The 72,089-nt window shown below is 36.0% G+C and overlaps 4 protein-coding genes, 1 non-coding gene and 1 pseudogene across 6 annotated transcripts in view; 5 read left to right on the top strand and 1 right to left on the bottom strand.

Moving 5' to 3' along the window:
• LOC121254817 (mitotic spindle checkpoint protein MAD1) overlaps window positions 1-11,942 on the top strand; it is a 24,302-nt gene extending 12,360 nt beyond the window's left edge. For both annotated transcript variants that reach the window (XM_041154989.1, XM_041154990.1), the window contains exons 8-16: window positions 4,006-4,177; window positions 5,043-5,153; window positions 5,243-5,446; window positions 6,665-6,827; window positions 7,788-7,878; window positions 7,963-8,032; window positions 9,137-9,265; window positions 9,831-9,869; window positions 11,523-11,942. In XM_041154989.1, the coding sequence (XP_041010923.1) occupies window positions 4,006-4,177; window positions 5,043-5,153; window positions 5,243-5,446; window positions 6,665-6,827; window positions 7,788-7,878; window positions 7,963-8,032; window positions 9,137-9,265; window positions 9,831-9,869; window positions 11,523-11,612 (1,069 nt within the window). In that variant the 3' untranslated portion in view covers window positions 11,613-11,942. The remainder of the gene's footprint in view (window positions 1-4,005; window positions 4,178-5,042; window positions 5,154-5,242; window positions 5,447-6,664; window positions 6,828-7,787; window positions 7,879-7,962; window positions 8,033-9,136; window positions 9,266-9,830; window positions 9,870-11,522) is intronic.
• On the top strand, window positions 1,941-2,057 carry LOC121256784. Its single transcript, XR_005939075.1, has one exon. It is a non-coding gene; the product is annotated as a small nucleolar RNA snoR2/U65 (small nucleolar RNA).
• Window positions 11,943-18,206: 6,264 nt separating the features above from the next.
• On the top strand, window positions 18,207-22,327 carry LOC121254366 (protein NRT1/ PTR FAMILY 4.3-like). Its single transcript, XM_041154372.1, has 5 exons — window positions 18,207-18,445; window positions 18,962-19,179; window positions 19,603-20,043; window positions 20,680-20,837; window positions 21,217-22,327. The coding sequence occupies exons 1-5, from the start codon at window positions 18,343-18,345 to the stop codon at window positions 22,154-22,156; spliced, it is 1,860 nt and encodes a 619-aa protein (XP_041010306.1). The 5' UTR covers window positions 18,207-18,342; the 3' UTR covers window positions 22,157-22,327.
• A 2,705-nt stretch (window positions 22,328-25,032) lies between these two features.
• LOC121254367 lies at window positions 25,033-27,508 on the top strand (annotated as a pseudogene).
• A 982-nt stretch (window positions 27,509-28,490) lies between these two features.
• LOC121254365 (cullin-associated NEDD8-dissociated protein 1-like) lies at window positions 28,491-53,882 on the bottom strand. Its single transcript, XM_041154371.1, has 29 exons — window positions 53,705-53,882; window positions 51,846-51,937; window positions 51,435-51,604; window positions 50,350-50,560; window positions 49,323-49,488; window positions 47,380-47,509; window positions 46,519-46,633; window positions 46,220-46,377; window positions 46,005-46,128; window positions 45,834-45,884; window positions 45,673-45,755; window positions 38,883-38,967; window positions 38,708-38,809; window positions 38,523-38,621; window positions 36,846-36,956; window positions 36,684-36,767; window positions 36,473-36,613; window positions 35,776-35,868; window positions 35,531-35,652; window positions 35,237-35,399; window positions 34,918-35,157; window positions 33,218-33,466; window positions 32,961-33,137; window positions 32,707-32,853; window positions 32,460-32,576; window positions 30,836-31,004; window positions 30,128-30,205; window positions 29,906-30,044; window positions 28,491-29,080 (listed from the first exon to the last, which is right to left on the bottom strand). Exons 2-29 carry the CDS (start codon window positions 51,882-51,884, stop codon window positions 28,984-28,986), a joined length of 3,660 nt encoding a protein of 1,219 aa, XP_041010305.1. The 5' UTR covers window positions 51,885-51,937; window positions 53,705-53,882; the 3' UTR covers window positions 28,491-28,983.
• Window positions 53,883-62,529: 8,647 nt separating this feature from the next.
• Window positions 62,530-71,354, top strand: LOC121255704 (protein root UVB sensitive 6). Its single transcript, XM_041156189.1, has 13 exons — window positions 62,530-63,152; window positions 63,758-63,856; window positions 64,008-64,118; window positions 65,606-65,677; window positions 65,782-65,892; window positions 65,974-66,093; window positions 67,076-67,177; window positions 67,282-67,354; window positions 67,536-67,619; window positions 67,717-67,781; window positions 67,912-68,013; window positions 68,130-68,312; window positions 71,100-71,354. The coding sequence occupies exons 1-13, from the start codon at window positions 62,769-62,771 to the stop codon at window positions 71,169-71,171; spliced, it is 1,578 nt and encodes a 525-aa protein (XP_041012123.1). The 5' UTR covers window positions 62,530-62,768; the 3' UTR covers window positions 71,172-71,354.
• Window positions 71,355-72,089: the final 735 nt, after the last annotated feature.

Raw genomic sequence — 72,089 nt, 5'->3', positions numbered from 1 at the left:
TCTCGCAACTTCTAAATTATTTTTTAGTGCATTAAGTTGCGTGTTACCCCTCAACCCATACCCCTTTGCAGGGTGGATTGAGAACATATGATATGTACATGGCGTAGAAGTATCACTGGTATATGGCTTGGAGGAATTTATGAATTGAAAAATATAATACGAAATTGAGTTTGGAGTCTTTCTAGACTTTGTCTCCATAAATGGTTTATTATATTTTTTGGAATGAAACTTGAATGGTTTATAATATCACAAGATAAGTGAGAAATTATATATTGTCTTTGCATTCATTATCATTTTAAATGAGGGGGATTGCTGTTGATATGACATACATTGAAAGAGAGAGGAGTGTAGGGCTTTGGACACCTAGAATATCTTAGAATATTTGTGAATAGTATTGAAATGATTTGAGTTAAGATATTTTATTGGTTTTGAGAAAGGAGAGAAAAATTTGAATAAAAATATTATAAAGTTAAAAAATGAATATAATTTTTAATATAATTTTTGTTTTGAAATTTGAAAAAATTCTATTTTTTGTGTGTTTTGTTTAGAAATTTGAGAAAGTTGTATTGATTAGATAATGATTAGATGAAAAAGTCAAAGATTTGAAATTGAAAAGTGTTTTGTGTTTGAGTGATGTTTATGAAGGAAATATCTTAGAATATTTGAGAAATATCTCAGTGTCCGAACTAGCCCTTAAATTATTTTCATTCACTATGCTAATGTTGGCAAGTGGTACTATGCTTTCTGGGTGAGCTGGTTAGTCTTTAGAGGGCTGCAATAAGGTCCAAATATGGAAGCAATGGTAGATGGAGAATTGTGTTTTACATTACTTCTATAAAACTAAAGTATTTGGAGCAAAAATAAATTTTATGTAATCACTGACTTTTACTGGAGATCTAAAGCTTTTTTAATGGTAATGGTTTTTATGGAGAGCATAAATGGTAGGTTTACACTAGTGCCTAGTGGTTACTTCATGTGTACACCTTTTACTACCAATAAAGTTTTACTCTCACTTATAAAAAATGGTATTTCATTTTTTTTATAAGTAAAAATCGAAGCGATACAGGGCACAAAAAATGGTATTTCATTTGTGATTTATGGATTAAAACCTTTCTTCTTTATGTTAAAACTTATGAAAAACAAAATGCCAATTGTTGAAAAGCTTAACTGTAAAAGGGAAAAGGATTCTTGAGAGCAATTGAATGGAAGAAAAAAAGTTTGTGTTGCATCTTGATTGTGCAGAATGGTGGAACAGGTGCAATACATCCAACCATTAAAGATTTTAGATTAGGTTGATGGTGTTGATAACTGATGGGTATTTTGTATATTTCTTTTTTGTAAGTAAACGATTGTATTAATAAGAATAGGCATAGCCCAAGTACACAAGATGATATACCTGAGGTAACACATGTCTAGGAAGAAGAAATGGAAATAAGAAAATCATGAAAATCAAGGCCATTGAAATCTATAGCTTTGGCCCATAGAAATAAAGTTCTTACGAAAAGTAATTTAAGCTCCGCTAATGAACGTTCCTTGTCTTCAAACGTCCGGTTATTACACTCTTGCCATAAGCACCACATAATACACGTAGGATCCATCTTCCACACAATTGTGATTTGTGGAATACCGCTTAGATTTGCCCAACTGGCCAAAAGCTCAAGCATTGTAGTAGGCATAACCAAGGCAAGCTCTAACCCTCTGAATACATCTTCCCATAAGGCTCTAGCAACCTCACAATTCAGTAGAAGATGATCTATTGTGTCACCACTTTTTTTGCACATACATCACCATTCCACCATAATCACCCTGCGTTTCTGTAAGTTATCCATTGGCAAAATCTTACCTAGAGAAGCTGTCCATGCAAAAAATCCTGCTTTGGGAGGCACCTTATTTTTACAAATCCTTCTCTATGGAAAGTGATTGTTTTGCGATTGTGTGAGAGACTTATAGAAAGAGTGAATCGTTGGTCTTTGGAGCCGATTTATGTTTCGTATGCCAATAGGAATCTATGGATCTGATACCGTTGGTCTATGGAGCCGATTTATGCGATTACATTTTTCTCAATATGTTACTTCTAAAAAAAAAAAAAAAAAGGAGCGAATCGAGAATGTACATTTTCCCGCGGGTACCCACCACAATGTGTTAGATCCTTGAGGGATCAGTCTCATGGAGTGCAAGAGTCTAAAAAAATCCCCCAAAGCTGTCAACTTCCCAATCTTCCATTGGACTAGGTCACCAAATATCTCCATGAAGTCAGCCATTGAAGCTTTTTTTTCACATGCAATCCTGAAAACTAAAGGGAATGAGTCCCTAAGGGTGTTATCTCCACACCATAAGTCATACCAGAGTTTTATTCTAGAGCCATCTCCCAACACAAGTCTAGTGCGACGAGCAAAAACCCCCCACCCTCATTTAATGTGCTTCTATACTCCCACTCCATACGCCCCACGTACCTTCCTAGTGCTCCAACCCCCCCACAAGCCTCCATACTTGAAGTCAATTACTGACTTCCGTAAAGTTTCTGGTTCCATATTATATCGTCACAACCATTTTCCAAGTAGGGCCCGATTGAAAACCCTTCGATTTCTAATTCCAAGTCCACCAAAAGAGATTAAGGAGCATACCTTATCACACTTAATCAGATGGAATTTGAATATATCCCCTAGACCACTCCAAAAGAAATCGCGATTAAGTTTCTCAATGCGGGTTGCCACACTCGTTGGAATTGGGAATAAAGATAGGAAATAAGTTGGTAAATTTGATAGAGTGCTCTTGATTAACCTTTCAACAAATACAATATTTTTCAACCTGCTAATCTACGTTCAATTTTCTCAATTATTGTATCCCAGACAAATTTAGGGGTTGTTTGGAAGATGGGATGGTTTCATCTCATCTCATCTCATTTCATTTTCTTCTCAAACATCGTTCAAACACAAACATTTTTCAATTTCAAATTTTTCATCTAATCATTACAAATTTTTCAAATTTCCAAACAAAATACAAAAAACACTTTAACTTTTTCAAATCCCAGAACAAAAATAATTTTAAAGAATTATATTCTAACAATATTTTAACTTTATAATTTCAAATCTCAGAACCCCATAAAGCATTATAACTAAAACCATTTTACTATTATTCACAGATTTCTCACCTCATCCCATTCCCCAAGCATCCCCTTAGCCCTTAAGGCAACACCCAAAGGAAGACCAAGGTAATTCATGGGAAGAGAGGAAACCTGACATCCAAGAGTGTTAGCCAACAACCGGATGTTGTGAACGTTACCAACTGGGTATTCTGTATATTAATTTCTTTGTTTAAGTGTTTGAAGATATTGGCTTAGGTCTTGGCAGGCTGAGTGCAGAAAATGATTCATAGAGCTAACCCCTTTTAATTGGGAACCAAGCTCACTTTAAGTTAGTTTTTAGTAGTGGCTTAGGTAGATCTTTAGTTGAGTTTAACGGATGCTGTTTGTTACCATTGTACTTTTTTCTCTGGTGGTGTATTTAATTATAGAAGAAATGCCATGTAATGCTATTCCTTTTCCCGTGGCTCAGGGCTCATGCAAAGAGGGTAATTTGTTGACATTTTAAGGGTGGGGCAACAGATTTCTACTGGTATATAATATAGCTCCTACACTTATGGATGTATAATCCAGCCCTTGCAATCTATTAAAGTTTGGGTTTGAATAAATTGGTCCTGCTTGCAAGCTTCTCCCTCTACATCACGGTTAATTTTCTGAGTTTCCAAACTTCCTTATGGCAGTAATGCCCTCTTCTCTGTCACTCTTGCAGCCATACACACGCCGAAGCCGTTTTTTTAAAACTCTCAGATCCGGTACACACTTGCATAAAGACCGAATATGTGGATGTTCCTTCGAAGTATACAATTTTGCTTATGTGTGTGTGTGTGTATACCGAGGGTTGAATGGGATATTTCCTTAATGAAGCTAGTACATATTCTTGATTAAGCACTGTAATTTTTGGTATGCGTGACCATTTGATGCAGAGAGGTGATCGATTGCATGATGAAGGAGGGAGATGCAAATGCCCGCTTAAAACAAATGGAGGTGGCTCTTGATGCTGCGCAAAGTGGAAAGCACATTGCTGAAACTGAGGCTGCATTTGCCAAAGAGAAAGCAGAAGAATCAAAATCAGAGGTTAAGCAGGTTGAAGTGATGGTAAGTGCTTGCTTAAATAGTTTTGTGGAAAGTAATAAGATCATAGTTAACAAGTGACTGGTGCTACACTCAACTGTAGCAGAGGACCCAGGGTTAAAGCTAGTGGAAATGATGTTATGCTCCTATTTACCTGCCATAGTTAGTTGCATTCACTTACCTGAAGGAACCTCTAGGAATTGGCTTGGTCTTGGTGGTATGCTCCCTTCAGGTCTAAGGTTTCAATCCTCTTGGGTGCAAACAATTTCTAGGGTTCATCGGACTGGAGGAACTTCTCCTTGAATTACCTGAGGTGCACTTGCGGGAAACTTTTTGCCGTGGGCCTGGCACCCCTGGGATTAGTTAGGACTTTGTTCTCGGACACCTAGTGCCAATAAAAAAAAAATTGCCAGAAGGCATATGAGAACCTGTTTTGGTAATTGATGTTTCTTCTTTGTCTATAATGGCTCCTGTTAACCTCGTGTACTTGGGTTGCACACCAAAGGCAATGGAAAAGCTTTTGGCATGTAAAGGTATCAAACTTGTTGATATTTTTACCTTCTTTTTCGTTTTTCTTTTCTAGGCAACTAAGGTTAGGGGGATTTGACTTCGAACCCCACACTGTCTCATACATGGGACAGGTGGAGATGCCATTAGCCAAATTGCTACATTTATATTCTTTTTATTGATGTGAAGGTGACATGCTTATTTCTTTGAGATGATAATTGACCCACACTGATGTTAACTGTGAATTCTGTTATATGAGTATTGTTCTGAATAGATGTGTCTATATAATATAAAATCTTGGGTTCAGGCATTTGCAAACTTTCGTTTATTTATTTTTCCTCTTTCAAATGTTTGTACTAAAATATTTTATTGTGTATTGTAGCTTTCCATGATTACCGAAGAAAGAGATAAATTGAGAGATCTTGTCAATGAATGCAAAAGGCTAAGGAACGATGAGCAAGGAGATGAAACAGTCAGTGGGACGCTTATTCAGGTTATAATATATTTCCTTGTGTACTTCATTTGTTCTTTAATTCATACGATCATAGTGGTCTTTGTTTGTGACTTTGTTGGTGCGTGCAGGAGCTTGAATCATCTCTTGCAAAGAAAGAATCATGTATTAAAGGACTAGAGAGTAGTTTACATGAACAGAAGAAAGTCAATACTCGTCAATCTGAGGAGATAAAGTTGCTCAATGAGAGGTTAAATAACGAGGCAAGAAGAATAAAGTCACTGGAGAGAGAGAGTGATCGGCTTCGTTCAGAGATTTCCCTATTGGAGTCAAAGGTAGGTGCCAAAGACATTATGGGGATTACTAATATAAGCTTTCCTACCCATTCATGATTCATTAATTCATAGTTGATAAATAATAAGCCAGTCCTTGGAATTGAGTTGGATATGATGTTGTTTTTGCAATTTGTTTTTGATAAATAAAACACAAATTTATTGAATCAAGTAAATAGGTGTAGCCCAAATACATAGGAAGAATACAAGAGAGAAAACCTAGTTACAAGTTAGGAACTAGAAATAAATACAAGAAATTCATGAAAACTAGCCCCATTGAAATCAATAGCTGTAACTCCTCAATGGAAGGCCCAAATCACATGGCCTATACTCCAAAAGGACCAGTCAATGATACAATTGGAGCTCCATTAGAATCTTATAAAGAGCAAGAACTTCTCATTCGTAAGCAATGTGAGATCCCATACACCACCTATCCTTATCCTTATCGTATTGGGGTATCACAATAACAGTAGCCCATAAAAATAAGGTATTGAAAAGAATTTTTCTGGGTTCATTCAAAGAGTGTTCCAGATCTACAAAGCCCCGACCATTCCTCAAGTCAAATGCACCACCACATAAGACGTAACAGGATCATTTTCCACATTATAGCGATTTGGGGGTTACCGTGAAGACCTCGCCAACTAGCAAGAAAATCCACTACCCTTCTAGGCATTCCCCATGCAAGTTCGGTTTTGCTGAAAATATTATCCCACAAGGAAGTAATAAATGTTCCACAATTTAACCACTTTTTTACACACATAGCACCTATCAATAACATTAGGCCCATGCTTCCTCATATTATCCATGGTCAGAATTGTTTTTGCAATTCAATGGAGATATTCACACCTTGCATTGTAGACGGCTGAAGATCTCTTCTCAATTCCTTAGCTGTCTTCTTTTTTTATGGTAATATCAATCGGGACTCTATGGTTAGTCTGCTGGTGGTTGCTCTTGCTCGATAGAGTAGTTAGTGATATGTACCTACTTTGGAGTATGTGGTCGTTCATCGGGTTTTTAAAATACTGTGTTACTACTGTCTTAAAATTTTGGATGACCGTCAAAGGTTCTAGTATGATACAGCCTGATGCTTATATTACTTGTTCTTTATGCTCCCTAATTTTTTATATCAATAATTTGACGACTCAAGAAGTTTAAATTGGACATGCTCAGTTACTTTTTTGTGTTATTGTTGACAACTTTTTGTTGCTTTTAAATCTGCAGTTGGGTCATGGTGATTATTCTTCTGCAAATACAAAAGTCTTGAGGATGGTAAATACTCTTGCAGTTGATAATGAGGCTAAACAAACCATAGAGGCATTACAGACTGAGTTACAGAAGACAAAGGAGAAGTTACAAGCCGTTGAAGAATTGAGAAGTCAGTCAGGTATAAAAGCATCGTTATCAAGTTTGTCATTTATGTTTGTGCATCTCTTTTCTTTTTGGGACCCTTATTGTATAAGCTTTTGCGTGCAAGGTAACTGATGCTGAGGTTATTATGAGTATTTTCGAGATTTCATTTGTTGTTGCTATTTAATCTGAGTTTTTTTTTGGCATATACAAAATAAAGGTGTTGCTGTATTGAAATTAGTCTAGGGCCATAAATCCTTGCATTGTGGATGAGTTGAGGTATGCTGAGAACAAAAAGCCAACAAGTTAGCAAAGGTTGTTACTGTATCTTTCTGTCCTTTGTCAAACCACACAAAACTGTTGGTCCCCTCCCACTCTTTGCTCCAAACCATCTAATTAGCTTTCCCGATACCAAAAGTGGAGGTATTGATAGACTGAAATATGTTACTCCAATACTGTTCAAGCTATATGAGATTTTGAAACTGCGTTTGCCTTGTTGGCAGTGGTGAAGCTTGCTGCTGTATATTATGGGATTGCTTCTATATACTTTGAAGAAACACAACTTGAATGCTGATAGGAATTCAGAAAAACGCCTCATTTGGTTAAATGAGATGAGATAAAAGTTGAAAGTTGAATAAAATATTGTTAGAAAATAATTTTTTAATATTATTTTTGTTTTGGGATTTGAAAAAATTAAATTGTTTATTATATTGTGTGTGGGAGTTTGAAAAAGTTGTAATGATTATATGATATGAGATGGTTTGGTTTGTATAACCAAACCAGGCCTAGGCCTTTGTGCTTGTATACATCCTGTATACTCAGTCCTAGCCTTTGTGCTCTTCAATAAAAGTGTTGATACCACTAAAAAAAAGAAAAGTATGTCTAATAAATACTCATTGGTTACTTCATTGATTTCGTAGTTATTTTCTTAATTTTTTTTTAGACCATTACACAATGAGTTCATTTCTTTTCCTCGTTCCATATTTAAATTATTCAGGTGATGCTGGGAAACTGGTGGATTCCTACATATCTGGGAAGGTAGCACAGTTAAAAGAACAAATTGCGACTCTTGAAAAACGTGAAGAGAGGTAAATACTATGAGAAAATATATTTTTATGCGGCAGTGTTGGAACATGAGCTATTCCAAACATTTGAACATACCTGTGGAACAGATACAAGACTGTTTTTGCCGATAGGATTTCAGTTTTCAGGAGGGCATGTTGTGAACTTTTTGGTTACAAGGTATGTTATTTACTTCTCATTTTGCTTTATGTTTTCTCGTGATGTTACGATGTTGCCTCCCTTTTTTTGTTGTGTTGTAATTGTCTGTTATAGTGGGTGCAAGTTGTGATTTGGGATTGGTCAGCCTAAAAGCGAAACCGACTAGATTATCTCGGTGTGCTTTGTTTGGTTATGAAGAGTTCTAGATTTGGTTCTCGGGTGAACACATGAACTGATAAAGGCCAGGTTCTTTCTGGGTTATTGGTGCTCTTTTCCCTGACCTGATTCAAGAAACAAACATGGTTTTTATTTTTTTATTTTTTTTAATATATTTTTTTTAAAGGAAACAAACATGTGTAAAGTAGATATGATCGTATAGTGGAATGTAGGGTCTCCTGTGGTCGAATTTTTCTTTTCTTTTTTTTTTTTGGGTCCTCAGACCTCTTTCTTTCTTCCGTGTGAGCCTTCATCATCTTTGTCTTCATCTTTTATTTCCAGACCACTCGAGGGGTTAGCATTTGCCCCCTTAGTTGATATGTCATGTTTGCAATTTTGGTTGTGTAACGTTGAAACAACATTAGAAGTTCCAGGATAACGTTGCCACAATTTGAAACATGGTGATGGAATCAAAATATTGTTGAAAGTTGGATGACCAAAAATGCACTTTATTCCTTCATTTTTAAACGTTTATAATGACTACTTTTTTTACTTTTCTTTTTGAAAACCTTTTTTTCTTATCTGAAAGATGAATTAATATAATCTGAATATATGTGGAACAGATTTTTTCTGAAAGGTAAAAGAATTTTAGGTTTGAAAATATGGTACAGAAAATGATTGTATATCACTTGGTAAACTTTTACTTGTGGGCACTGGAAAATGAACTTTTATTTATATTCCTTTTCTGTAGTTTCAAGCTCCCATGATCGAAATGTTACGACTCTTTTGTCTCCATAGTGACTAGCAAAAAATGCTCTGCAAGTTACTCTTTGGTATATACTAGCACAAATATTTAGATATATTCTTGTGTGCTTTATTCATGTCAATGTTCTTGCTTGACTAGGATAGAAGTTATCTTATGGTGAAATGTAAAAAATTTAAGCAGATCTTTGATGACGCTTTTGGCAGATTGTAATGGATGAACATCTGCGTGCTAATGGAATACCAGTCACACATTTTACTCTCCAGTCTATATATGCACAAGGCGATGATGAGAAACTTGAATTTGAATATGAATCGGGGAATACAATCATTTTGGTAAGATGATGTCTTCTGGGCATATGGGGGTGTGGTGTCTAATGTCCCACAAAAGCAACCATCAGCTCTTGGCCTTTCACTAATGCTATTACCATCTTGGAATGGATACCATAGATTATGTCCAGAAAAAAGGAGTCCTGTCTGTAGAAAATACTATATTTTTGCTTGCATTTAAACGTGGCAAATTGTATATTGCATAACATTTCAACTGAAAATATTTTTGTAAGGCTTTGTTTGGAACTTAAAATCATTTCAATTCATCTCAACTCATCATTACAACTTTTTCAAATTCCAACATAAAATATAATAAACAATTCAACTTTTTCAAATCCTAAAATAATAATAATATTAAAAAATAATATTATAATAATATTTTATCATTTCAACTCAACTCAGTTCAACATCCAAACACAGCCTAAGTTTTCATTTTTTGAAGTAGGCCTTCTTGTCAAAGGGAAGGAACAGTGCAAGCACATTCCCCCTCTCCAGTGTGTCAAAGTTTCATGTTGATATATATAATTTAAGTAGAAATTAGAAACTAATTTTTTTTCTTTAAATCTAACAGGCGAATGATTACACCTCTCAACCTGAGATATCCCATCAGGTACGAAGCATTTTGTTTCCTACAATTCTTATGAATATATGCTTCTCATTTCTCTCTTTGTTACACGGAGGCTCGTTTGGACACCTAGAATATCTCAGAATTATGTAAATAGTAGTGAAATGGTTTGGGTGAAGTTGTTTTATTGGGTTTTGGGAAATGAGAGAGAAAAAGTTGAATAAAAAGATTATAAAGTTATAAAATATTTGAATATAATTTTTTAATGTTATTTTTTTTTTTTGAAATTTGAAAAAGTTGTATTGCTTTTTGTGTTTTGTTTGGAAGTTTGGGAAAATTGTATTGAGTTTTGTGTTTGGATAAGGTAATGATTAATTGAAAAGGTTGAATATTTGAAATTGAAAAGTGTTTTGTATTTGAGTGATGTTTAGGAAGGAAATTATGAGAAGTTTGAGAATATATTAGAATATCTCATTACCCAAACAAGTGGGTGCCACACATGGGGGTATCCCCCAGTCATGGTATGTCTCTTAATTCACCCAAAAAAAATTGTAAATCGGATGGAAAATGTCAACACAAATACGAACGAGTTCTGGTGCTGAGTTAATGAATGAGTGAAAAGAACAATTCATTTGTATAGCTTGTCAAGATGATGTTAAGAAAAAGTGTAAATACAAACCATTTGGAGAATATATGCTCAGATGAATTGGAATGTTAGATATCTGCTTTGACTTCCCAGTAATATGATCTGTTTCATCTTGGATCTCCCTACGCACCGCTGCTGTTTAAGCAAACAGGGGACACGTCATACTTCTCACCCACAATGAACTGATTTTGGAAATGGATCACTCCAATGCAATGAGAGGTGTGTGAAATTTTATTTGACTGAATTGATGTGGAAACCGTCATTCTCCCTCAGCAACAGTTATAGTAGCTATGATTTTGAGGGGTTGGGTTTGCACAAAAAGCTTTTTACTTGAGCCTTCATTTGTTTGAGTGGCAAAATTTTGGTAATCGGAGAAAATACGTGAAGCCTCTTCCATTAGTTTTACTGAAAATATTTTTTTAGAACCAATTTCTATTTTAATATTTAGGGCTCGTTTGTTTTCAGAGATGAGATGAGATTAAAGTTAAAAAGTTAAATAAAATATTGTTAGAATATATTTTTTAATATTATTTTTGTTTTGGGATTTGAAAAAGTTGAATTGTTTATTTTATTTTGTGTGGGGATTTGAGAAAGTTGTAATGATGAAGTGAGATGAGATGAGATGTTTCTTGAAAACAAACGAGGCCTTAGTGTTTTCCCCTTTCACTTTGAATCAAAGGGAAGGAAGTGCTATCTGAAATATGTACTCTTGCTTCCATCTCTCCTGAACCCCAATTAGAAGATGAGTTATAGGAATTATTAGCTTTGGTTAATATGGTGTATAGTGGGTTGAGAGTTTTCTGTAGGCTACTCATTGTACTTGCAGTGGGTCAAGAGTTTTCTGTAGGCATCTCCTTGTACTTGGACTGCTGTCTTTTGCGCTTATAATGAAATTCATATTACTTATCAGAAAAAAAAGAGTTTTCTGTAGGCTTACAAATTATTCAAATGTATTTATTTATGGTCACAACTGTTGGTTGGTGTCTGATTTTTCATGTGGTTCTCTGCATTTTTTTTGTTTGGTTCAATCTTTGAAGCCTGCCTTCTTGCAGGTGGACATATTTATTAGGAAGTTGAACTCGATTCCAGCTTTCACTGCCAACTTAACTGTGGAGTCTTTTAACAGGCGAACCCTATCTTAAGAAGTTTTTTGGCCCAAATCTTGAACTTTAGATCTCTCCTGCAGATGAATCGCCAGACTTGTAGATTTTGCTACCTAGTCATATCTTTGTCTAGGTCATTCAACATATCCCAGAACAATCCCACATGTATGTTTGACGAAAGGTTCGTATGATGAAATAAATCGATCATGGGTTTTGCTTCATCTGCTTGTATTCTTATGAAGTGTATGCATCCTATAGACTTCATGGCATAAAATTCGGTGAGAATTCACCTCGGCAGTTGATAAATTGTAAATAACCTCTTGACCATTCAGGTGGACGCATAATTTTCCAAGTGTTGTAACGGTGGTATATGCTTTGTGTCACATTAGGTGCATGTTTCCTAATTTCCTGATGCTATGCAGGGTGGGAGATAGGTCAAGTACATTAACGCTTATTGTATTTTGCACGTTCAATTACATCTTGGATTTTCAATTATATCAATTAACTTGTTGGGTTTGTATTCTATTGGATTATCTAACTAAAATCTGACATATGGCAAGGTCATGGACTCACGCAGTTTAGAAGTTTAAAAATTATTACCAAAAAATAAAATAAAATAAAAAATTGAAGGCTGAAAAGAAGAAGAAGAAAATTGTAAGGTTTAATAGAAAGAAAAAGAAACAAAGGTGGCTGACCTAGCTAATTGGACAAAACGTACCCTAAATAGAAAGAAGAGGGCTGTGTGGAGTGTAAGAGTTGGATGGGATCATTGTGCTTTGTATGTTGGTTGTTCCATTCCTTGGATTCAGGTAAATCTTTCTTGTCATACTTTTATGCAGCAACAGTACCTCAAAAGTGGCAAAGATGTTTAGTTAGGCCATTGATTCTGTGTGATGATGTTTGAAAGCATTTGTTTTTTTGTAGGGAAAGTATGGCAGAGCGTGACTTTAGGATTCATTTCGAGGGTGGGGGCGGGCCCCTCTATCTATGGCGCCACGCCAGTCTAGTAACCATTGCTCCCTCGCCCTTTTCTAGGAAATTAACATAAAGAAAAGAAGAATAATTAATACAAGCAAAGCATCAGTTCAGTAGGTTTTTGGAAGCTAACAAGTTTGATCTAGATCTGAGGCTATCATTATGGGAATGACCATAAAAACCTCAAGCTGTGGAGATGTTAGCAATCAATCGGTTATATATATATATATATATATATATATATATATATATATATATATATAGGAAATAAGTGAGATTTGGGTGGTTTTAGATAAAGAATATAGGGCAGTGGAAATGCATTTTGGTGCCGTATTCTTCGCTGTCTACTGTAGTGTTGATTCAACAAAGTCTACCAACTCAAAGTAATGCATGTTGTAGTGCAAGTTTACCAACTCTCTCTCTCTCTCTCTCTCTCTGTGGAACCTTGGTTATTATTTTTGGGTCAGTACACCTAATTTAAAGATACTTTTATGTCTACTAAGTGGAAAATCTTCCATTTTCAACTCTTTCTTTTGAGGTAAGTCAATCATTCTCATTTCAAAAAAATTAAAAAAAAAAAAAAAAGGAGTCGATCATTCCATTTTCACCATATATATAATATTTGAAATTTCTTAACCGGCCTAAAGACTAATTAAATGTATCTGATCTCATGTGTGTGTTTGTGTATAACATCTATCTATCAGTAGTATCGTCATCCTTCTAATTAAATTAAAACTAGTACTATCAGTTACAGTCTCTATGGTGGCCCGGGAGTAGTAAAGTGGAGAGCTACAAACGTGTAGAAGTCTCTCATCATCTCATCAAAGCCTAAAGTTGAAGCCTACAAATTTGAATTGAAGAAGATTTGAGACCCAAGATTCGTCAACTTCATGAGCATCCATCGATCTTAAAATATATTAGACTTGTGTATATATATATTGATCTGTCTAATTAATTCATAGATCAGTGATCATAAGGATAAACCTCAATTTCTAAAATGGTCTAAAGTTTTTGTTAATGGTGCATTAGTTGTCATGTGAATGGTTGACCTAAACGAGAAACAGATCATCGATGGGAAGTGAGTGGCTGGAAAATTAAGCTCCACAAGAGAGAGAGAGAGAGAGAGAGAGAGAATTAATGGAGTTATAAGAACCCTTAATTTTGAGTACTACGTGCGGCTGCCCAAGTCCTTCGAAAGGAATGCCCTTTTGACTTAATATTAGTGATCAAGCGTTGAAGGGGCCGGCCGGGTGTCTGAAATTCATTAAAATCGTTTAATTGGTGCGTTGAATGAAACCCTTTTAAGTACTAGTCTTCGAACCCATTAAATTAAAGGTGCATATATATATATATATATATATCATATCACATGATATATGCATGGTTGAGTTTTGTCCAACAGCTTCAAGCTAAATTTGACTTTTTATAATTTTATATATTATATTTAGGTTGACGAAGGCTGATATGTCACAATATATATATATATATATATATATATTTATATATTTATATATATTTACAGACAACAAAGAGTTGGAGTGACGCATGCAGCATGTGTACCTCCAATATTAATAGAACTGCTACAGATCATTAATTAATTAATTATCCTATTCTATTCTATATTTATATATATATATATATATAGGGTCTTGCCGACATATATAAGCAATGGAGTCGATCTTCATATCATAATATATATATATATATATATATGTTCATTCTAAAAATCATGACAGCTAAAATATGTACATTTATAATTCTCGGAAGAAGAAGGAAAAAAAGAAAAATTCACAAGTTTTTACTGCGGGTGTCATGGCCATTAATTATAAGTATAAAGTAATTAGTGATAACATACATATATTAATATACCAACATCATTCTTCCATCTTCCCCGGCCTTTAACAATTAGAGTCGATCGAAGTTTGTGGAGTGGAAATAATAAATATATAATATGCCTAATGTGTTGGATATAATATATAAAAGTTTAATTCAGTCATGCATGCGTACGTAGTACTACTACTTCAAGCGGGTAATCCAAATTATAAATTTCAGTTCAACCTAATTAATTTTACAATATATATATATATATATATATATATATATATAATTTGCTCATGTCCATGGGATCGATCTCAATATTAATTTGTGCGTGTGTGTGTTTGTAGGTAGCTAGGGATCCACTTAGGATTCAAATGACGTACTTCTGTGGCCACTTTGTCTCCCGCTTTGTGCTGTTCACATCAACACTTTCCCAGCTTGTACCTTAAATTCAAAGCATAACAGATATCATATGCATATATATGTCTTATAAGTTAGAATGGGTCTTGATCAACTTTGACTTAATTCCTTGCCGACCAACCTATGTATTACTGCCACCTGTACATCCATATACAAATTAAGTGAATATACACTAATTAAGTAATCTTTCGATAAAAGGTGATTATGAAAACACAAAAACTAAAAGCTTAATTAATTAATTTGTTTTGTTTTTTACTGATCCCAGATAGATAGCTAGCTACCTATTTCATTTTCTCTTTACTAAATGCTGCATCATGCTTATGCAAAGGTAGCTAGAAAGGAAACGAACGTACTATGTGATGTAAGAAACGAGTAGATCGATCAAGGGATATATAATTTTTCTAGATAGAAATGGTGCCAATCAAATTATAAACTCGCGCGACGATCGAGGAGCTAGCGCGCGTCAAATAGAGATCAGAGTGCTACTACTGTATATGCACGAACGCGCATGTGCCAGCTTTGATCAGGATGGATCGGAGGCACATATATATGCATGTGACGACGCGCGTACTTAATTCACACAAGTATAAATTAATTAATTAATTATATATATATGGATTATTCATACTCATGTGCATTGGTGTTATAATTAATTAACTGTTTACTTTTTCATGGGATTTATAATATATTTAATTAGATTGCGTGCAAATTTGAGAATATTAATTATAATGCACTGCCTTAATTATAAGCTTGCATGTACATTAATTCATGAAACATATATAATTGATCATATATAAAAACCACACACGACCAAAAAGCAATGTGATAATATTGCAAAAAAAAAGCAAACTTTGAACATCATGATATATTTTTGTATATATATAATATAGTAGTACTACTCATGTAGAAGTTTTTAACATCGACCGACAGACAACCTTTTTGACTTTGTTTCCGGCTTGTCTTTATTTTCGCCCACACCAAACCATTACATTATAATGAGCACTTTCACGTACAGTGCATTGCACTATATATATATATATATATATATATATGCAAACCAATTCAAAAATCATGATCATTCATCATCTTTCACCATTAAGCTAGCGAGGGCAATATTCATGGCCAGATCGCACCTACCAATTAATTCCTACCGGCCTAACCTGATCCAACTTTTTCTATAAATCTATTTATTTATTTAAGTAATTTGTTACGGCCCATCCGTCCGAACGTACAACGACTCATGAATTTCCTGATCAATATTATTTTAGATTTTCAAATTATTAGCTAGCTAGTCAGCTTTGAATTTAGATCCCTTATATATCATGATTTCTAATAAAAAGTTATTCTGAATTATTTATTAATTCGAAACTGATTAATGGCTGGGATTTAATTAATTAAGGATCGAGTACTTGATCTATATATTAATTATATCCATCCAATTTAAAGTACTAGTACTAGCTCCAGTTATTGTAGTCTATTGATTACTCTATAGTACTTACACGCGTGAATCATGATCATAAATATATCAATATATATATATATATATCACTTTTTTAAGACCCTTTTAACATTTTCCATAAATGTTGTTCATATTTAATTCTTGTGACTATATATAAGTGTAGAGAATTATCATGCCAAACAATTATATATAATATTATGGCCCGTCCTACATATATATATATATATTAAACAAAGTATCGGTGAGCAGCAGTACTATTTTTGGATGTATTTACCTTCTAATTAGACAATAACGCAGATCGAGAATATTTTAGAATGTTATAAAATCAGTATATTTATAAATAATGATAACACATGCAAGGAGCTGATCAATGCATGTGGACTGAATTAAATATTATAGGGCTAGGTAGTGATAGAATCATTTGCCCAAAAGATCATTAATTGCGGAGATAAAACAAAAGGTTCTTAATTATCTATTATAAGTTTCATGTAGTACTCTTGATCACTTGAGTATTCGAAGAAGCTTTTTAATTTTATACATGCATGATTCTTAAAACTTAATTGATATCATGTGCTTCATACAGTTAACAACTACTATAGATCAATTAAACATTGAAATATATATATATATATATATATATAAGAACTCTTAAAGTCTAAATTATTTGAAAGTGGCAAATTATATAATTAGAGATATTAATTGCATCGATATTGCTATTGCGCGCGCTTAACAATATTTATAATGAAAAATTCTACTTAGTAGTCTGGCCTACATCATATACCTACTTTTATTTTTATCTTTTTTTTTTTTTTTACAACATATGTGTGATGTAGGACTACTGATCATGGAATTCTAAGAATTAAGCATCAACGTTAATTAGAATATAATTAATTAATTCTAAAGAACAATCTCTACAAGAAAAACGGATTTTGTGGCCATTTAATTGTGACGAAAAGACTATTTATGATCAAAACAGACTTATTTTGATTTTAAATAATCATTTCGTTAGAATTAACTGGTCACAAATAAGTAATTTTCTTGTAGTGAATCTTGTTGAGCATGCACCTAATAATTAACTAGATTTTTCACCCCAGCTTATGATCCGTTATATCAATATAATTTGTACGCTGGTGATCAGGAGAAACTTGACAAAATTTGCTCGAGTACTTGAGAGAGAGAGGTCAACCCGAGTGCGGCCCTCAAAATTAAGGCAGGCATGCATGCATGGGTTGGAAAAAAAAGGGAGGGGTCAAAATAGACAGGCCGTAATAAATAATTAAAAGAGCACTCTATTGATCATGTTTGGGAAGATTGATGGTTATGATGATCCGTCAAGGATCAGGAGCGCTAGCTGGCTAGAAGATGGCAGCTTAGATTACTATAAACAAGAGCAAAAATATTTCTTTAAAGGATAATATATATTTCCAAATTACATATTGATCATTATATATTAATGTGACAAATTGATCATCATGTGTTGTCATGTGATCCGTAGCTATAATTCTAGTGATAATTAATTTATAATTGTAATATTTAATCTAATAATTACCACAAAAAAATAAAATTAAATAAGAAAAGTAACTTAGAAATATATATATATATATAAATATGAAAGATCGATCAGAACGAAATATTAAGCTGATGTATCGATCGGTGCCTGTGGACCACCAAATTAGAAAGCCAGCCGGTTAATGGCCGAAAAGGCAACTCCACATGTCAACTATACGCACAGATGCTAACCCACACGCTTCATTTCGTCAGTGTGTAAATAGGTTTCAACATCACACGGAAAAGCACACCAACACCATCGCTTTTCTGGTGCAAGTGTTATCCACGTGAGCATTGTGCGTGAGGCCGTGTGGGTTTAGAATTTTCGCAGGAATTTTCATTTTGCACATAATCTGATGAGGGCCGGGGATATTGGCCACTTTATAAATCATGTAGATGGAACAACCCACCTCACTTGACTCAGAATTCAGCATATATAGAGTAAGAACAAAACCACAATTCCTACCCTTCTAGCTAGCAAATCCTATCACTCTCCTTTGATAGCTTTTGGCCGGAGAGAGAGAGAGAGAGAGAGAGAGAGGGGAGAGCATGGAAACGTCTGGAGTGGGTGAAGAGACCATGGTTGATTGGAGAGGGAGACTCTCCAGCCCTGGCAAACATGGTGGAAGAAGAGCTGCTGCTTTTGTGCTTGGTATATATCCCACTCTCTCTCTCTCAGTATGATAATATATTCCAGTACTACTGTTAAAACTTAAAAGTGATCGATCAAGTAGTAGTTCTAACCTTCCATGGCCATATATTGAACAATCTTTCTGATATCCGGTCACTTACTTACATAGTCTTCGATCAAATAGTACTACATGGTCGATTAGTACGTTGTGGTGTTTGAAATCTGGGTTGGTGGTCTTATAACTGATTAATGTCAGATGCTCATTTTCATGTATACTCATTTTGATCATGTGATCTCATGCTTTTCTATGGACGTGTATATATATACACACACACACACAGTACTTTAAAGTGGGCATATTGGATTGTATATTTTGTTCTTCTAACAATATTATCGGAGAAAAATTTTTGGTTTTGTATTTTATTTGACTAAATATATTATTGCTCTCTCTCTCCAGATCTCTCTAAATTTGCTTATGTACTTGTTATTGCAATGCCTTTTCACCATACAGTACTACATGTATGCGATTATTTTCAGGGCTGCAAGCTTTTGAGATAATGGCCATAGCTGCCGTTGGGAACAACCTAATAACATACTTGATTAACGAGATGCACTTCTCTTTATCCAAATCTGCCAACATAGTGACAAACTTTGTTGGAACTGTCTTTCTCCTGGCGCTCCTTGGCGGCTATCTTTCAGATTCTTATCTTGGGAGTTTCTGGACAATGCTCATCTTTGGTTTTATTGAACTTTCTGTAAGTGATCTTTATCTCATGCCAACTTTTCTTCTTCCTCGATCTCCACTTTTTGTCTCCCTCTCTAGCTTCCCATCAACCTGGCCGGACACAAACACAAGTAGCTGATCTAAGTTCAAAATCAGCAAATTACTTTCTGAAGGAAGCATAGATCAAAACTGCACGGCCCAACTACAATGATCACATCTAGATCAATAGGGTTGGGAGGACTGGGCTTGGTCTGGAGCTCACTGTTGATGACCCCTTTTTTTCCCTCTAAGGACATTTTGGTTATTGCACTACTATATATTTCCTTCCAATTTAAAAGGACAGTAGAATTTTGACTTGATAACAGTTTGTGAATAGTGTGTGTGTGTGAGAGAGAGAGAGAGAGAGCATGCTTTTACATGCTGAGTTTTTTGTTTCTTTTTGTTGGATTTGCAGGGTTTCATATTACTCTCAGTTCAGGCTCATCTTCCCAAGTTAAAGCCATCCCCGTGTAACATGCTATCTGATGGAGAAAACTGTTTGGAAGCAAAGGGCTTGAAAGCTTTGATATTCTTTGTAGCACTTTACTTGGTGGCATTAGGGAGTGGATGTGTTAAACCCAACATGATTGCTCATGGGGCAGACCAGTTCAACCAAGATAATCCCAAGCAATCCAAGAAGCTCTCCGCCTACTTCAATGCTGCCTATTTTGCATTCTCAGTAGGTGAACTTATTGCCCTAACAGTTCTTGTCTGGGTCCAAACTCATTCCGGGATGGATGTCGGCTTTGGAGTCTCGGCTGCTGCTATGGCCATGGGACTAATCAGTTTGGTTTCTGGTACTTTATATTACCGGAACAAGCCGCCTCAAGGAAGCCTTTTCACACCCTTTGCCCAAGTACGTAATATTTGGTCTTATATATCATCATGTGCTCTTTTCTGCTCTCCCATACGCAAGTCTTTTGTTTTTTCTCCTTTTAATTCTTTTTTATGTAGGCATCCTCTAATTAAAGTGATCTCCGTATATGCATGGTGACATGTATACGTAATTATTATAACCTCATGGTAGAGTACGTATGAGTATATTCGACTCCTTTTGATCTTCCTAATTGCATGCATGCATGCATGTCATGAAGATCATCGTGTGTGTATACATATATATGTATTTATCATTCCCATGAATATGTTTTATATCTAATTACAATGCTGACTGGGAAAGTATATATTATAAATTGTTTAGAGCGTATTTGCTAAATGTGCCAATTATAAGGAGTAGTACTTGTATTAATTTAGTGGTTTCTCATAATTAGAGAGAGAGAGAGAGAGAGAGAGAGAGAGAGAGAGAGAGAGATGAATAATAAAAGTGCTATAAATAATATGCATGCAAGCTCACATGGTCATCAAGGCTTATATATCCACATGCATTATGTCTTTACATACGTATATATCTGATCATTCAATATTTTACCGTTTCATTTTCCTCTTTAAAATTTGAAGTTTTGTGTTTGTCTGTTCTATAATGTTCCTTTTTCAGGTTTTTGTGGCTGCAATTTCGAAGAGAAAGCTGCAGGTTTGTCCATCTAACAGACAAATGCTTCACGGAAGCCAAAACAATGTGCCGAATAACGTTAGCTTGTCTAATTCTGACGCTGGCAGTAGTAGTGTCCTATTAATTCACACCGAAAAGTTCAGGTAATATATATATATATATATATTTAACTTCAAATTAGATGATCATATACATGTAATATTTCTTTCATGCTTCTTATTTTGTTGTTCCAGTACTAGTACAGCTTACGTCTATTGATCTGATGATCACGACTTTACTCTTCACAAACTTTCAAATCATAAACGAATTAATTTAATTAAATACGATAACATGATCAGTTAGGATAAGATGAGATCAGCATGCAGCATATATGCTTTTCAATCTGTCCATCAGTTCATTAATTGGAATATATATAATATAATATATATAGTCAAACTAGCTGGCTGCTAATATTTATAATTAATGACCGGATGCAAAAAAATATAAAAATAAATAAATTAATAATAATATATTTATGATCAGGTTCTTGGACAAGGCTTGCATCAAAATCCAGCACGATGGGGCTCATACAAAGGAAAGCCCATGGAGACTGTGCTCCGTTACGCAAGTGCAGCAAGTGAAAATTCTGATCTCAGTGGTTCCCATCTTTGCATGCACCATCGTTTTCAACACCATTTTAGCTCAACTCCAAACATTCTCAGTCCAACAAGGAAGTGCCATGGACACGCGTTTCGGAACATCCAGCTTCCATATCCCACCGGCTTCGCTTCAATCCATCCCATACATAATTCTCATCTTTGTAGTCCCTCTCTATGACACTTGCTTTGTCCCTTTTGCCAGAAAATTCACCGGCCACGACTCTGGAATCGCCCCCTTAAACCGAATAGGCTTTGGCCTCTTTTCTGTTACGTTTTCTATGATTTCGGCTGCCATAATGGAGAAAAAGAGAAGAGATGCTGCATTAAATTTTGACAAAACCTTATCCATTTTCTGGATAACTCCTCAGTTCTTAATCTTTGGACTATCGGAAATGTTTACGGCGGTCGGTCTCATTGAGTTCTTTTACAAACAACCCTTGAAAGGGATGCAAGCATTTTTAACAGCCATGACCTATTGCTCATACTCATTTGGGTTCTATCTAAGCTCCTTACTGGTTTCCCTGGTGAATAAGATCACGGCCTCAAGTACTACTTCCTCAAATGGTGGTTGGCTCCATGAAAATGATTTAAACAAGGACAGGCTAGACCTTTTCTACTGGCTATTGGCAGCCCTTAGCTTCCTCAACTTCCTCAACTATCTCTTTTGGTCTCGGTGGTTTTCTAAGAATTCTTCCTCGCCAATTAGCACAATACATGAACATGCGGCTCGTACTGCAAATCATGATCTTGATCATCGTCAGGCCGACTATAGTCACTGCAGTTTCGACTCTGAAAAAAACGTTGGAGCGCAAGCTAGCTGTTGATAATATATTTATATGCTTGGCTTTAATGATCATTATATATAAACAGGGATATATATGATCTAGAGGCTAGCTAGCTATATGCAGTATGGCTTTTGTAAATAAATTATAGAAAATGCATGCATGCATGCATTAATATTCTGTGCACCGATCGATCAAGAAGCTTGGTCAGATAGCTAGAGCTAGCTATATATATATATATGTATGTATGTATCTCAATCTTTTTTATGTTTTCTCAGTACTATATATATTACGGGGAATTAATGTCTAGTACTACTATACTCTCTACATCTTATTTCGTTATAATTAGAGATCACATACAATATGACATATATATATATATATATATATATATTCATGAAAATCTCAAGTCCCTAATTGCCATGATCACGATCATCATGAACTAAAGCATGCATAAAATTAGTGAGAAAATTAAAAGATACACTTTTTCAAGTGCATCGAGGACTTTTGAGTCGGTCCCAATTTCTTACAAGGAATTAATGTATCTAGCTAGCTAATCGGCCTATTGAGTATATATTGACTAACATATATATATATATACGCATTATATAATTATCTTTATATATGTATATTCTACTGGGTCTATCTTATATCCATCAATGTCATACCTTGCCCACATATATGTACGTACGTAGAACATAATGAAGCATACGTCTATATATGAATAAACCAAAAAATAAAAAGGTGATTTTGAGAGAGAGAGAGAGATCAGAGATATGCGATGTATTTATAAGAAAATGTACGTACTGGATCAGTTGTTCCCATTAATTTTCATGTGTATTCATTTTGTCAATTATAGATGATCATGCGCCTTTTAAAAGAAAGACATGTCTCAAACATCATGTCTTGATGCCAGGCCCCTTCTCCCCCAAGTACAGTACCAATGGCAGATCAGTGTACGTGATGATCAAATTGTTGGCTTAACGTCGGCATGGCCCCAGCCCCCCACTTCCACACTTCCACCCCAAAGCAAAACAGCTACTCATGATCGTGATGATCATGGCATAATATTAGAGTTCCGTCCACCTTCTAGCTAGTGCCCATGGGTGAATTTGATAATATAAGAAGAGCGCTAACTACAACAAAAATATTTTTTAAAAATAAACTCACAAACTTTATGTGATACGTTACATCTATTTTACAATAAAAATAATTTTATAATTTGATATATCACATCAAATTATACCGATTTGTGAGTTTATTTTTATAAAATAATCAATTTGTAGCTAAAGCATATATCACCAACTTGTAAATATCTAAATTTTTATGATTAACACCTTAATAACCGACCAATAACTATCTTCATGAACATTATGACCAGCAAAAAAATTGTCTATCACATTTGCCAATGGTAATAATTATTTTTAATTAATCTAAAACTTCAAATATGGAAAATAATATTTGCGCGGATAAAAACATTGAATGATGTACGGACAAAAGCACTAGTTAGGATTTTTCAGGCCTTTTTTGGATGGTGAGATGATTTTAACCCTCATCTCATTTCATCTGATCATCTCAACATTCAATTATCATTTAAATATAAATATTTTTAATTTCAAATTTTCAACCTTTCAACTTTTTCATCTAATCATTATCACTCTTCCAAAATTCCAAATAAAACATAAAAAGAAATTTATCTTTTTCAAATCTCAAAATCAAAAAATTATATTCTAACAATATTTTAACTTTATAATATTTTTATTCAACTCTTTATCTCCTATTTTTTAGAATCCCATAAAATATTTTAATAAAATTATTTCACTACCACTCACAAACTATTTCACTACTATTCATATATTTTTCATCTCATTTCAACATTCAAACAAGGTCTAGTCTTGTTTTAAACCCTATTTGGATGTTAATTGAGTTAGGATGAATTTAGTTTTTTATGAATAATAGTAAGTCGAGATGGTAGAGTAAGTTTTGTGGGGCCAATCTAGGATGAGTTTAGATGTATTTTGATGTTAAAATGAGTTTAGATGTATTTATGAGATGTTGAAAAAGGTTATGGCTCTCACGTGTAAAGAAATTTTGAATTGATATATGTTTAGTAATTTAAGAGTTGAGTGTTTAGATGTTAAACTCATCACAAAATTAGACTGAATTAAGTTGATTTTAGTTGAGTAAGTTTCAAACGGGATACACAAAACATCTCATCTCATCATTACAACTTTTTCAAATTCTCATACAAAAATATAATAAACAATTAAACTTTTTAAATTCTAAAATAAAAATAATACTAAAAAATTATATTCTAATAATATTTTATTTAACTTTTAACAAAATATCTCATCTCAGTTCATTTTATCTGAACTGTTTATCCAAATCCACGTGGAGTAGGACTCAAATATTCTAGTCCTAAATTTTTTCAGAACAGAGTACTGGGGATTTTTTTTTTCAAATGTTACATCGAATGTGAAACTTTTAGATAAAAATAAATTAATTTTGTTTCTAAATGGAATATTTTAAATAATAAAATAAAATCAATAACCGATTTTAACAAAAAGAAAATAAAAGTTTATTAGTTCGGGCCACGACCGGCCCGCAACGGTCTCCGTCTCTCCGTATGGAAAAGAAAGACGGGTGTTTTTGTTTTTTAATAATACAAGTTTTAAATTGATAAATTTTATATAAAATAATTATAAAAATAATTTTATTAATCAAGATTTGTATTTTTAAATTATATTTTTTACATCTATTTTTTTTTAGGAGGACTTTTATAAACTTGTAGAGATTCGTACAAATTTTTTCTTTTGACGGGCAGAAATAAAGGGTTTGTTAGATTTCTTGCGTTTGACCGGTTCCGGGTTCTCCTTTCAAATCAGGTCCCGTTCTCTTGTCTGAATGCTTAGACAGTTGATTGAGCGTGAGTGTTCTTGGTGTTCTTTGTAAGCTTGATATGAAAAAAAGCATATGATCATGTGAATTGAGATTTCCTTTCCTATATACTTGGGAGTTGTGGTTTTGGGGAGAGGTGGTGCATGTGGATTAGACATTGCGTCTGTATTGCTCGGTTTTCAGCTTTGTTAATGGAAATCCATGTGGTTTTTTCCATAGTTCTCATATCACACTAGATTGGTGGTTGGAGATGGCACTAGGATTAGTTTTTTTGCACGATTCATGGTGTAGTGGTACGCTTTCAAGGATGATTTCCCTAAGGTGTTAAGTATATGCACGAGCTAAGGATACTTTGTGGCGGACTGCATGGATATATCTGGTGATTCCATTCAGTGGAATTTCAGGGGACAGCCCTACCCCATTTCCTATACGTTTTCATCCCTAGGGAGGGCAGAAAATGGATCTCAAGTATTTTGTATGAGACCATAAGACTTTAACCACCTAAGTTAGCTGGCACCTTCCTTTTCGCCCATTCTTCCTTGACTATTACTTCTCCCTTTGCTTTTGTTAGCCTTCTTTTTTACTGTTTACATTTACATTGTATAGATTTTTTTTACTCAGTTAATGCAATTATGTATAAGTATTTTCCAAAAGCGACCATCATTACCACAACATAATCATCCCTTGCTTCTCTCTTGGTTTGTGATCTTTACTTTCTCGTAATACCATCTGCACTGTATCCATCTTGATAACTGCTTTACAACATCATTTCCACAATCGGCTTCACAACTTCTTTTTGTTTGCCCTACCTTTTTATAACTGAACATGTGGAAGGTGATAGCTGATATGCTCATAAGGTGACTTGGGCAGGCAAACCATTTTTTTCTTGTCTGATCCCCATTGTTTTAGTAGATATGACACAAAAACGAAGAAACGATGTAATGGAGGAAGAAAGGGTTTTGCAAATAAGTAGGACCTTCTCAAATAATGAAATGAAAACCCAACTGTGATAAAGATGGATAAGAAAAAAAAAAAGTGCAAAAGACGATACCTGTGCCATCTGCTAAAGCAACCATTTGCAAACAGGAGTCCTTTTTTTTTTTTTTTTTTTTAATAGATTTTGATTTTCTTTCGACCACTTCATACGAAGCCTATTCTAATCTTGTTGGTTTTTATCCTTTTGCCTGCAGTTTGTGAATCTTATTATTAAGATGATTTTTTGAATGAATTACAATCACATCGGCAGCAGCATTGGATATTGCTCATGGTTGTTAATTCCAGGTGGATCCTGCCAATGTCAGGCCAATTCAAGAAGGGGCTGTCAATGCTTTGGCTGAAGCTGAGAGAGTGGCTGAAGCTACCAAACAAGCTATCAAGCGTAAGATTGCGCTAGCTGCTTCCATGGACTTTCAGTCTCGGAGTTTACCAGCAAAGCTTCGTATAGAGCCCGATGACCCAGAAGATGTGGTAAGTTGTGCATGCTGCTTACGATTTAGCAATAATTGATATCTTTGGTACTGGAGTTGGCAATCATTTTTGCTTTAGTTTTTCTGGTGTTTGATAAGCCAAAAAAAAAAAAAAGAGCTTGTACTGTTACTTTAGTGAAATGCTAGACTTATTAAAATAAAAAAGTTAAGTGAAATGGTTAGGATTTCTACGACATTCATAGATTTGTTGCCAGCCCAGCTGTTATATTAGGATGCTGTGGTGATATACTTACTATCATATTTACAGAAAGCTGCAAAGCGTAAGAAGATACATGCGTTTAAGGTATCGTTTGGATTCGAAGATGAGTTGAGATGAGTTGAGATGTGTTATGAATAGTAATGAGATGAGTTGAAATAAATTGAGATGACTTGCGAATACAAACTGGTGAAGTGTCACAGAATAAGCGGCAGCAGTTCCAGTCGACCAAAGGCAAGGCTAAGAAGGTACTTCTGGCACAGATATTTTTTAGTTTGACATGGACTTGCAGTATGAATTTCATGACCTTTTATATTCTGAATGATCCCTTAATGCACACATTTCTGGTCAATTTGTCGTTTCCTGTTTACAATGTCAGATTGGTTTCTTTTTGGGGGCGCAAACGGGAGAGCATCTTCAAGTCTCCTGAGGACCCAAGTGGCAAGGTTGGTGTGACTGGAAGTGGAAAGGGTTTGACAGAGTTCCAAAAGAGGGAAAAACACTTGCATCTCAAGGGAGCAACTGTTGAGGCTGACGTTTAGGTTAAAATCTCCCATTTGCTGTGTCTGCTCAAACTAGATCCTGACCGAACTATGGCATCTTGAAACAGGACGTACAAATTGCTGATCATGCATGGAGATGGATTATTCTACTTTTATGTTTGCTCCTCTTTTTTTTTTTTTTTTTTTTTTTTTTTTCCTAATAAATTCGAGCTTAGCATGGAGTTAAACTTAGGAAGTCAGTATTTGATTATTCCTCTTGCACCACCTCGTGTTGTAACTAACTCTCTGGTTAGTCTGTTAATCCTTCCCTTATTTTTATTCTTGATTGGCGATGAAGCCAGAAACTAATCTAGGAAATTAGGCATGATGCCAATAATTGTTCAAAATTGAGTTAAGTATACTGTAAGGGTAGAGATATAATACTTCACTCTCTTTAAAAAAAATAGATAAATATGATATCTATGTGAAAATTTATTTTTTTAAATGGTGAACTCGAGAACTTGCATGCTCTAAGATTGCATCTAGCATTACTCATTAGAATATATTGGTGTACATGAACTTGTGCCATCCGCAAACAATGGGAATTGCGTGCTGTGTGGCCTTGTGAAGGGAACTAAGAATTCATACCTACAAAAGGAAGACTAATTACATTACATTTGCCAGATGTTGAACATATGAAGAGGCTAGGGGGCAATAAGGTAAGGAAGGAGCCCATCAAAACATAAAAACCATGCGACTATGATGCACTGTAACATTTGATTGAACACACAAAAAAAAAAAAAAAATGACGTTAAGCAAATATTGTTTTCAACTTACCGGTAATATCCAACAAAATCTTAAACCTGAAATTTAGGGCATGTTTGGACACTGATAATTCTTAAGATAATTTCACTCTCAAACATCAATCAAACACAAAACTTACTCATTATAGTATTTTTATTCAACTTTTTCTCTCATTACCAAAATTAAATAAAACATTTACACTCAAACTATTTCACTACTATTCACAAAATTCTGATATACTCCAAGAATCCAAACTTGTCCTAATGACCAGACCCTTGGGTACCTCTCCTATGCATGCTTATCAAAGTTTACTTACCAGACTGCATTCCAAATAGCAAAAACCAAGGGAAGTGAGCCGCAAATGGAGTTGAAAAGGAGATCGGTTAGCTATCACCGAGAAATCTCGGACGGAAGAATAAAACACAGTTGCAGATCAGTGACATTACCACACTTGGACGAGCAAATGGCAACCATATAAAAATAATACGGGCACAATCAAACTTCAGGACGACAAAAGTATCAATCTATTGCATTTCCTTATCTGGTCGTAAATACACGTAAACTGTGTACCAGCAGGCACCCCCCCCCCCCCAACCCCACCCCCCACCCCCCAATGAAAAAAAGAAAAATGAATACATACAACATATATATATTCTGCATTTCTATCCGGAGCAAGCAGAGGAGGGTTTGAATGGGGAAGAGTAAAAGCTGATTAGATCATATGACCAAATGACAAATGCATACTCCTAGGAAAACCATAAACTAGTCTTCCTGTGAAAAGAAAGAGGTTCTTCTCTAAAAGCTCAACCAACAATCCAAACTCGCAAAAGACCCTTTCACGTGTATCAATGTGGCTAAGACCACTTCCCACCTTTTTTGGCCCCACTAAAGCTTATCCGGCATGCATCAGACGGGGACGATGCTCTGCTCTCTGTATTCCTTAGTTTCCCCCACAAGAGAAATCCAGCATAACACTAAGATAGCGTCAGTCCAACATTTCTATCATTCGTTCCTGATGGAATAGTACTTCTCCCAGAGTGCAGGAGATCTCGATATTTCAGTCATAAGGCTCTTGAATTTAAGGCCGCAATCTCCTCCACTGCAGAATAAACAGAATATACTATAGCATTTCAAGATTCATTGATAAAGACAAACAGATATAGGACAGACCAATATATATGCACGCAGGGAGAGAAATAAAACAGAGTTGATAACATTTAGGGAAGGAAGCCATTGATATCAAATGATAATCAATTCAATCCCAAAGCTGAATAATCACTTTGACTAAAAGATAAATGACCCAACCCGCTACTTTTCTAGTGGAGTTTCAGTTCTCTATTTAGGCCCCGTTTGAATATAGAAACACTCTCAATCTATCTCATCATTAAAATTTTTTCAAATTCCCATATAAAATATAATATAAACAATTCAACTTTTTTAAATCTCAAAACAATAATAATATTAAAAAAATAATATTCTAACAATATTTTATTCAACTCATCTAAAATCATCTCATCTCATCTCACTATCCAAATGAGCCATTATTGTTGCCTCAATCATTTAACCACATGTTTCATGATGAGACCAGCTTCTCCAATGGACTATATATATATTTGACATTCTTGGAGCTTTATTTCCAGAAACGTTTTCCTCGGAACTTTTCTATAGGGTATAGCAGAGCAACAATTCACAATTAAGTTGGCACTTGGTGAAAGGGATCAATTTAAGCAAAAACCTTAATTGAAAAGCCCCATGGGCTCAGAATTTTGGCCTATAAAGCTATGAGTTTCAACAAGTATAAGATCACACACTGACCCCCAAAATCTTCAAAATAAAAGAAAATACTACCTAGTCAGATAAAGAAAACCAAATCAGAATTAGGAGACGTCAATTAAAACGTCCAGATACTGTACAAGAGCAAAACCTTATGCGATTCAGGGATGCAATTGCACGAAGAGCACTGCGGATCATGTCTTCATTACGATCTACTTCTTGCTTCACAGCATCTTGCTTAGGCTTAAAATTGATAGTTTTCTGCAGAGGATCCACCAACGAGTCCAACACTAATGGACACACAACTAACTTTAGATAAGAATTCTGGATCTCAGCTAAATCTTAGCAAAGCAAAACCAATGAAATCACTAACCTGCCAGTACAGCAGATGGACACTTCTCCGCAAGTTTGGAGAGGATAAGGTGGCAAGGCATTTTAACATCATAATGATCTGAAAGAGAGAAATCCAATTTTGATGAAAGCACTAAAAACTGCAAGCACCATATAGCTTTCTTTTAACAAATCATTGAAGATTTTATTTCAAAAATGCAACAGGCATAGCCCATGTAAACGGGAATAAAACACCATAATGTTATCATTGTATCCAGGATAGGCATAAAAAACAACAAAACTAACTCTTATGATTCAGCAATAAAGACCGTTTTATCACTTGTGAACCGGAATGACTAGATAAAAAACACGTTTGTAACAGTGTATGTAAAAACCAATTAAGGAGAACGGTATTTCAAGAGGTAAACTAATAATCACCTGGAATACAACCTTCAATCACATATAAATACTAAACTCATTAAAAGAGAATATGCACACATACGGCCTGTGAAAAGGAACCAATTCCATAGAAAAAAATATAGTAAACCAGAGTTTTATCTTATTTGAAATATAAAAACCCAAAAATATTTTTTTGATTGGCACCAGGTGTCCACTAATCCCGGGGGTGCACAGGCGTAAAAACCCAAAAATATTAGACATATTGAGGCTACCATCAAGTTCCACCCACAAATCTGAATTGATAACAAATAAAAAATGGCAGGCATAAGAATGTAATCACATTAAAACTAACCATCCAGACCAGATTTGAGGTAAGGGACGATAAAAGATGAAGGATTCACTTGATCAAGACAACTATCCAGCAATGTATCCACACATTCAAAAGCAGCCTTTCTCAATTCCAGTCCATCATCCACAATGTGCTTGAAAGGACCAAGATCAACTGTCCTTATTAATTCTTGCTGCACAGGAATTATAAAATAGAACAGCAGACAATTTAGATATAATAATAGTGAACAATACGACAGGAGAGAGAGAGAGAGAGAGAATAGCAGGGTTATTCCAAGCAAAAAAAGCATAAAATTTCCACCTATACTAAAAAAGTTATAACATGTGTAAAAAGAACAGGAAAGATGTGATCATCTATTATTTCACTGAGGTCGCTTGAGCTCTCTGGAGCAGTTTCTTTGGTGAGAGTGGGGGGGATAGCTTGAGACGTGGGTCATGCCAAGAAGGGTGGTTGACTTTCTGGCATCCTGGCGAGGTCCATATAGCAGCCCAATTGCAGTGATATGGACAATGGCTCACATATGCTTACTATGGTGCATTTAGAGGTAATGGAACAATATAAGTTTTGAGGATGCGAGTGGAATATGAAATTAAAATTCCCTATCCAACACTTTGTTTCTCTGGGCTTATGTAATGGGTTTTAATGGACTAAATATCCATGATTTCCTTTTATCAGCTTATAATTTTAACAACGTGTTTCTCTTGTATACAACCCGCGTACTTGAGCTATGCCTTGCCCTTATTAATAAAATGATTGATTACCTATCAGAAAAAAAGTCTCACTCAGGGTGTAAACAGAACAGCTGAATAACTCTATGCAAAAGTTATCTCATGCACATATTGAAGTGCTAGAATCAAGAAAATAATTTAGAAAACAGCTATCGTGGGGATAGCATAATTTATGATAGAATTCTACTCGACCTGAGCAACTGGAACATCAAAAACAATTGACAAGAAAACTAGCAGAACATGAACAGAAAACTCGAACAAGAGAAACTCCGAAAGGCAGCAGATCATGCTTCTACAATAAATAATTACATAAAAATCACCATTAGTGAAAGCCCTTCAGCAACATTTGACCTCAAGTTAATTGATGATCTCCAGTATATGAATCACTCAAAAATATCATACTACATGAAGTAAAACCCAAAACTCAACAACCATTAGTAAAAGCCCCATCAGCACCATTTGACCTCTAGTTAATTAATCATCCCCACTACATGAATCATTCAAAAATATCATACAATCTGAAGTAAAACCCAAAAATCAAATCCAACATATTGATAGGCCCAATCAAGGTTACCACCGACAGTCTCTTTTAAGTGCACATAGAATGCTTAAAAAGGGCTTCTCAAAGAACTTGTGGATATTCAAAAAATAGTTCAGAAATATCCACACCAAGAAGCTATATAAAAATGAAGTACAGCATTAGAGCACTGGAATAGTATGAAGATGTGTTCAATGTAATTGATACCGCAACATGTAAGCTTACATGCTAACCCAGCATGTAAGTACAAGAACCAGTCATAGAGGATCATTTACATTAGATAATATGCCAAGGCATTTTAATAAAAAAATGGAAGGTAGACATTGATTCATCATAAATAATATCAACACCTGTAAGTTACCTTAACAATTGTCTGATCATAAAGAAGTGGCAATAATTCAGAAAGAAGCCCCTTGATGAGGTTTGGCTTATTGTGAGCGAATGTACTTAAAGCCAACACAGCTGCACGCCTAACATGCTGCATGCCAAGGATAAATAAGTAACCATAAGGCCGAAAAGCCCATAATCACCTACTACTACACATCTACTCACAAAAGGTTTGAGACAGTTTAGAAATGAATGATGGGATCTCAAGGTTTGAGAATTACCCTGTCATGATCCTTAATAAGCATCAAGAATGAAGAGATCTCAGGGTGTATAATCTCATCAATCTTCTCAGGCCTCTCAACTATAGAATATTTTACAGCAATGACAACCGTAGCTCTAGTGAATGCAGCTGAACTGGTTGTTCGTACCTATAAGAAATTGAGAATAGAAGACAAAGTTTTACATCCCATCAAATGCAAATATATAATACATCATTAGCATAAGTTGAAGTAGACAAGGTCATCTGTTGAAATACTTTGAGTGCGGGAACAAGTTTTGCAGGTTCAATAAGTGCAACTTTCCCTAGGCACTCAGCTACAACATTGCGAACACCCTCCTCCTCACTTTCACAGTGGTTAAATAGTAACTTAAGAATCTTCTCAACACTAGAATCCTGAAATTCCGCTTTATCCACGGACTGCCTTACAATGACCTGCAAGATGAGATAGAATTAAACCATTGTATAGGAGGAAATCCAGCTCTAATATAGAATGCTAGTTCAAGAGCACGCACCTCCTTCAAGGAATGAAGCAAAAGATATTGTTTCTTCTGCTGATTATCAATTTGGTCCAAGATAAAAGGCAAATACTTGGAAAGATTACCGACGGCAATATTGCCAAGAGCATAGGAGGCAGCAGACTTTATCTCTTCAAAGGGAGATTGAAAGGACTCTATGACAATATTTTCTATGTGCACATGAGAGCTTAGATCTTTCCTTCTCCCAATTTCCCCAAGACATAACAAGGCAAGGTGCTGCTTCGCCTAAAAAGCAACAACGAAAGCGATTGTAATTGGAGAATACAAAAGGATGGAGAGATTGGTGTCAGAATGTATAACAAGAAAATGTGTTTGTAAGAGAGAGAGCAAATGAAAATGTTCTTCAAAGTTACATAACATAGAAATCAGACTAGTCTTCGTTGTAGCTATAGGGGTCACGTGTGTGCCCCAGACAAATGTCATTACTCATCCAAAGTCTAGCAAAGATTTATAAGTTTTAGGTGGGGGTAAAATGGTTAGTGGGCCTCTAGAACTCTTTAATAATTTTGAACATGGAACTCTTTACATTTGATAGAATCAGGCATAAACAAGCATAAGTCTGGAAATCAGACTGAAAGTAGAAAATCCATCATCCCACTCAGTTTGATATGCAAGAGTGTGCATGTACATGCATGTGCATATATCTATAGAAATATTTTTATTAGCAATCAATAATTTTCATTAAAAAGATAAAACATATATAGAAACAATGAAAATTCAGCCCATTAAATCCATATTGCCGCCCATAGAACCCAAGTATAAGAGCAATTCCCTAAGGAGGCTACCAAGCGAAAAAAAAATCTGCTCTTGGAACCACATTAGTCTGCCAAATACTCTTCCACAGCTCTTCCATATGTACCTCTAGGAGGATTCGTTGAGGGCCCTATCTCCATGGTCAAAAGTATGAATAGTGAGCACATGGCCTGAATAGACTTACTACTGTTTTCTTTCAAGTTTGCTAAAATGTGATTAAAGTCGACATTATGAATATATTCCAGGATTTCCACACCAATAGTAAGTTCTAAGAGAAAAGTCTTAATGCGACTTTCATAGCCCTCATTCCTAAAAAAGCTGCAAGTAGTAGTAGTAGTAGTTATTAAAGACTACTGCCCCATTACTCTTGTGAGTGAAATCTAAAAGATAATTGCTAGAGTCCTTGCTAATCAGTTGACTAAGGTTATCGAGAAGATTCATTCAAAGCCACAAAACATGCTTGTTAAAGATAGACTAATTTTAGATCTAGTGCTTAATGCTAATGAATGTCTGGACAGTAGACTCAGCTCAAGTAAACCAAGGGTCCTTAGTAAACTACATATTGAGAAGACCTACAATCACGTTAATTGAGAGTTTTGGCTTTAGGAAGATATGGTGATCTGGGACAACGCATTGTTTCTCTTCAATGTGCTTTTCCGTATTGGTAAAAGGCATTCCAGCTGGTTTCTTCAGTATGTCTTGCCATGTTCAAATTCCATCCAACCATATTACTCATCATACAGCCTCCATTGTGAGTTATAAAAACCAATACAAGAGACTACCTGCGAAACTCATAATTTATAAATCCATGAAAACCAGAGAACTCTACTGGAAATGATCAACAACTACTAAAAATATAACATTCAATAATGGACTTTATGCATATGAATGCCAACTTGGATATAGAAGGAAAGAAAACTTACCGAATTGGTACTGCTGTCATCTTTGAGGATTTCAGTAAGCATTTCAACAGTTGACAAGCATTTCTGATCACCAGCAGCAAGGCAGAGAACAGCTACACATTGAGCTATTGAATACAATGCCTGCTTTGCAACCCCACCCGACTGTGGAGATGGTTTAGCACTTGAAAGAAGAGAGTCCAGTAAGGCATCAAAACTTGTGTTTGCTGAATAAACTAATGCAGCAAAAAAATTTTGCAAAGCCTGAAATTGCACAAGCAATGTTTTTTAACAACCTTTATTCTAGATCAAACCCAATTCAAGTAAAATGCAGATAAAGTACCAAAAGGGCTTGCCCCTGCAGCAATGAGCTCTTTATTAATATTAGTGCTTGAGGAAGAACTTTGTTTCTAACAGCCAAACCAACATTTGGGCTTGGCCTCCTATCAGCCATCAGGGTGTAACAGAGTTCCAGGGCAAGAGCAGTCATATGCAAGTCTGAATCACTGGAAAATAGTTAATGAACAATAACTACTATTAGAAAGTAATCTAAAATTCTAAATAGCCCCTAACCATACCCAACTTTGAAAAGAAGTATAATGAACATCAAGATAAAGATAAAGTAACAAGAGAAAACCTAATCAGAGCTGAAAGTTCCACAATAATAACTTCATATGCAGATGGACCAATACTATCACCATAAGCAACTATCAGGGAATTTAGGGTTCCCAATGTAGCCTGCCTTAAAGCTCGATTGGCCTATTTTCAAAACAAGGAAACAAAGTTCAGAAATTTGTTCAGAACCTGTTGAGTGGTTCTCATCACTTGAGCTTTGTTAAAAGAAATAGAACTAAAATGACAGCAAGCACAGGACCCCCATACCTTACGCAGAAATCCTGTCAGTTCTGCAATTACATGCTCCAGAACGCATGATAAATCAATCTGAAGTGGAGAAGCAGAAATGACAGCAAATGCCTGTATACAAAGCATTTAATGTCTTTATATAATCATAATCCAGAGGGAGGGTCATGCGTGCACACACAAACATGCGCCCCACACCCATATATACATGCATAAGTAAATAACTACCAAGTGCTGATGCATGGATCTGATGATAAAAAAACACTGCTCAGATAAATATTTTAACTCTGACAATTAGATTTGTTCAAATGGTTTCCCACACCATCCCCACCCCGGCAACAAGCATGCACACACACAAGCATCAGTATGAGAATGGGACAATAAATTTTCCTCTCCCTAAGTAGAATTCTTATTATAATATTATTTCAATGGCAAATCTATGCAATGACCGACAAATACAAACGCATTTCGTGTTGTGGGCAATTAGAAATGTAGATGAAATACATCCAACCATAGGTTCTAAGAAAAATTGGGACAATGAAAAGATTAATTATAAGATTATTTTAGATCAGCCAAGGGATGCTCGGATCTGAGTCATATGTAATAAAAATACACATTGAAAAAAATAGGCTTAAACCAGTTATATTGACATAGACAAGAAGATGAACACTAGAAAACAAAACCCTCAAAATTCATGTACAATATACAAGATACCAACCTTCACAGCCGTAAGACGGGTTATCTCATTTCCCATCCGATCAACAAGTACAGGAAGGCAAGTAGGCAATTCTGCACTGAGGCTATCACCAAATGTTGCCACAACAAGTCCCATGCAAGAGATAGCACACTCCTTAACCTCCTGGGAACTAAGAAATATGAGAAACAGCAAAAGCATTCGAGGACAAACTTCAATTACAAATTTTACTGACCTGATCTTGATCTTGGTTTGTCAAACGTGACATTATGGCATTGTATATTGGCTGAACATAAGCTTTAAAATCAAAACCAAAACCCTACATCACCAAGCCATTCAAAAGATTAGAAGATGGCTGAACAATGTGTCTAAGTCTAACAGTGAATAATAAAATAACCTCAGTGTTAGGGCGCACAACACGGACAACTTCTCCGCATACTCTCAATGCCTCAGCTGTTACTTTGTAATAACGCTCACCAACAGCAGATAAAACAGGACCAGAAAGAGCCTGCAATAACATAGGTTTAGTATGTATCTGAACCAATCGTAAAGCTTACATTGTTGTCCACTGTTGTATACTCACTAAAATATACTAAGAGATGAAAGTTGTTTGTACAAATTCTATGAAGCACGAAACAGTAGAGTACTCAGGAAAAATGCTGTTAGAGGAGAGCATAACAATTCATTTCAGAAAAACAGTAATATCACAATAATTAAGGGCTGGTTTGGTTTACACAAAACCAAACTATCTCATAGCATCTCATCTCATATAATCATTACAACTTTCTCAAACTCTCACACAAAATATAATAAACAATTCAACTTTTTCAAATCTCAAAACAAAAATAATATTAAAAAATAATATTATAACAATATTTTATTCAACTTTCAACAAAACATCTCATCTTATCTAATCTGAACTGCGTAAGCAAACGAGGCCTAAGAAGGCATGCATACTACAAAAAAAGCAAACATCTCAAACTGACTGAGATATATAGAGATACCTATAATTAAGATGAAAACATTCAATTCATTCCAAGAAATTAGACTGAGATCTGCCTTGTTTTTTCTTCCTTTTTTTCTTCCTTTTTTTTTTTTTTTTTTTGGGGGGGGGGGGGGGGGGGTATGCAATTAAAGATTTGAAAATCTCTTAAGGGGATAGAAAATCTTTACTTAGGTTTGCGAGATCTACCATGAAAGGAATCCACTAAAGATAAGAACTACATGTGTCAGACAACATAGCAAAGTGCCACAAACAGGACTGGCAAACAAACAGAACAAAATGAAAAAATGAATGTAGGATCTTTTTTTCAGTTTCAATAAAGCACTAAATTGTAATTGCATTCAAATCAAAGAAACTGATTAAATATTTATCCATCCCATGTACGAGGTAGGCTACCTAGAATAAAGACAAAGATGTAAGACCAATAACAAGAACATGCATTGAGATCACCCCCTTTTCAAAAAAGATCTCTTAAGAAGTCCAGAAATATGGTTTTGAATTTGGCTTGAAAGATCTCTAACAAGGTTATTAGGAAAATAAAAGTTCACAAAGACTGGCAATGGCTAGCCATTCATCACAAAAAAGCCTAAACTCAGATGTCGATTTCTGACTTTGACAGGTAACTATGGAGGCTGTTTAAAGCATTATCATATTATCGCAAAAGATTGAAAAGGCATTGGTTAGCCAAATGAGGAATATTGTTCCTAAAAACCAACAAACTTCAACCCTTATCAAAAACCTTAAGCATCAACTACAGCTTAACTTTTTTTTACATGGATCGGAGGGTTTTAGCTTCTGGACATTGGTTACATTTTAGACATGCATGGAAATTGAGCAGGCTGCACAAACAATCAAGAACTCCTTGTAGAGAGCTGAAACAAAAGCTAGCACAGCATCTACTACTCAAGTACAGATCAAAATAACTGTCCGAAATTTCAGAATGCTATCAACTGGGGCTCACTTCAGAAACATATGACGCATCTTTCCATGTAGGAGGGAAGCTAATACAGAAAAATATATCATGTCTTCCACAGAAGGCAGTAAAAATAAGTTCAAAGTCACTGCTGATACCTCAATGTGAGGATGGAAAACCGGAGGAGAATGTGAAGCTAAAACCAATCTAGTAAATATAAGAGCTTCGATCTTCAAATTCGAGGTAGAAGATTTGTCCTGGAGAAGAACACAAGAGGGAAAGAGCATCAAGGAGAAAACCATACAAATTTTAATACACCTTCAACAACAGACAATTTACTCACACTTAATGCCTTTTCAATTCCTGGAATTAGCGATCCAATGAGGTCTGCAAGGCAGTCTGGCAAGACAACCACAAGTTCTTTTAAAACAGAAAATGCACCAACCTGCAAGCAGACAAGTCACTTAAGTATATTTGGTCCGTTCCCTATGATCCACAACGATATCATTGATTCCTACCTTAGTCTTGATGGATTTCTCACGTAGCTGCCTATTTATGGATCTAACTATCTTTGGCACTTCTTGCTTCAATAACCATCTTGGGCTGCCAGTTACAATTGTATCATCAGCTCCGTAAAAAAAAAAACAGTGAGCACTAATCTGAAAAGCCAAAATTGCTACCAACTCCAATAGCATCCCCTGGATGGTCAGGGTTACCAGGATACAAGGATAGATGAGGGAAGAACTAGGAGTTAGTATTTTGACCATGGAGATGAAAAGAAATTATGGGAAGAAATAGTTTCTCAGATAGAAAAATACAGACTCAATATTCTGTATTTTTTTATAAGTAAAAATCCCACGTATTATTGAAAAAAGAGCTAGGGGCACAACCCAACTACACAAGCAAAGGGGAACGCCTAATTTAAAGAAGCTTATGGAAGCCATATGAAGGAATCAAAATGGGAGTTGTGGATTGTAGTCCACTCATACAAATATCTAAGCATGAAGGTTCTCAACTCTGGCAAAGTTCTAAACATTTCAAAATGACGTATGTAAGAATAAACAAAAACTTAATATATAGAGATGTTTTGTTTTTATCTGTAATAAATTTAAATTGATCAAAAGAGTAAAAAAGAGCCCAAGTCTTAACATAGAGAGATGCTATCATGAGGAATTAGTAGAATGTTGTGTGTGGGGATTACATGTGGAGGATTTAATGACCAATTCACAGCACTACTCACTGCTATTGAGGCAGGTCACCTACTTGAAATGAAATCAAGATTTAAGAAGAGCAGGGAATTAAAGCATCTTACTTAGGCAATCAACTATGACACTAAGGGAGGTAGTTCAAGTCGATGGAGGACTAGAGGGAGGGCATGAAGCCTTCCTCCGTCCTTGTAGGAAGGGGTGCAATATTAGTTTCGGGTGTAGTATGTAGAATGTAGCATCTAAGGGAGTTGTGGGTGGTATCTTAGTTTTGTAGAAACAAGGGGTTGGGGTAGTTACAGTTGCTTTGCTGCGGGGAGGAGCATTTTGTCCCAATCAAGCTTGGTGTATATTGGATAGTCTTACTGGTCATTAGGGGTACTCTATTATGGGCTAGGTATTCTCTCTTGTATACACCCAGTGTATTTGATTACGCCTATTGATATTAATAATTTTTTACTTATAAAAAAAATTTATAAGAATTCCAACAATCACCATACACGCAACATAAAATGGTCAAAATGTCATACCCCCATTCTGATAAGTAATAAGAATAAGTGGTGTATGAATCCCACATTACTTGGAAGGAGAAATTCTTGCTCATTTGTAATGTCCAATGGCTTATCAGAATTGGGTATCACAATCTCCCCCACTTATATTCCTCTATTATCAATAAAATTCTAATTTACTGAAAAATATTTTCGTCCTCGTCAAGCCAGTCCATTGTAGATGGCACGGCTCAAGTCTCACATTTCTAGTTAAGATAGGCTCTGATATCATTTGGAACACCCAATAGAAGGCCCAAGCCAGATGGCCTATACTACAAAAGCACTAGTAAATTATACAATTTGAGTCCCGTTGGAACATCATAAAGAGCAAGAAGTTCTCATTCCCATGCAATGTGGGATTCTCATACGTTGTCTACCCTTATCACTTATCAAAATAGGGTATCACAATGGGCTCCAATCGTTTTTTTTATCGGTAAATAAAATTTTATCGATCATAAGAATAGGTAAAGCCCAAGTACCCAGGTCATATACAAGAGCAATGCCTAGGACATTGAGCTGTCTCGCAATATAGTTGGAGATGGTTCACAGACTCGCCTCCTTCTCTACTCATGCAACACCAATCTACAATGATTACCCTTCGTTTCCTCAAGTTGTCGATTGTGAGAATCTTACCCAACGAAGTTGTCCACACAAAGAATGCGGCTTTGGGAATGTCATATTCCTTAGAGCTGTCAATGATTGGGAAGTTGACACAATCTTTGAAATCTACGCCCTAGTCTATAAGAAGTCTGGATAGGCTTCCTTAAGTGTTGTCACCACACCATATGGTATGCCAGAATTTGATGTAGGGCCCGTCACCTGCCTCAAAATGGGTAAAACTAGAAGAGATTTCCATCCATGTCTTATGTGCTTCCAGAGCCCCACCCCATAAGGTCCATTCACCTCATTTGAGCACCAACCACCCCATGCTCTACCATACTTTGAATCTAAAACTGATCTCCACAAATTAAAGCTCGATGTTCTAAGGGATATCGCCATAGCCATTTACCCAACAATGCCTTGTTAAAAAACTGCAAATTTCAGATACCCATGCCTCCTTGATAAGTTGGGGTGGCCCATTTTACCAAGTAAAATTTGAACTCATCATTCATCCCTCCCCATAGAAAATTCGGCTATATTTTCTCTATGCAGTAAGCTACCTATGATGGAAGCAAAAATAAAGAGGAAATAAGTCGTTAGGTTGGATAGGGTACTTTAATGAGTATCTTGTGGAGTGGAGTGTGGGAGAAGTTCAAGTCTCACTTAGTCAAGTGGCAGACGGTATGTCGCCCCATCTCTAATGGGGGGTTGGGCATTAGAAATATGAGAATCTTTAACAGGGCGTTATTTGGAAAATGGTTGTGAAGATATAATAAAGAACCAGAAGCCTTGTGGAAGTTGGTGATTGAAAGCAAATATGGAGGCTTATGGGGGGGATGGTGCACTAAAGAAGTCAGAGGGGCTTATGGAGTGGGATTGTGGAAACACATTAGAAGAGGATGTGAGATCTTTTCTCGACACACTAGACTTCATTTGGGTGAGGGTTCCAAGACTAAATTCTGGAGAGATATTTGGTGCGGTAATAGTACTCTACAAGAGGTATTTCATTCTCTTTTCCAAATTGCTAATGCTAAAGATGTTTCAGTGGCGAAAGTCATGGGAATATCTGAGGGCAAATCCAATGGAACGTCAATTTTAGTCAGGCAGCACAAGACTGAGAAATGAGCAGCTTTGCAGATTTTTACAGTCTTTTGTACTCTATAAAACTGAGCAATCAGCAAGAAGATGTGTTGTGGTAAATGCCCGCAAGTAAAGGTGTTTTCTCGATTCACTCTTTTATAAGGCTCTCACGCAAGAGCCCAATATTCAATTTCCGTGGAGAAGGCATTGGAGACATAAGGTGCCCCCAAAGCCGCATTCTTCGTGTGGACAACTTTGTTGGGTAAGATTCTCACAACCGATAACTTGAGGAAACAAAGGGTAATCATTGTAGATTGGTGTTGCATGTGTAGAGAAGGGGGCAAGTCTATGAACCATCTCCTACTACATTGCGAGACAGCTAGGGTATTATGGAATGAGGTGTTCACTAGATTAGACTTGGCTTGGGTTATGCTGGAGACAGTGCTGGCAGTGCTGGCCAGTTGGACAAATCTAAAAGGCATGCAACAAATTAAAAATGTTTAGAAGATGATCCCTATATGCATCATGTGGTGTTTGTGGCAGGAGCGCAATAACCAGACGTTTGAAGACAAGGAGAGATCACTGGAGGAGATTAAAGTTTTATTTTTTAGAATGCTATGTACTTGGGCCATTGTTGTTGACTTCAATGGCATGGACCTACATGATTTTCTTGTCTCTAATTCGCTTACTTAGTTTAGGGCTACTTTTGTTTTCTATTAGAGTTCTATACATGGTTATGCCTATTCATTGATCAATAAAAATTTGTTTACTTAACAAAAATAAAATAAAAAAAATTTGAGGGTGACTCTGCCACCTTTGGATAAGTACATCCGCTTCCAACTAGCGAGTTTCCGCTCCATCTTTTCTAGGACATCATTCCAAATGGATAAGCACTAACAAGAGGCCAAGATATTCCGCCACAATCAAGAAGGATGGGAAAGTAGTCTGAACATAGTCGGGGAAGACGCTTTTGAATGAGGTATGGAAAATGGGTTTCCCAATTCAAGGAGACCAAGAATCTATCGATCTTTGATTGAGAAAGAAGTTCACGATTGCTCGAGCAAGTGAAGGAACCACTTGCAAGAGGAATATCTAATAGACCTTGGTCAAAAATGAAGTTAGAAAAGTCTACCATTGCTGAGTTGAAGTTGGAACTGCCCAATCTTTCACTCGAGAACCGAATGACCTTAAAATCACCCCCAATGCACCAAGGCATATCCTAAATGCTACGTAGCCCAACCAACTCATCACATAATAAACTTCTTGCTCAATCTAGATTAGGACCATAAACTCCTACTAAGGTCCATTGGAATCTATCCTCAACATTCTTGAATGAGCAAGTCACCGTAAAATCCCTCATACCATCCTTCACCTTTTCTACCACCCATTTATCCCACATCACTACAATGCCCCCTGATGCTCCATTGGAGGGAAGATAGTGCCAACCCACCTGATTACATGCCCACAAACTCCTGATGATGCTTAGAGAGATAAACTCCAATTTTGTTTCTTGTAAACATATAATGTCGCCTCACCACATTCGTAGTTGATTTCTAATTGTGAGGCACTTCTCCTTCTTATTCAGCCCCCTCACATTCCAAGAAATGATTTTTGGTTTCATTGTACAACCTCATTTGCCCTTCCCTTCACTCTTCTATGATCCGAGCTCCTTTCACTCGTCCCATCATTAACTATCCGGGGAAGCAGTTTGAGCTCCCTAGCTTTTTTCTTAGCTAAGTTGAGCTTGCCATCCAGGCTAGTCTGTCTTTGTCCAGCCTCTACAGCTGCAAGTAAGGCAATAAATTGGTCTTCGAAACCATTACATACAATCCCCACACAGTGTTGGATCTCTTTAACTTTATGAAGGACCTACTCCAAAGCCTGTGTATCATTCAGATGTAGAGTTCAATGGGGTAGGTGCATCCCAGGACTCTCCATTACTACCCAAAAAAACTACCTTCGCCAGCTCAAAACACAACCCCAGCCAATGCTCCCTCTCTTCCCCATCAGGTTCATACAAAACCATAGCAACCTTGGAAGATTCAGCCCCTGAAGTTACCATTTCATGGTCCCCGACATTAGAGGCCTTGCCAGAGCTAGAGGCCACCTCTAATGGGAGTTTCGAACCACTCTGTGAAGACTCAGGTGAGGCCACACCTTCAATCCCTACGATTTTGGCAACAATTTCTTACTCCGAAGCAGGTACGACTTCCTCTGTTGTCACCTATGCTAGCATCACCACAACAACGATTTTGGGTCAACACAGGTGCGACCGCACCCTCCAGCCCCACGATTCCAGCGACATTTTGTATCTTCGAGAGAAATACAACTTCCTCAAGTGTCGTCGGCATTGTTACCACCTCAACAACCACCACGTTGTCGTCCACTGGATCTGACTCATTCTGTGAGGTCCCCGACCAACAAATCAATGACTCCAACGGTCTGGAAGCTGCGTTGACTAAAGGGCTAGGCCCCTTCCTGGACTTAGCCTGCTAACGTTGAGTTACAGACCTTGAGGCCATATGGGCTGGGGCATTTCCTTTTGCGGCCCGCAAGGTACAAGCCATGCTTCCCTTCACAGCCCACAACCCACAACCCACAACTTCCTCTGAGCCCAACCAGTATCGTTGGTTTACCCTCTGGATGAAACTATTTACTATCTCCCCCAATTCAAAATCTCCCTTTTGAGGCTATTTGGGGTTAACTACTTTGTACCACTATCGATGAACAAAGCATCCCCCTCCCTTGTTGCGTAAGTGCTGTCAGTTGGCAATGTGTCTGACCAATGTGTCCAGCACGCCTCTACAACATAAATACCATTACTTTGTGAATTTTAAGATTGCCATCCTTCATCAACTTCCCATCCCTCCTCGGTGCTTCCTTCAATCTACAGTGAATTCCTCTAATGGCAAAACCATCACATGGAGTGAAGACAGCCTCCGCATATGACTTCACAAGGCCCTTTTCCAAGTCTTACTGTTGGATGGTTCCAACACCCCTCAAGAAATTCTTCCCAGATTTTCCCACACTTTCATGCACCTCGCGAAGCTCCATCGCCATTTTTTTTTCCCGCCATTCCCTTCCACTTCTTTCGGGATTATGATGAGGCTTCTTCTTCCACCCCCTCTATATTCCACTAGAGTCAAGAATCTTCCATAAGCATTTGAACCTCTTTGTGCAATGAAAGCACAGCTGCTTGCAGTGGAGGTTTTGTAAAATTCCTTTTTTCCATTTGAGCAAGCACGCTCCTCCAACGTCTACACCAGCCATGTCACAACTGAGGGTCCCAAAACCAACTCTTTCACCACATTTCTACCTCGCTCTACAATACACACTGATTGACTACCTTCAGTGGAAAGCTCAAAAAATTTAGTTTCAATAAAGACCAGTTTCGAGTGACCCATCTTAGATACACCAAACAAAGAAGAAGATGATGGTCATCGAGAACCCTTATGGGAAGATTGTTTCCTCAAAGTTATTACCTATAGCAATTGCAACTAACAATATGGGACATATAAGTAACAATTCAAAACACTTTCATTTAAAACAAGAACCATAACAGATTCTATATCAAAATCAGAAACCTTGATCACAGGGCACAAAGATGGGAGCTTTAACTTCCGGTTATTAGATTTTATAAGCATATATAGAAGATTGGGCTCCAATTGTATCAATGACTAGTCCTTTTAGAGTATAGGTCATGTGGCTTAGGCCTTCCATTGGGGCATTACAAATGAGCAATAACTTCTCATTCCCAAGCAATATGAAATCTCATACACCGCCTACCCTTATCATTTATCATAATGGGGTATCACATAAAACCAAAAGAAATTTATGCACTATTTGGCACAAGAAGAACATAAGAATTGACTTGCCTCAATTCATTCATGTCATTCTGTCCTTTTGTAACATTTCCAGTCTGACGCAACAGCTCAATGAATGTATTGAAGACATCCATCTGCATCATTACAATATTAGATAACCAACAACAAGAGAAGTAATAAAATAACCAGGAACTAACTCGTTCATGCTTTACCTTCACATTCTCTTCTCTCTCCTTAAATCTATCAATCAATTTTGGGCAAGCCTACACAAAAGAGAATTAAACATGTAATGAATAGACCTATGCTCAAAACCTTATAAGAAATATCACAATCTTAATCATTCTCACTTATGTTTTTGCCCAAATTTAGAATTTTGAAGATACCTCTTCATATAGCTTTGACAGCAGTTCAGGACGAGATACAATTAATGCTGCTAAGCATTTAGCAGCTGCTCTTCGAACTTTCCAGCTTACATCCTCATCATCTGTATATTCATTTGCACTCTCACTGCAAAATAAATAAAGTGATCAGACTTAACTCAGATATCTAGCCACAAATGTTGAATATTGGCGAATACAAAAATCATAGCAAAACATACTCATCTTCCTCCTCCTCATGGCTCTCTTCGTTACTATCCTCCTCCATGTTATCAGTAAAATTGGGGTCATAATTTAGATACTCCAGGGAAAGATGAAGAATTTCATCACAATAGGAAGAAATATCCCTAGGGCACCTGAGCAGAAAACTTTCTAGTGCCTGCGGTCAAAATTTAACACATGAGAAGAGATACTGCAGAAAAAATAAACAAGCACAGACAAGCCACAAGCATTATGGTAACCTAAATAACAAAATGAATAATTCCAAAAATGAATGAACAGAAAGCAACACCAACAGTACCTGCAAGCTATACTCACGAAGCTCCTCATCGTTCTCCGATGCACTTGTGCAGTAATTTATCAGCACTGGAACAGTGTCACCAAGATGGGGTCCAAAACGATATCCAACCGCACGACTAGAACACCATGGTATTGTAACATATTAGCAAAAGAATGTTTATTCTTTAGATCATACTTACATAAACTAACAAGTGAACAGAAAGCATGTTTAACCAAAAAAAGTTTAGTTCCGAGGCAGAAACATATTTTCAGTAAATACTTTTTAAGAAAAAAAAGTTTATTAAAAGATAAAAACAGAAAAAGGCAATGACCATTTGACAAGACAGCTGTATGAGTGTGGCCAAACTGATCAGATAAATGTGAGGTAAAAAGTTCAGTAAATGAGAAAGGGTAAACTAAAAGACAGAGAAAACACTCGGTCAAAAGAAATATCATAGAATGAAAGAGTAATGTTGAAGTAGAAGGCAGAGAACTGCACTTACATCGACCTACTTAAGCCACACTCAGTCAAGATTATCAGAGGAATGTTTAAACAAAGTTAACAGGAAAGGGGAAACATAAAAGATGGGCAGAAAAAAATTTGCGCGTGTGGCATGAGCCCAATGAGAGGACGTTTGAAGACAAAGAAAGATCTATAGCGGAGCTAAAAGTTTTCTTTTTTAGGACTCTTTGTACTTGGCCATTGATGTGGATTTCAATGGCATGGACTTTCATGATTTCTTAGTTTCTAATGCACCTACGTACTTAGGGCATACGGACTTTGTAACTGGCAGTTGTTGCCCATTCTTGGATTAATAATACTTGTTTTACTTATCAAAAAAATAAAAATAAAAGACAGGCAGAAAACACTTTTATAGCTCACCTCAAAGCACCAATCATTTGAATGTTTGTGCGGGTCATTTCCGACTTTTTGCCCTTACTTCTTAAGTTCTGAACAACTTCAATTGTTGCCTTAGCCAACAAATCATCAGACAAGCTTGAAGCAAGAGATGCTGTTGACAGAATTTGGTAAGTGAACTACAATGTAGCCTTTGGAACACATCGTTTTATCACCTCCCAAGTACAATAAGCTATGTAGGTTTTCTCAAATGGGAATAGACTGGATCATATTAATCATGTGCCATTCTAGGCTAAGCCAACATAATCAAAAGAAGTAATCGTTAAATCCCCTGAAGATTTTTCATAGGCTAAGCCAGCATACCTAATCTTTGCTTTTAAGTAATTGACTATAGAAACAAATACACTTGTATTTCATCTTCAAAGCATGCAAAATATAAAGTAGCAACAGCAGATTTCAAAGAAAGACAAGTAGCAGACCTATTTTCCATGTTAAATTGGGAGAACGAAAAAACTCAAGTTAAAAGCCTATAAAGAAAAAAACCTCAGCATCTCCAATTGTATTTTGTTTGTCCATTGAATCAAAAGCCATGGATAATTTTATTTTTAGATTCCAGCTACAATGAGAATCCATACAAAAAAAACAAAAAAACAAAAACAAATGAAATTGACCAAAAAACCAAAACCAGATGATTCCAACCAGCATGATAGATTAAGTTTTTTTTTTTAACATTTTATAATTGTTCAAATACTAAACTGATTTCTGTGGTTTGACGTAAGCTCAAATTACTCCCTATGGTTATAATCAACTTTTTACTCCATGTAGTTTTTTGTTACTCCCTGTAGTTTAGAAACGATCAAATTGGTCATTCCGTTGGAAAGCTATCATTATTGTTAAAAGTGTCGCATAAACACCAATGGTGGTTCGTCACGTGCCACCTTCGGGCTCAGGGCGTTGGAGGAGGCCCAAGGTGGGTGAGGGAGAACCTCCCTCACTCCATCCCTACACTACTCATGGAGGAGGGCGGTGGGTGGGTGGGACCCTCCCCAATCATGTACCACCTTTGGTTGGGGGTCATACCGGGCCCTAGTAGTTGCTAGATCTGAGCCAATAAGAGATGGCCATCATGAGCCACCTCTAGAGGGCCCAACCAAAGGTGGCTCGAGGTGGGGGAAGGGAGGCTATCTAGAAAGTAGGTTTTTCCTATTTTTTTGGTTTTTTCTGTTTTTTAGTTTTTTACTTCTGTATTTTTTAATTTGTAATGCTTTTTTATTTCTATACATGCGACATGCATGTGGTTTGTTAGATGACACGTGGCGAATCTTCATTGGTGTTGATGTGGTGTTTATAACAATTTACTAATTGATTTGTGACATAAGGACCAACTCTTTCTTAATATCACAGGGAGTAAAAAGTTCAATTAAAAAGCACAAGGAGTAATTTGACTTGAAGAGTAACCACAAGAACCAACTTTGTATTTGAACATTTTAATAAAGAGTAGTGCTATTTGAAGGCTTTTACACCACACCATCCATATGGTATGATTTGCTAAAATTCAAATTTTAAAATTTATCTGCCAAATCAAATTATGCCATGTGGATGGTGTGCGGTATAAAAGTCTTCGAATAGAATTATTCTTATTAAAATACCAAAATACAAAATTCGGCCAAAACAAATCAACTTAAAATTTGAGTAAGGAATTGAAAACGTCAAGAAAGTACCCCTCAAAAGTAAAAAACTTAAATAAACACAATTAATGGCACAAATTTCAATTCTTTTATGACGTGGAACCTCACCAAGGCGAGGCCTTTTGGACCCACCCTTGGGAGGTAAATCTTGAATACACAAAACAACCTGCCATAACTGTATATCAAGAATCCAAGACAACTTCTAGCTCATCTCAAGCCCACACTTCAACCAATAGGCTGCCCTCTAGCAGGTAATGGAAAGAGTTTAATAAAGCTTACCAATACAAGACACAGTCTTCTTTCTAACACTGGCTTGATTGGAATTCAATTGAGATAGCAGGGCACTTAAAAGTAGCTCGTGGTCGGCCACCATTATATTACCAAATTTATGAAGGATGTCACATAATATATCAAGACATTCACATTTAATCTCGGTGCTCATTCCCTGAGTAAAAAACAATTAGCAAAAAAAATGTAGTTAAAACATAAAAAAATGATAAAGACATAATTTAAGATTTAAGAATATAATGTAAAGTCACATTACATAAGAGCCTTTTGTAAAATGGAAGCCATATTTATAGCTGTAAACTCAAGTAACTACAAACGAAAAAGTCATATTTATAGCTAGGAGAACTAAAACAGTTATGAACATTGAAATTACATAGTGGTGTCCTAATTAAATATTTATTTTATTTATACCAATAATAACTTAGCATGAAAATTCCATTCCCATTTCCCCCACCTTCTCAAGGAGTTAAGTTTGGCTATCCAAAATGTTGTGCATACACAAAGGCACATTACACCACACAAAACATAGGCATGCCATGAGTAAAACATAAGCTCAATCATACACATAATGAGAAGTATAACACTGTAGAATCCTATTAACTCTATTCAATCTGTTAAGAGATAGAATGAAGGAAGGAACTAGCCTTGCTTGTCTTGGGAATATGTCTCTAGGAATTGAAAAAATTAATTTTATGCCATTGTTGATCACGTTTATAGAAATCCCTTTCACCCAACAAAACCAGAACCTATTTGCAAACCTTTGCCAACCTTATGCATATTTATTGAGAAAAATGAAACCAAATCCAATCATTAAGAGCTTCTTTATTTTAGTGTTGAGTTGCATTCCATTTTTCTTTTCATTTTTTTAGTATTTTCATAATCTTCAATATGACATCCAAAATTCAAACTGCTTCATACACCCAGTAAAGGGGTATTCACCAAAAAAGAACACTTTCTCATCCTAATTTCAAAAGCTTCAGTGTGATAAAGAAGTGGCATTCAAATTCTAGGAACTCACTGGACCCGTAATTCCTTTTATCAATTGTGGTGTGACAACAACAAGAATAGATTGTGCAAGGGATTGTGTTGCAACTTCAGCTACTATTGTCTTCACAGCAATGCTAGCAATGTCACGATGCTGATCCTTCGCATTGAGCAGTTTATCACAGAGCTTATTAGCCATCTCCACTATGCGTGCCTCACTGACCTTCTTGACCAACAGAGCAAGACTGCAATACGAGGATATATGTCAATTAAATAAAAGTGAAAGTGTGCAACAAAGTGCTGATATTAAAGCATCTCTTTATGAATGGTCCATCTTTTCTTTTTCTTTTTTTTTTGAGGTTTTCATATGCATGTATTCCTTTTTATTTTTTTATAGGTACAAAATTTTGTTGATCACAAAGAAGGCGTGGCCCAAGTACACAGAGTATACAAAGAAAACGCATAATAGCAACTAGGAACTAGCACTGATTAAAGCAAATCATGAAAACTCGTCCCATTACAATCAATAACAGAAAACAGTACATAAAAAAAATTATTTTTAAAAGCACCAAACAAAAAACAGTAAATTCAGAAGAACATAGAAAAAGAAATAACAGTGTCCATCCTGCATTTGCACTCAAAGACCCATGCACCACAAGAATTTTATGGAGGATGAATCATTATGACCTATAACTCTACAGATTCTAATATCAACTGTTGCATACTGAAAATGCTCAAGGGGCTATGAACATCTTCTAATGAGCACGTGCCTAAACAATCAGTAACTAACGATAGTACTCGTGCAGTCCAAAGGACATCAAATTCAACAAAAAAAAATATTTATCATACAAAGAAATATTGATGAACATCGTAAACAAGTCACTTTGGCAGACAGTTAAGATCATTGTGCAGTCAAAACTTGACTCTTCTTCGGTTTAACCAGAGAAAACAGAAAACCACATTTTAAGAAACCAATCATTAGCCTTTCCCTTGACTAAACAAGTGAAGAACATGGAAGTCAAATGATAGATTCAATCGTGAAAGCACAACTGTAATGAAGCAAACATATCATAGCCAACCAATAAAAGCAACAAGATCTCTATGAATGCTATAACACACCATTTCACAGCCAATCCCGAAACATCACCGGCCACATCATCAAGCTGTTGTATGATTATATTTGACAATTTTATCTCCAGATCAGAATCCGGTTTAAAACTATCTTTGTTTAACTCATTTAGCAAATCAGATGTTGCCATATATCTGTAATCTTTATCTTTGCCTGTCATCTGCAAACAAAATCATACGACTCAAAGCATCAGAAGCTAAAACACTTGGGAAACACATGCTTGCCCATACTCAAGAAATGAACTCAATCGATTCATTAAGACAAAGATAAGCATGCATGCATGAATGAATAAATAAATAATTTTATTTTTTATCAGTAAATAAGAATTTTATTAAAAATAGGCAATGTGCATAAATAAATAAATAAAAACACATACCAAGAGAAGCCCAAAAACATCATACCTTTTCTAGTATCCCAGTCATTACTAAATTTGCCGCCATCTCTGTGTGGCAATATCAACGTGTTGTGCGTACCCAACTCAAATATCAATACTCTGATAAAAAGACACGAAATAATAAATCAGCAATTACAAATTTACATTTGCACAAGTGAAATAAAACCTTTTTTTTTTTTTACAAGTAAAAGCAAAGAGACAAGTGAAATCAAGCCCAAAAAGATAAACAAAATATCTTAATTAAAATATACTGAGAAATGCTAAACTATACTAAAAAAAATGCATTAAACTCTATGACCATTGGAAAAGAAGCGAAACATTGAAATTCAAAAACAGCAAATGTCTCATTAAGCAAGGCAAGCAATCACAAAGTTCATAAGAACACATCTACAAATATAAGTATTACATACACTAACGATTGTTAAATACAAGCACATAAAGAAAATTGCAAGCCCGCGATAGTCTAGTGTTATTTTCTCTTTTTGAAATTTGTACCTTTATTTAAATAAAGGTAGAATTGTCAAAAAGAGGAACTAATAATAAAAATTCAATTTATAAGCTTGTGTGGATAACATACCTAGTAAAGTACTTACGTGACATAATTTGATTTAGAAAATAATTTTTTTATAAATAATGAGAAATGTTATTGACAAGTAAATAGTCATAGCCCAAGTACACAGGAAATATACAAGAGAAAACATGTAAATACAAACTAGGAACTAAAATAGGCTAAAAGCAAATCATGAAGATTATCTCCATTCAATGCAAGAACCTTAGCCCAAATACACAAAGTACTAAAAAAAAAACTCTCTAAGTTCTCCCATCGAGCGTTCTCTATCTTCAAAGCACTGTCCATATCTTTCCAACCATAAGCACCATATCAAACATGAAAGGATCATCTTCCATATGGCAGCAATGCGATGACTCTCCTTAAAACCTTGCCAACATGCTAAAAGATCCACCACTTGCTTAGGCATCACCTATGCAATAGCCATCCTAGAAAAGATCTCATCCCACGAAGTCTTAGCCACCTCACAATGAGGAAGTAAATGTTCAACAGATTCACCATCTTTCTTACACATGAAGCACCAATCCACGACAAATAATCCACGCTTCCTCAAATTATCCGTAGTCAAAATTTTTCTAAGGGACGGCAACCAACAGAAAAATGCAACCTTACTAGGCAGCTTAGATCTCCAAATGCACTTCCAAGGGAAATTATTGGCACAATGACAAGTTAACGCCTTACAAAAGGAGCAGACGAAAAATCTGCAATTTCCTGCATGAATCCACCACAAACTATCCTCCCTTCCCTAAACAATCTTCATGTCATAATCTTTTCAAAAAATTCGAATCTTACAAATCAAATTTTACCACTTAAGTAATATGGATGGTGTGCTCTACACTGGCTTTAATATAAAATAACTCAATAAAATTCACAAAACAAACCCTAGCCCAAACCCCACACACACCATCTGGCACACCCAATCGCGCGCGCGCACTCAGAGAAACGTTGGTTACATATCATCCAGAGCAATGTGAGTAAAAAAATAGATTAGGAATAGCACCGGAAGACTTTAAACCCCAGCCCAAGTTGCCCAACCATGTGGCAGTAATGTACTTCGATTGAACACCCACGAAAAGATTCACAAACAGCAACGGTAGACGAACCCTACAGAACCTTCACATTTCATATTATTTGTTTGTGAAAAAAAAAAAGCAAAGAAAAAAAAAAAATATCAGGCCGGAGGACAGAATCGGAAACCCTAAAAATAAGAAGTAAATGCAAAGAGAGAGAACCTAATCGAAGTGGAGGATCCGAAACGCGTTGAAAAAATAAAGCTAAAGAAAGAAATAGAGACGTGCCTTGTGAGTGAAGAAAGATACTAGCGATCGCTGTCCGTCTGCGTCTCTCTGGCAGGCTTTCCGATTATGTTCTTTCTTTTTACTTGGCAAGAAGAATTATGTTCTTTTCGCTTCGGCTTCCGGTGGCATATCAGTGTAAGGATTTGGTTCAAAATGAATGGAGCAAGTATGGGAAAAGCTAAAACCCTATTCTCGTGGTCCGTTTTAACTTTTAGGCCCAAAAGTGACCTCCGGACCGCACCTTTAATCAGCTTTTTGAAGGGCTGAGCTGCAACTAGGTCTCCTTTACATACAAAAACTTCTCATATAATTTTTTTTAATTCTCATATAAAATATAATAACAAATTTAATTTTTTTAAAATTATAAAATAATAATAATATTAAAAAATAATATTTTATTCAACTTTTATCTAAAATCATCTCATTATTCGAACGGGACCTCAATGGATAGAGAAAAACTTTCAACCGGTTGTCTATTTTTCTCCAAATAACAACCCTACAATAAAAAAAATATCACATATGCGTTATATTTTATGTATGTTACAATTGCACCACAGACTAGCCAAACAAAAAATACACCCCACTAGAATCGAATGAAGAAGAAAAATAAGAAAAAATTGGAGCACCTAGATGCAATCTAATAAAACGACGACCTCATTTTCTTTAGTCCCAAATCCAATCATTAGATAAGTGCGAAGATTGGATTTGGAGTTGCGAAGATTTAGTTACAAGTTTGTGGTGCTCATACAAAGATTGGATTTGGATCTATGAATATTTAGTTACAAATGTGAAGATTTGGATTTGGGTGCTCCTACTTTATCTGCATTTTCTTTTTCATTATCCAATCGACCTCCTACTTTTTTGTTAAACAATTGGATTTTGATCTGTGAAGATTTAGTTAAAAGAAATCATCATGATGAAAATTTTGGAGGACCAAAACAGTGGAAAAAAGCAAGGGACGAAAAGAAGGAAAATGAGACAGATAAAGAAAGTGGGGCTGAAGGAGAAAAATTTTAGAAAGTAAGGCTATTTAATTCATTTTAATATGTTGTCCAGGGAAAAAAAATCATATTTGCATCTGTGTAATACTTGCGAAATCAATAGGATGAAAACACAGAAATTTATTCTCTTCGAGGGAAGTGCCTCCAGAAAAGGAGAAAAGTTAGAGAGAAAAATGGTAGAGAGATGAAGAGGAAATAGGATTCTATTACTTGATCAATGCCTTCTCATTCGTTCTTTTACAATATAAAGTATTTTGCCCTAAAACCAGAACGGGCCATGGGCCGACCAACTACTGGACTCAATTGAAATAAAGATGGACTACAAATAACATGAACTTAACCAACTGACTTAGGCCAAGGACGTGGCCCACAAATGACCCACATTACAACACAACGAAATAAACAACTACACTTCAAACAACCCACCCGGCCCAATCCATCGCACAAGTACACTGACTCAGACTACATTTTAGACACTTCAACATACTTAAAACACCTAACTCAGCACCCACGTGCACTGGGGTTTCTTCTTGTCTTCAGGTCCCTTCGCAAGCCTTCTCTCTCACGCTGTTTCTTCCACTTGTTCTTAAAGCTTTCGATGGTTGTGTAACAAATCCTCTCCCATAAAAACACCTTGCCCGCAAGGTGTGTGAAGTTGTTCTTCAACTGTGAATAGATTTCTCATGTTGCATCATCGGGTCCTTGTCCATACTAGTGTACAAGAAGCTCAACATGTGCCTTGTTTCCCACTTTAACCGTTCGGCGATTCAAAGTTTCTTTTGGTTCGGGGCTTATCACGCCTTGGTCGTCGACAGGGGGGTAGAGTTGGGATGGCAGATACCTTAGCACTGAGTTTTCGCTTGAGTTGAGATGTGTGGAAGGTGAGGTGGATCCACGAAGAAGGTGGTAGATCTAGCTTATAGGCAGCTTTGCCAACCTTCTGAGTTACTTAAAAGGGGCCAAAGAACTGAGGAGCTAGCTTGAGGTTCCGTCGTTATGCCACAGACGTCTGCTAATATGGTTGTAGTCGTAGGTACACCCATTCTCCTTCTGTAAACTCTTGTTCCTTCCTTCTCAAGTCAAAGTATTTTTTTTCATGCGTTGTTGGGCTTTGTGTAAATTGTGCTGGAGTAATTTAGAGATTTGATCCCTTGTGTGCAGAGTCATGTCCACAGTGTTGACCTGAACTGTCCTTGGTATGTAGTTTAGTAATTGGGGTGGGGGTAGCCATAGAGAGCCTCAAAGGGAGTAATCTAGGTTGAATGGTGTTGGGTAGAATTGTACCACCATTCAGCGAAGGAAATCCACGAGGACCAATCCTTAGGTTTGTCACCAGCAAAGCAACATAAGTAGTTCTCTACTGTCTTGTTCACTGCCTCGGTTTAACCATCAGTATGGGGGTGGTAAGCAGTGCTTAAGGCCATTTGTAACCCCTGGAGAGATAATAATTCCCGCCAGAATTGGCTGGTAAATGTGTTATCTTTATCGGAATCAATCGATTGAGGCAAGCCATGTAGCTTGAGTATGTGTTTAAGGAATAGTTCAACCACCACCTTTGTCGTGTAAGGGTGCTTTAAGGGTATAAAGTCACTGTACTTTGTTAATCTACCCACAACAACCCAGAGACTATCAAACCCACATGAGATGGGAAGCTCATCAATGAAATCCATAGATATATGAGTCCAAGGTTGGGTAGGTATGGGCAGTGACTGCAGTAGGCCACTGGGCAGGGTATTATCCACCTTGGTTCTTTGACATGTATCGCAAGCCCGAATGAAATTCTTCAGATCTGCCTTTAGCTCCTGCCAATAAAAATCTCTCCTCACCCCATGGATAGTTTTGTGATACCCCGAGTGTCCCCCCAGGGGCTACTTTGTGTCAGGTCCAATAATTTATTTTTGAATTCCTCATGGTGGGAAATATACAATCTATTCTTGTAAAGTAGAAACCCCTCCCCCATAGTATACTTAGAACTCAGTTTCCCTTCAGAACAACGTTGCAGGAGTTCCTTAAGCTGTGCATCTTACTCATATGCAGTCTTCAAATCCTCCATCCAATCTAGAGTAGGAAAAGAGATCAGCATTAGAGTTCCTTCATTTTCCAACCCTTTTCTTGATAGGGTATCCACCTCTATATTTGCTGAGCCTTTTTTATGCTCCACCACAAAATCATATCCAATTAAGTTGGTGACCACTTGCTACATCGGGGTGCCTATTTTCTAGTCAAGCAAATGCTTGAAGCTTTGTTGGTCAGTTTGGACCACAAAGGTTTGTCCCACTAGGTAGGGTGCTATTTAATGAAAGTTGAAACTAGGGCATACAATTCCTTCTTGTAAGTTGACATTCTCAGGGCACATCCTTTCAAAGCTTGACTGAAAAAAGCAATGGGCTTGCCCTGCTACATGAGTACTGCTCCTATGGCTGTCCCGAATGCATCATACTCAATTGTAAAGGGTGTGTTGAAATTCGGTAGTGCTAACACCGGTGGTTGAGTTACAACTTCCTTCAACTTATGAAATACCACTTTGGCCTTCTCACTCCATTGAAAACCATTATTCTTGAGCATCCGAGTGAGAGGAGCAGCAATTCCCCCGTAACTCTTTATGAATCTGTGGTAGTAGCCCGTTAGGCCTAAAACTCCTCTTAAGGCCTTGAGAGAATTAAGAAGAGGCTACTCCACCATGGCCATGAGCTTATTGAGATCAGCCCTAACACCTTGAGCCGATATTAAGTGACCAAGATAAGCTATTTCCTTGCACCAAAACAAGCACTTGGACTGCTTTGCATAAAACTTGTGTTGTCTAAGGGTCTCCTAAGTGATTTGGAGATGCTTGAGGTGATCCCCTTCTGACTTGCTGTACACATGGATACATTAAAGAAAACAAAAATAAACTTTCTTAAGTAAGGATGGAATACCTCGTTCATCAAGTTTTCAAAGGTGAAGGGGGCGTTGGTTAGCCCGAATGGCATCATTAGGAACTGATAGTGGCCCTCATGAGTTTGGAAGGTTGTCTTGGGCACATACTCAGACTTTACCCGAATCTGGTGTTAGCAGGACCTTAGATCCAACTTAGAAAAGATGACCGACCCCTGTAGTTCATCCATCAGCTCCTCCACCACTGGTATGGAAATTTATCCTTGATGGTCATGCTGTTCAAGCCCCTGTTGTCCACATACAGTCGCAAGTAAGGGTATACGAAAAAAATTAGAAAATCGGCTAAACCGAACAGAACCAAATGGGTCCGATTTGTAACCGGTCCAATGTGATACTAGTTCTTAAAAATAAGAACAGATCCTAAATCGGTACAGTACCGATTTTCATATTTTGAAAACCGGTTTAAACCAAACTGGACAGGTACATATAGATTCTCGGTAGATTTTTTGAGGTCTTGGTATTGGGAATCTATAGACTTTTTTAGGGCAGTGAGCCCATCTTGGAGTTAATTCAATCTAGTATCTTCTAGCATGGATTGAAATCTGATGCACAGAAACCTGTCTCTGATACCACTTGTAACACTTCCGAAATCAATAGGATGAAAATACATAAATTTGCTTTCTTTGAGGGAGTACTTCCAGAAAAGGGAAAAAGTTAAAGAGAAAAAGGTAGAGAGATGAAGAGGAAATATGGTTCTATTACTTGATCGATGCCTTCTCATTCATTCTTTTATAATATAAAGTATTTTGCTCTAAAACCAAAATGGACCATGGATCGACCACTACTGGACTCAACGAAAATAAAGATGGACTATAAATAACATGAACCTAACCAACTGACTTAGGCCAGGGATGTGACCCACAAATGACCCACACTACAACCCAACGAAATAAATAACTATACTTCAGATAACCCACCCGACTCAATCTACTGTGCAAGTACATTGACTCAAACTAAACTTCAGACACATCAACACACTTAAACACCTAACTCAACACCCACGTGCACTGGGGTTTCTTCTTGTCTTTAGGTCCCTTCGCAAGCCTTATCTCTCACGTCGTTTCTTCCACTTGTTCTCAGGGCTTGCGATGGTTGTGTAACAATATGTTCTTTTTTATCTTTTCTCTTTCTTTGTGGTTGGCAATGGATTCATTGAGCTAATGGCGACGAAATTGGTGGGTGACACAAAATGCAGCAGTGGGCGACGAATCTTGCAACCAACGCATTGGTCTGAAGGTTGTGAGGTGCTTAAAGTTTCGATTGAGGTTGAGTGATTTTTGTGTTGATGGAATGGAATGTGCAGAAATTTTGATTTCATCCATTGTGTTTATCCTTATGGTTTTTGTGTGGGATTGCTAACATAGAAGACTCATATTGGAGATTGTTAAACGCTTAGCAACGAACGAACCATTGCAAAGTGGAACTGTAATCGATATTCAAGAAAATACTAGATTATGACGAATGAATATGTGTGGTTTTAATGGTGAGTTAAGATTGGATGAGATAAAAGTTAAAAGTTAAATAAAATATTATTAGAATATTATTTTTATTTTGGCATTTGAAAAAATTAGATTGTTTATTATATTTTGTATGGGAGTTTGAAAAAATTGTAATGATTAAATGATATGATATAAGATGAGCTGAGAGACTTCTTGTATCCAAACAACCATAGTCACCATATTTTGTATATCCTATTTATGTATTGTTCAAATGCTTGATTTTACAAAATAATTACAAAATATATTTACGAACTGATTTGTTTGGTATGGTATGATATGGTAAGGTAGTGTAACTTATTGACGTTGTTACTACACACGTCTTAAAAGAGGTAAGTCTCGATCTTTGAGGTTACATTTTTAATGAACGAAAAATGATATCTGTAGGAGACTTGGCGTAGGGTTCGTGCAAGAACGTCTACGTGGAAAATGAAACGGTACGTTTCGCATGTGCATTCGGCATTTCTCCTCCGTCTCCCTCCTAAATTCAAACCTAGGACGTCGGAAAAGTTCAGAGAGAAACTCTCAAGAAAATTCTAGAGGAGAATGGATTGGTCGAGTACTTACAGAGTCTTGGTCTTAATGGACGAACTGATCTTGAAAGCTTCAAGACTTGTGTCCCATTTGTTACTCACAAGGAATTGGAGCCACATATACATAGAATTGCAGACGACGATCCTTCTCCTATTCTCACCAGAAAACCAATCACAGCCATCTCATTAAGATTCTTATTTGACTTTCTTTAATGCTATTTTCTGGATTTTACTTGAACTTTGAATTTTGTGCTGTAGATAGTTTATATGGGTTTTGAGAATTGTTCTAGATTGATTTTTTACAGTTTTGGTACTACCCAGGGGAAAGCCAAAGTTTGTACCTTTCAACGATGAATTGATGGAATCCACTATGCAGATATATCAGACATCTTTTACTTTTAGAAACAGGCAAAAAGAAACTCTTTATTCAATAAAAAATATTTGGATCAGATGTACCTTTTTTTCTGCTGACATGGAACCATTTCTCTCCTTCTGCAGAGAGTTTTTCTATTGGGAATGGCAAGGGGGTTGGCAGCTGGAACTGCTACTACTAATGTCTATAGAAATTCACAGTTTAAAGAGACTATGAAGGCAATTCAATTCCAATCTTGCTGCCCAGATGAAGTAATATTTGGTCCTGATTTTCACTAGTATTTGTACTACCATCTCTTATGTGGACTGATTTTTTAGGATGAAGTTCAGTTTGTATTCTCTACTTCTGATCTTTTCCAAATGTTGACAGCAATCAAGCAGTCATCAAACTATCTCCAAGGACCTAAAAATAAAATCACAAATTTAAAAGAGGAAGTGTGGCTTTGACAATAAGTATGGCCTAAGAATGAATTTCACCGTCTCCATTCAATTCGCGGACAATTGTCATCTATTTTTTTTTTCTTTACTCATACTTGACGTGGTATAATAATTTATTCGTGTCAATTCGTACACCAACTTCCATATCTGTAGAAGAACTATTACCGGACAGATCACAATCAGTTTTTCAGTGATGGCCCAAACAAGTTGCTTGGAACCCACGTGGCAATACACAAGATAAAGATGTAAGGCATGCCACAAATTCATGCCATCCTCCTTTAATAAAACTAAATCAACCAATCTTCAAATGACACGTCATTGTTGCTATCCAAAGTACAAACCCAATCGGACAATCCAAAGCCATGACACGCGTAACCGAAAGAAAAGTAAAGTAGTAACAGACAAGTGGACGCGTTTAGCATGAAACGCATGGTTTCCTCTCCAGAGGAAGTGTCGAACGTGTAATCATTGTAAAGCAGGGGTCCAGCTCCAGTTACAGTACGATGGATGACGATAGAAAGATGGATTCATATCTTATTCGATAAATATTCTTTACAACATTTTATACGATTATATTTTAAATTATAAATATTTTTATAATATTATTATATAATATATTATATAATATATTATATGTATATATTCTTCCTTGAATACACCCTATCATTATCGATAAATAATCTTGTACCAATCCACCAATGACCACCTCGACTCCATCTCCTCAGCCGTCGCCACAGCACCAAATTGCTCTTTCCCTCGCTACGTGAATTCACAGTTGTCAAGATTTTTTTTCCTTAATTTTTGTTTTTTTAAAAAAAAAACTCAATAAAGTAATTACAGCCTCAGGTGTGCGGTTCCACCAAGTAATTATAGTTTCTGGAGATTTTATTTAATATTATTTTTATTTAAAAAAAATTAAATTATTTATTTTATTTTATGTAAAAATTTATAATGATTAGATGAGATTAAATAAAAAATTTTATGAAAGTGAACGAGAATTTTAGGTCCCATTTGGATAAATAAATACTCTTAATATTGTTTGATGAGATGATATAGTCTAGACCCTAATCTTGAATATTGTATGATATGTTTTTCTTGCTTTTTTTTACTAATTAAATATATTTAAGAAGAGGATTTTACGTTCCGTTTGGATATATAAATACTTTTAATTTATTTTATTTTATTATTATAATTTTTTCAAATTCTTTTATAAAATATAATAAATAATTTAATTTTTTTAAAATTTAAAATAATAATAATATTAAAAAATAATATTTTATTTAATTTATTTAAAATATCTCATTTTACCATCCAAACGAGATCTTAATCGTATATTAGGGCCCTTTTAGTGCATACGAAAAAATAAAAGCTTAATAACGTCGTGCAGATCGGGGTAAAGCTCGGCCACCTCGAGCATGCATGCAGTCAATCACTGGAGTAGTTTATCTATTAGGTTTAGCCGTCTAAAAAATGATCAAATCATGGGCAAGGAGCACGAAATAAACCACAGAGACATTCTGTATAAACAGTGGGAAACAAAAATGTCTCAACTTTTTAGTTTATATATATATATTAGAAGAGTATTGCATTCACAAATTAATTATATAAAAATAAATTTTATAATTTGACATAATTTTATATCATCCGTCATATTTATTTTATAATAAAAATAACTTTACAATCTGATAAATATTATCAATTCACATCAATTTATGAAATTATTTTTATATAATCATTGTGTGATTAGAATATTCATATATATAGAATTATGTTACATGCAATTACTTTTACGTATTTATTACGTGTTCTATTGATGTGAATCATGTGATTGGTCAAAATAATTATTTTATATTAAAAAAAAGTGATACAACTAATTATAACAATAAAATACACAAAAAATATACAAAAATAAATATACATAAAATTTTTGTTATACATGTGGCTTGGGCATTTGTTTTGGATCTTCCCCCTCCTTTGTTGCTAGTCATGTCTCATGAGTCGCTCCGTTCATAAATGTAGGCGTTCTCAGTTAGGCCAAGTTGCCAACAACCCACAACACCACATCAAAATCCGCTTTAGAATTAGATTTAGAACAATAATTTATAATGATGCTCTCTCTCTCTCTCTCTCTCTCTCTCTCTCGCTCTTGCTAGTCGTTACAACCGAAGCTGCTGCCTTGCCTTTACTCTTCCATCCTCATCATTCTTAAAAATGATAATAAATCGTTCCATTCGCTAAATCAAATCTCATTTTCGATCCTTAAAATTCACATTCCCCTTTGAATTCCGCAATGGCCGCTCCTCCTCCCATTAAATTGAAGCAATCTTCGCCAAAATCCGCCGCCCACACTCTTACCAGTACCACCTCCTCGTCCTCCGCCCACGACGCCCGCCTCCTCGTTCGCGAAACGTTGCGTATCAGCGCCAATCTCGCTTCTTCTCCTCCCGATTCCGCCCCTCACCCGCCTTCTTCATATTCATCTTTGCTCCATTCATCGGACAATCTCGGCCTGCTGCAGGACGACTTTGTGAATTCCAGCCTCAGGTTCATTTGCTGCGAGGAAATCGACGGCCGCAGATGGAACTACTTGGCTGAAAAGGACGCCTCCGGAAGCTTCAAGAAAGGCTCCATTCGCGCCCGCCTTTCTTACACTCCTCAAGTTCCCCCCATTGAAGTGCGTCCTATTATTTATACTTCCAGTCTTCATAATTTCTCCCCTGTTAATGTTATTATTTGTTTTCATAAATAACTTGAACTAGTTACCGCTCCATACCGATCAAGGTCTGATTTTTGAGCCTATGCATCATACGGAACTCATTAGAATTTCAATTTTACTATATTTTTGCTAAAAGTTTTATTTTGCACCAATTGTATATTTTCTTCCATTTTTCACTGATTACGGCACTTGCAGTTGACCTTTGTTGATCTGCTTTACAACAATATCAACCTAAAGCTACAAAATTTTATTGTCGAAAACAATCCGACCGATTGGTTGAATTTATCAATACTTATTTAAGACCTATTTTACAACTTAAATCTAGCGCGTTGTACTTCCGTATATATCTACGCACATATATTTGAACATTTCCATCCCCTGTTTAGACATAATTGGATATTCGTTGAGATTTTTCCTTACCAAGTTTTGGTGTAGGACTAGAACTTGCCATGCTTATTAAACGCATTGAAATGGAACTTTATTCCGTAATGTTGAATACGGGGGCATTGAATACACGGTTATAGGATTCGTTAAAGATATTGTGTATTGGATTTTTTGTGCAGGAGTTGATGTCGTTCGTAAGATCCTATGTACTTCCAGAAGGTTTCCCTGATAGTGTTACTCCTTCGTATGTCCCATATATGACATGGAGGGCTTTGAAGGTAGTTATTGCACTTCTTTCATTGACTACTGTTAGAAAGGTGGGCCTTTTAAGGGAAATGATCACCAGTAGTGAATAAATAGAGTAAACTAGGATCGAATACTTTTGGTGCTCCTAAATGCTATATTCAATGTTTAACTTATTTGTTGTAGCACTTTTTTGGTGGAGCAATGGGTGTTTTTACGACGCAAACGCTTTTGAGTTCAGTTGGGGTCTCTAGAAGAGCAACGCCTGGAGCTGTTGCCATAAACTGGATTCTCAAGGTGAGGATGATGTTTATACATTTCACAAAATAAGATATGTTTTTCAAATAGTTTTCTGGTATCCTTGTTTCGCAAGATCATATGGGTGACGAAGATTGAAGTCCATTTGTAAATATAGTAGTTCAAACTAACTTAAATGACATGTTGCCATTGGATGTATGCCTTCACATATAGTATGTTCACATGTTAGATGGTTTTTTCAAATTTATAAATAAAATCTAATATGTGCACAAGTCCATCTATTGAAGCGAAACAAGAAGTCGAGGTGTTGGAGAATCTGTCTTTATGCCATTTTAACTAAGGGCATCTCAATATCACATCTCATGATCTCAGTGAACTATATTTATTAGTTTTAGTGTAACGTATCTGGTGTCCAGTTTGCACGTGTAATGAAGACCTCTTCCTGCACAAGTTATAGGTGTTCAATAAATGAACTCATGAGAATGAGAATAACTCAATGAATAAACATCAAGGAAACATATGATCACTTAGGACTTGGAGGATACACAATACCATTTCATCTTCTTGGTATCCTACCGAAAATATTTGAAATAGTTTGCTTAGTCAAGTAGCCAACTCCACATTGGTTCCATAGCTGTGTTCAAGGAATTGAACCTCTCTCGTGGAAAAAACTATTTTATTAGAACATCTCTAAGAGAACATATGGGAGGTTATTTCCCCTTATGAATAGCTGCAGTTCTCTTAATATGACAATTTTTATTGTCATCTGGAGTCTTCAGTTCGGTATTTATTTCCGAGGTGCTACATGTAGTTTTCAGTTTGGATGATAAGAGATGATATCATCTCTATTGCGCTTCATGCACTGGTGGTAGGTGTCCAAATAAATGGTGTGTGCTGCTCATACTTGAAATCTGAATTTGTTCAATTGAGTGCCTACGGGTTTCTATTATTTGGACTATTTTTATTTTTCCTTGGTTTATGTGCCATACTACCTTTAGAAATCTGTACGTATATAGATCGAAAAATTGATATAATATGTCACTTTTTGTCTGTTTATTCTCAAGTTTTTAACTTGAAGTGTTGTGCTCTACCACTTCCAAAAATAATTTACGAGAAATGATTTGTACAAGTCCCAAATAGTCAAACCCCATACAAGCCTTATAAAAAAGTGGACCCGCCTAAAAAAACTATAAAAAACTATTCTTTGTTAGTGGGACCCACATTTTTACAAAGGGCTTGTGCGAGGCTTGTCTATTTGAGACTTGTACCTATCATTACTCATAATTTACATAACTAGGTTGCAAATTATAAACAACCTTGTTCTCAATACTATATGTGATTTAGACTAATGCTGACATCCAATTGGAGCTTAGTAGATTGGGAAGAAGAAAGAGCTCTCTCCTAAATGAAAATTTAGTTCCTTGTCTTACTTTAGTTCATTGTTTTTCAGCCCTTCTCATTGATATTGAGTGTGGTCTTCTTAATAAAATGGCCAACATATTTTCACAATGTTAAATTATCTGTAGGATGGTGCTGGTCGTGTTGGAAAAATGCTTTTTGCCCGCCAAGGAAAGAAGTTTGATTTTGACCTAAAACAGGTTTAATTAATTAATTGCTGTTCTGCTCAGTTTGGCAGTCAAATTCCAACCTGACATCTCCCGGCTTTTAAGGCCATCTATCTGAAATTAATGTTGTGTTACAGCTGCGATTTGCGGGTGATCTTCTTATGGAAGTGGGTGCTGCTGTGGAGTTGGCGACTTCAGCTGTGCCACACCTGTTTCTTCCTTTGGCTTGTGCTGCTAATGTGGCGAAGGTTTTCCTAGTTTTTTCATGACGCTATCTATTGTGTTCATATCATTTCTGTACTCTCATATTCCGTACTCTTTGCTTGTAGAATGTTGCTGCTGTAACCTCAACATCAACTCGCACACCAATTTACAAAGCCTTTGCTAAAGGAGAAAACATTGGGGATGTCACTGCTAAAGGAGAATGTGTTGGAAATATTGCAGATCTAGTATGCTTATCAAACTTCCTTCTCCATTTTTTTCAGATAATATCTATAATACTAGGACTGTAATATGGGTCTACTGAATGAAGTTGTGGGGCCCGAAACACTGTTTTGAGACTCTCTCTCTCTTCAAAAATTTATTTTTCCATCTACAGACTACATGGTCTCTTTCTGGTTTTCTGAAGTATCTAATTGTTGGCAGCCATAACCTCTTAGAGGGATGCTCATCATCCCACACCACACACTTTACATATTTTAATATTATTTTTTATTTTATTTTATTATTGTTAAACTAATTGAGTTGTTCTACTTATTATCCATACACCACATAGTTGTTATAGGAAAAATGAAAAAAAAAATTAAAATAGGTGTGGTGTGTGAGGATGATAAGTAGAATTATTCATTATATATTTAATGTGTCAAAATCTCATATAAGAGTGTTGAAAGTATTAACTGACTATCTGGAACCAAAAAGTCCATCTGTCAATTAGTTCTAATTGGATTGCTTTTTAACAGAATGTCTTTGAGTCTGAATTTCAGTTATATCCTTGGAATATATTTGTATAAGGTTAGGTTCAGGTTATATATCATGCAAGTCTTTAATAACATCACACCACTTAATTACTTTTAATTGGATTATTGTTTTGATCTCCGCAAGTAGGTTAATTTTCTTTGTGCTTAACACATGCTAAATTTCGTGTCAAACAAATCTCAAAAACTTTTAATTCATAAACTCATATAATTTGTTGAGCTGTTTTTTATTTATTACCTATATATAAATAATTAAAAAAAATCTTGTTACTGATTCACTTTTCAATGGAAAGCTGTAAAAAGTGGGCCTCTATCATGTTTGCTGGCAGTCTTTTCCAATTTTTTTCCCTCCATAGTTACGTTAGTTTTTATTTTTAAAGCCTCTATTATAAAAACTTTCTTATGCATGATATAATTCATCTGAAATTGATGTGGGTGAATATTTTGTATTGGGAAGCTGGGAACTGGGCTGAGCATAATGATCTCAAAAAGAAACCCATCCTTGGTCACTACTTTTGCCTTACTTTCTTGCGGATATGTCCTCAGCTCTTACCAAGAGGTTAGATTGTGTATAAATAACGCATTTGTTTAGCATTCTTCCCTGCCTCTTTCATTTGTGGATGTTAATTTAGCCATGTGTATTGCATCTATGTTTTCCTTCAGGTTAAATCTGTAGTGTTGCACACATTGAACCGAGCCAGATTCACTGTGGCAGTAGATTCCTTCCTTAAGACAGGTCCTAGACTCACCATAAGTGGTTTACTGTGGATCCACAATTTTTCCTTCCCTTTCTTTTTAGCTCTCTGATGTTCATTTCATTATTTTCTAAATGAGTCCTAGTAATTCTCTATATGAGCACAAGAAGTGTATTTTATGATTTAATGGCTTAATCATGCTTTTGTTTTTCCCATTTGCAGGAAGAGTTCCCTCATTACAGGAGGGGAATATGAACGAAAACATATTCAGTTTTCTGTGGTTGAAAGATGGGCCTATTGTTCTTGGTATGTGTAAAGAATTGATATTGCAAGATTTTGCTCTTGATTATGGCCCTCTTGTTCCTGGGAGGTCAATCTGAAGTTTTCTCCAACTGTTTGGCAGGACCAAGTTTCAGGGATGCATTCCAAGACCCGGGTGCATATCTTGCCATAGAGCCTCTTTTTGAGGTATGCCGCTTTTTGTGAAGAATAATTTCAATCATTCTCTCTCATGGATTCAGCAGTATTTTTTTTTTTTTTTAAATTTGCCTTGTGTCTCTCTTGTATATATTTATTATCTCCTCTTGATTGGAGACAGAAAGAGAGATACATTGTGACGTATAATTCTTCAAAGGGTAAAATATATGCATTGCTCAAAGATCAGGCAAAGTCAGATGACATTCTGAAAGCAGCATTTCATGTAAGATATATTGACTTATATATATATATATTTTTCTTTTTGTGTACCCGTTTCATTAACCATGAGTCTTTTTTTCATATATTTTTGGTTTAAGATGCATTCACCTTGTCTAACAGGCTCACATGCTTCTGCATTTTATACAAGAATCAAATAAGAGTCATCTTTCTGCACGGAAGCAGAGTGAGTATGGCTATTCAGATATTGTGTCCCCAACAACAGATCTTGAGGCTCATGTTGTAGAGTCATGTAAGATGGTCTCAGCCTCTTATGGGATTTTCAAGAGCAAAGCTGCAGAGGAGGTACGTGGAAATCAGCCTATCTTTTTCTTTTTCCTCTGAGAGAATTTGCAATGATGTTTAGTTTAAGCTCTTCTTATGCATCCTTTGCCTTACGCATGAGCTTTTAAAGTGGTTGGCTTACCAGTTCATTGAAATTTACAAATATGAGAAATTTACCTGCTTGTATCCTGAAAGCGATGCTGGTTAGCAAACTCATGTGCTATTAATTAAAAACTATAAAACATAAGGTGTTTAATAAGCCTGCTTCTGGACATTTCCAGCTAAATGTGCTTAGTATGTAATGTAAAGTGAAGTGGAACATAGTGTAGAGAAATGCTGAATCACCCTCCATCCAGGAAGTCCGAGTCACCCTCCATCCTGGAAGGGCTGAGACTGCTAATTTATAAACGCCCCAATAGAAGGCCCAAGCCACATGGCTTATACTCCAAAAGGACTAGTCAATGATACAATTGGAGCCCTATTGAAACATTATAAAGAGCAATAACATATTCTCCCCAAGCAATGTGGTTAGGGCTGTGTAAAAATCAGAAAATCCGAGTCCGAGTCCGAGTCTGATTTTGCTTCGACTCTGCACCGCTGAAGTCAGAGCTCCAACAAAATGGAATTGGTGTCAGATTTTTTTTGGATTTTGTAGTCAGAGTCAGAGTCGAAGGTGTTGTCTAATCGACTTCGACTTTATCCTCCGACTCTGACTTTACCCACCGACTCCAACTCCCATATTATACATATGTTATTGAAATATGTATTATTTATATATTGATCATATATACTAGTGTGGTTATATAGTTATATAACTAGAACTTATATGGTTAAATTCAATAATGTACTAGTATGAGCTAATGTTTATAAAATAATATACTTATACTATAATATAAATAGACTACTAGTTTAGTGTATGTAAACATCATCGTATTACTATCATACATAATCAAGTATATAAATAAGTTAGACACTAGTATAAAAATCAGTCTAATATAATAAGTTAATTACGCGTAATACTATAACATACTAACATGTAATTAAACATTAGAAATAAGTTTACTATAGAATTAAGTTAGACACTAGTATAATAAAAATGTAATACTAATGTATAATAACATGTAATTAGACACTATGGTATAAGTCTAGCATAGAAATAAATTAGACACTAGTTTAAAAATAAGTCTAATATAATAAGTTAATAACACATAATACTAATTTACGAGAATAAAAACAAGTAATTAGACATTAGAAATAAGTCTAGTATAGAAATAAGTTATATATAAATTGGACACTAGTATAATATAATAACATAATACCATTTTTTTTTTAATTTTTTAGGTTTGCATAGCATATGAAATATTTTTAGTTATATTTTTGGTTTTTTCATATCTAATTTTTTTTTTTTTTGTTTTTTTGTAATGTTTTTAGTAAACTTGAATCTTGAAAGCCAGAAAAAAATAAAGCCCAAATCTGACTCTGCTTCGACAATCCACATTTAGGCAAGTCGGAGTCGGATTTAGGAGATACCGACTCCGATTCAATCAGTGCTCACCCCTAAATATGGAGTCTCATACATCATCTACCCTTCTCACTTATCAGTATCACAATCTCCCCCCTTATATTCTTGACGTCCTCGTCGGGCTAGTTCGTTGTAGGTGGCACGGCTCAAGTCTCACATTTCTGGTTGGGATAGGCTCTGATACTATTTGTAAGCCTCCAATAGAAGGTCCAAGCCACATAGCCTATACTCCAAAAGGATTAGTCAATGATACAATTAGAACCTCATTGGAGCATTATAAAAGAGCACGAACTTCTCATTCCCAAGCATGTAGGATCCCATACACCACCTACCCTTATCACTTATCAGAAGGTGGTATTACATAATCACTTGCTTAGGAGGTCTCATTATGTACTGTTGATATTAACAACCACTCGGTGGTGCCCATTTGAGTTCACTCGTCCTATTTTCTTGTTGATATGAAATGTTTGTTTGGCTCTTGAGGGAGTGTTCAAGTGGTTCTTGAAAAAACTGCTAATACATGCAATATGACATTGGGGTGAATCTCAGAGGCTGCTGAAAAAACACGTTGGTGGGCCTTTTTTTGGCTGAAAAATCTTTTTAAAAAATTTTCCTACATAGTGATGCTTGTATGATGAACTTGGCCTTTACATCTTGTATGAAATGATTAAGAAAATCAAAAGAAAAGTATGACATTTTGGGTTGGGTGCAATATTGTACCAAAAGTGGTTGTATCTATTGGAGATGTGTCTTATATGGCATAATTCTTTTAACATGGAATTGTATCCAAAATGCGAAATGGAGAAAATCTCCTGAATAACGATAAAAACTGCTCTCTTGCAGTGATAAGTGGAAAATGCTGAACCAACTAATGGTTCCAGTGCCTCTTATTTCCAGTAATAATCTTGCAAGTGATTTCAACGCACCTGAAGGTGCTTTGAACTGGATTACAAGGGTGTTTGATGTGTTCAAATTGGAAATGCTTTGAGCTGGATTACAAGGGTGTTTGATGCGTTCAAATTGGAAAGCATAAAGCCTTTTCAACTTCTAAAAGAAGCCAGCTTTGAATTTCTTAAACTTTTCATAGGCAAAGATCTTGACGACACTAACCACAAGTTGAAAAAAAGGTGGTGGGGATGGGGAAATCAATTTCCGTGAAGCTTATGCCTATTTGGACTTAGGTTTAATCACCATGCCAAGTTGTATTAATCTGATTGTTGGATATGATAAGCACCTCTTTTTAAAATGCATGTTATCTGAAGCGTTATTTTTTTTTTTTTTGGTAGGGATGGAAGATGTCAGAATCACTTCTTAATCCCGGCCGGGCTCGGGTGCATGCAAGTGATAAATTGGCATGACATGCGAATTCTTTTGCATCTGCATGCAAGGCTAGGCTTTGACAGTAAAGTGCGGAAAGCTTCTGCCGCCTTGGGCACACTGGAAAACACCAGCTTCATATGACAAAGCGGTCCTGCAGTATACGAATGGGAACGTGGGAACCATGGTCTCATGGAAGCTGGAAAATCTATTTTAAGGTGGAGGAAAAAAAAAAATATTGCAGTTTGCGCCCTCTGCGTGATGAAACATACCCGAAGATGGCATGGTGCAGTACTGAGTTTCAAGGGAATGTGTAATGTGTTGTTAGCATGGAGTTGCATACTGTTGTGAGTTGTCGCACATAGATACCGGGATTATTTTTCTGTTTTCCTTTCTTTCCGTTTTCCTTTTTTTTTTCTTTTTTGTTTGTTTTTTATTTGGGGGATACCTTTTTGTTTTGGGGCTTCGAGCTTTTTATTTTTTTCGTTGATATAGCGCCCTGTTTTAGTACGTGACATTGCATAGGCTTATTGGCCTATAATGTCCTACCATGCACGCATTGTCTGACTTGGAAATCAGTGTGATATTGGTATGGTTGATTCTTTTCAAAATCAAACCCGAGATGAAGAAGGACCTTACTGAATCAATGAGTTCCGCGCTGATAATCTCCCAATAGTGTTTAAAGAAGAGAGCTGTTATCCTATCGGGCCCCGGGGCTTTTTTTGATCCTATAGCTTTGAGAGCTTCCCATATCTCCTGCTCATCTGGGATAGCACATAGAAGACTATTGTCCTCCTCCGTGATTACTGGTGTAATTTTTTCCTGGAGGTCCTGTGGAAATTGGGGGTTGGTAGAGGAGTATATCTGTTTAAAGTGCTCAACCATATATATTATTCCCAATATCCTCTCTTGAATTCAGCCAAACCCCGTCTGTGGTTTTTAGAAATTCAATGGAATTG

This window comes from Juglans microcarpa x Juglans regia, chromosome 3D, assembly GCF_004785595.1.
Source record: "Juglans microcarpa x Juglans regia isolate MS1-56 chromosome 3D, Jm3101_v1.0, whole genome shotgun sequence".
NCBI classification, from domain to species: domain Eukaryota; kingdom Viridiplantae; phylum Streptophyta; class Magnoliopsida; order Fagales; family Juglandaceae; genus Juglans; species Juglans microcarpa x Juglans regia.
This window is presented reverse-complemented; position numbering and strand designations above follow the sequence as displayed.

Excerpts from the sequence above, each read along its gene's own strand:
- LOC121254366 (XM_041154372.1), top strand. The coding sequence starts at position 18,343 with ATGGAAACGTCTGGAGTGGGTGAAGAGACCATGGTTGATTGGAGAGGG. Across the intron at positions 18,446-18,961 it reads AGCTGCTGCTTTTGTGCTTG|GGCTGCAAGCTTTTGAGATA; the intron begins GTATATATCCCA and ends GATTATTTTCAG. Across the intron at positions 20,838-21,216 it reads ATTCACACCGAAAAGTTCAG|GTTCTTGGACAAGGCTTGCA; the intron begins GTAATATATATA and ends ATTTATGATCAG.
- LOC121254365 (XM_041154371.1), bottom strand. The coding sequence starts at position 51,884 with ATGGCGGCAAATTTAGTAATGACTGGGATACTAGAAAAG. Across the intron at positions 46,129-46,219 it reads CATGAGGAGGAGGAAGATGA|TGAGAGTGCAAATGAATATA; the intron begins GTATGTTTTGCT and ends TTTATTTTGCAG. Across the intron at positions 45,756-45,833 it reads AGAGAGAAGAGAATGTGAAG|ATGGATGTCTTCAATACATT; the intron begins GTAAAGCATGAA and ends GTAATGATGCAG.
- LOC121255704 (XM_041156189.1), top strand. The coding sequence starts at position 62,769 with ATGGCCGCTCCTCCTCCCATTAAATTGAAGCAATCTTCGCCAAAATCC. Across the intron at positions 63,857-64,007 it reads TGACATGGAGGGCTTTGAAG|CACTTTTTTGGTGGAGCAAT; the intron begins GTAGTTATTGCA and ends TATTTGTTGTAG. Across the intron at positions 68,014-68,129 it reads TTCTGAAAGCAGCATTTCAT|GCTCACATGCTTCTGCATTT; the intron begins GTAAGATATATT and ends CTTGTCTAACAG.